Source organism: Lathyrus oleraceus, chromosome 6, assembly GCF_024323335.1.
Source record: "Lathyrus oleraceus cultivar Zhongwan6 chromosome 6, CAAS_Psat_ZW6_1.0, whole genome shotgun sequence".
Classification (NCBI taxonomy): domain Eukaryota; kingdom Viridiplantae; phylum Streptophyta; class Magnoliopsida; order Fabales; family Fabaceae; genus Lathyrus; species Lathyrus oleraceus.
The window spans coordinates 463,490,858-463,562,946 of NC_066584.1; the positions used below are offsets into that span (position 1 = coordinate 463,490,858).

General features: G+C 37.1%; 1 protein-coding gene, 1 long non-coding RNA gene and 4 other non-coding genes across 6 annotated transcripts; 5 read left to right on the forward strand and 1 right to left on the reverse strand.

Annotated features, from left to right (window-relative positions):
• The first annotated feature begins 33,791 nt into the window (after nucleotides 1-33,791).
• Nucleotides 33,792-38,902, forward strand: LOC127096633 (uncharacterized). The gene is made up of 3 exons (XR_007792754.1): nucleotides 33,792-33,946; nucleotides 37,106-37,263; nucleotides 38,472-38,902. It is a non-coding gene; the product is annotated as an uncharacterized LOC127096633 (long non-coding RNA).
• TRNAP-UGG (transfer RNA proline (anticodon UGG)) lies at nucleotides 35,511-35,582 on the forward strand. Its single transcript has one exon. It is a non-coding gene; the product is annotated as a tRNA-Pro (tRNA).
• TRNAP-UGG (transfer RNA proline (anticodon UGG)) lies at nucleotides 36,731-36,802 on the forward strand. The gene has a single exon. It is a non-coding gene; the product is annotated as a tRNA-Pro (tRNA).
• TRNAP-CGG (transfer RNA proline (anticodon CGG)) lies at nucleotides 38,086-38,157 on the forward strand. The gene has a single exon. It is a non-coding gene; the product is annotated as a tRNA-Pro (tRNA).
• On the forward strand, nucleotides 38,579-38,650 carry TRNAP-AGG (transfer RNA proline (anticodon AGG)). The gene has a single exon. It is a non-coding gene; the product is annotated as a tRNA-Pro (tRNA).
• A 9,704-nt stretch (nucleotides 38,903-48,606) lies between the features above and the next one.
• On the reverse strand, nucleotides 48,607-52,006 carry LOC127096634 (nucleobase-ascorbate transporter 4). Its single transcript, XM_051035182.1, has 14 exons — nucleotides 51,603-52,006; nucleotides 51,415-51,512; nucleotides 51,141-51,317; nucleotides 50,920-51,020; nucleotides 50,737-50,812; nucleotides 50,570-50,629; nucleotides 50,306-50,484; nucleotides 50,135-50,231; nucleotides 49,902-49,988; nucleotides 49,764-49,822; nucleotides 49,566-49,657; nucleotides 49,378-49,455; nucleotides 49,041-49,201; nucleotides 48,607-48,949 (listed from the first exon to the last, which is right to left on the reverse strand). Exons 1-14 carry the CDS (start codon nucleotides 51,739-51,741, stop codon nucleotides 48,731-48,733), a joined length of 1,623 nt encoding a protein of 540 aa, XP_050891139.1. The 5' UTR covers nucleotides 51,742-52,006; the 3' UTR covers nucleotides 48,607-48,730.
• Nucleotides 52,007-72,089: the final 20,083 nt, after the last annotated feature.

Genomic DNA, 72,089 nt, shown 5'->3' on the forward strand with positions numbered 1-72,089 from the left:
ATCTGATCTCAAATCAAGTATCAAACTTGTTTATAATATATATAATGATTGTGTAACATGAACAGTTGGATTTCAAATCATGACTAAGATTGATTACTGTGTGTGAAAGTGTATTTTTTGTATTGTAGGAAATCAGGGTTTCTGATTGAGCCTCTCATTGTTATAAGCAGATTTGGTTATTTACATGAAATCTTTAAATACAACTGCAAACCATATGGCATGCATAAACAATTGCAATAGTAAAAAAGTCATATATGTCAACTAACTTTGCTTAATTCCAATATAGGCATTTGGACTAGTGGTATAGCATTAGTCTATTATTCGATGAATCATAAAGTGGACAACATATCACAAGTTTCTTTGTTTTTAATGTAGGGCTGCATTGTCTTGCAGGTGAACGACTATGAGAATCGAGGTTAGGTTATTTTCTTGGACAGTCATGTTACCAACTCTATTAGAGTTTGCTAAAGTGGGAATGTTAGGAAAGAATAGTTTTTTATCAACTGAATTCTTAACCGAATTATATAAGTGAGAGTCTTATTTATAACAGACTCAGAGTTTGATATTGATCTCAGTTCAATAATCTCGATCGCTTTCTAGTTCCACCACAAATGCTTCTTTCTCACATACCTTGAAGCTCTGAAACAAATTTCCCCCTGAAGCTCTGAAACAAAATAAAACATGTAAATAAATCTACCATAACCACGTTACAACTATCAAACTCTACATGGAAAACATTTATCAAACCATATACTTCATCTATAAAACGTTAAATAACTCATATTGCAACATGCTTACAACTCATATTGCATCATTAAACAAACCATATACATCATTGATAAACATCTCATATTACAACATATTACAAAACATTACATACTCGATTTTGTCTGCACCATTTTTCGACGACGCCATTTTCTGGTCTGGGCGATGAATAGTCACCTTCATTGGGAGTATGAAGAGATAAGGCTTGGGACTTTATGAACAGATTATCATAAATGTTGTAATTGATGAAGCAAAATATTTTGTCTACTTGATGACTTATTCACTTCTTTCATATACTGACACACGCATATACATAATGTTCTAACGAGACCCACTATCATCACAACACTCTATGGCCTAGTTTTTCCTTCCAATTTTGTCTCATTTTACTCCTAACTTTACTTCCTTCTCCATCTAATTTCATTCATTTGTCTATTTCCTTTATTTTATTTTTCTTTTAAAATACATTATGTATTTTTAAATGCTTTATTACTTCCATCTATTCTATGCATTATTATTCACTTTTTTCCAGCACATCTTTTATTACTCTCCATTTTTTTCTATAACACACACTTTTACTCTTTTTTAGCATTCTAATCTTTTATTTTATTTTTTATTTTTTAATTTTCTACACTTGCATTTTTTACCCTATTTTTTTGTCTTTTCGTAACAAATACTAGTACCACATCAGTACTCTTACGAACGCACGGGTATCCCACTAGTTTATCATAAAAGAAAGACAAAATTATTTATCCAAAAAAGTTTATTATTTTTAAAAGAGATAATAAGCTCATGGCTATAATTATTTACGTATATTAAAATATTTTAATTAATAATTTTTTTCCATATATAAAATCTTTGAATCAACAATATAATATTTTTTCGCATATAAATGTGATTTTTGTTTTTGCATTTTTTACAAAAACATTGGAGTCAATATTTAACTTGTTCCCGTTATTATTCAATATTTTGATAAATAATTTAATTTTCCCCGTTTCATATAATTTTCATATTAGGAGAAATAAAAATTTATTAAAATTTTAAATAACTATAATTGTTTTAATTTGGTGTTTAAAGAAATGATAGTTATGATTTGGTCAAAGTTTGTTTTTATAGTTGATCAACATCATAAAAAATACTAATTACAATAAAAATCTTAAATTGAGAAATAAAAATCATATATTAAATAAATAATATAAAATAATATAAATATTTTATTATAAGGTTTTGAAATTTGATACCATTAATTATGTTATAATATATAATATTTATAATTGCAATTGATATATTATATTTTAAAATAATAAAACATCAAATAAAAATAGTAATATTTTTATTTTAATTTAAAATCTTAACTATGTTCAATAAAAAAAATGCATTGAATTGTATAAGTTTTTTTTATTTAAAATCTCACATTCATCATAATAGGCCTATTTTAATTTTAAATCTCACATTCATATTGGAAAAAGAATTAAGTCTTTTTATTTTTCTTGTATCTTGTCATTATGTCTTTAAATTAAATTTTTTTATAGATGTAATCAAAATCAACATTAACAAAAATATTAATTACAATGAGTTTACATTATGTGTCGTCTCAGTATTAGTTTGAACAAATAATGTGTTAGTGTAATGGTTGGATTTGTTGGAAATCCCCCAAAATCTATGGAGAATTTCAATCAATCTTGATGAACAAGATTGTTATTATCCACACAATAACAACGAGAAAAAAAGAACAATGGAGAAAGAAAGAGTGTATAGAACGATGAAGGAAAAGAGTAATATAATTCTGCAGAGTTTCTCTCTGCCCACAAACTGTGGAAAACTTTTTATTCACTTTGCAACTGCAAAATACTGTGAAAATAATGTTATGAATGCTCTATTCACTTCTATATGAAAATAAGGGTTACTCCCTCTATTTATATATTTAGGTTAACTTGGACCTCAAGCCAAAGCCTAAAACTATAAAAGCCTAAAATAGCTAACACTACTCAACACACTAGGTGGTTCAACACTTCCTTGCTTATGTCGAGCAACCTGCTTCGACACAAGGAATTACAATTCAACACATCACATAATTCATTGTGTCTAAGCTATCTACATTCATCATAGCTCTTAGCCTTCTAAACACTTCAACTTGCACTCCCTTTGTTATGATGTATGCAATCTGATTCTCAGTTCTACAGTGTTCCACAATCATCTTTCCATCTGCTACATGCTCTCGAAGATAATGGAACTTCATCTCGATGTGCTTGCTTCGACCATATGCTATCGGATTCTTCGCCAGATTGATAGCTAACATGTTGTCGATCTTCATGGTAATTGCTCCATGACTCTTTGCTGTTATTTCTTCGACCAGATTCACCATCCATGTTGCTTGGCATGCACAAAGAGAAACAACTATGTATTCTGCTTCGCATGACGATAATGCCACTACTGGCTCCTTTCTCGAACATCAAGCAATTGGTGCACCACCTAGCATAAACACATAACCAGCTGTGGATTTTGGATCCTCAGCATCACTACACCAACTTGAATCGGTGTATCCCACTAATTTGCATTTTTTTCCTTCATCAGCTGTAGGAAACAAAATGCCATAGTCGAGAGTTCCTTTCAGATACCTTAGTATCCTCTTTGCCGCTGATAGATGTGATACCTTTGGCTTCTGCATGAACCTACTCACCATACCTACACTGTATGCTAAGTCAGGCCTTGTATGACAAAGGTATCGAAGTGACCCAATAAGTCTTATATATTGGGTTGGGTAGACATCATCTTCATTTGAATCCTTCAATAGTTATAATCTGGGCTCAGTTGGAGTCGAAGTTGGGTTGCAATCTTGCATCTCAAATCTCTTGAGAATTTCGCCTGCATACGTTCTTAGGTGCATCATCAAACCTCTACCACTCTTGAAGAATTCGTTACCAAGGAAATATGAAATGTCACCCAGATCTGACATTTCGAATTCCCTGTTGAGATCACCTTTGAAGTCTTCGATCTTCTTCTTGCAACTACCTGTTATCAACATGTCATCAACATAGAGACATAGTATAAGTAATTCACTCTTGCTTCTTCTTGCATATACTCCATGTTCAGATTTGCACTTTACAAATTCCTTCTCCTTTAGAAAACCATCTATCTTCTTGTTCCAAGCTCTTGGAGCTTGTTTAAGTCCATACAGGGCTTTATGCAGCCTGTACACTTTTCTTTCTTCGCCTTGTTTCACAAACCCAGCTGGTTGTGCGACATAAACGTCTTCTTCTAAGGGGCCATTAAGGAATGCACATTTCACATCCATCTGACACATCTGCCAATTATTCATGTTTGCTAGACTAACAACCAACCTGATTGTTTCGATCCTAGCAACAGGTGCAAAAACTTCATCGAAGTCGATTCCTTCTTTCTGAAGAAATCCTTTCGCCACAAGTCTCGCCTTGAGTCGAGTCACTTCTCCTTTGGGATTCAACTTCACCTTGTATACCCACTTCACATCGATTTCCTTCTTATTTGGGGGCAATTCGACAAGTGACCAAGTGTTGTTGACTTCGATTGACTTCAGCTCTTCGTCCATTGCTTTCATCCACTTCGAATCTTTGAATGCCTTAGCTGCATTGATAGGTTCGACATCTGCGTAGAAAGCATAGTGTACCATCTCACCTTCTTCATCGACCACATCATCTGATGTAATCACACATTCTTGTAACCTTGCAGGCATGTGTCTTGTTCTTTGAGGCCTGCTTGTACTTGCTTCACCTCTGTCTTCTTCCTGTCGAACTTCTCTTTCGACTTCACTAGCTGGTTCATCATAAAAGATTCTCACTGAATCTTTCTTGACATTCTCAGTCTAATCCCACTCCTTAAGCTCATCTATGATCACGTCCCTGCTGATCACTGTTTTCTTATTCATTGGGTCGAACAACTTGTATCCTCCAGTCGAATGATATCCTATCAGGATCATCTGTCTCAACTTGTCATCAAGTTTTCTTCTCAACCGATCTGGCACATGTCTATATGCTATAGATGCAAACACCCTCAAATGACTCATGTAACACCCTTCTAAATACCCCAAATTAATATAATTAAAATAACAATATATTCATCAGAGTAATTATGCCCCGAAGGGTGTCACACAATCATTTCACAACAATCATCAGAATACCCTGTCATGCTCATTTATTTAATCAAAATAAGGTTCTTTTGCATAATTCGCAGCGGAGTAAAATTCAACATCAATGTAAAACAAGTAACACAATACATGTAAATCATTCAGCAACCAATATCAAATTAATTAAAAACATTCCCTCCCGATGTTACATCTATCAGAGCATGACCCATAAGAAACTACTCTAAACTCCAAGCATTAGCTTCTATTCAACTCATTTCTCGTCACCTGAAAAATAGGTGTAAGGGTGAGTTCCTCAATCAATATAATAAGCATTATAGAACAATATGTAATGCCAAGTAATTAACACATTAATTCACCCTAATCAGGCTACGCGTTCAGCAACAATTCAACCTCATACTCAACAGGAGATTCTCAACCATAATCAACATCAACAACACGACACACAACAACACAACACATAACACACATATGATACTGGAATACATCCATTCATATCATATGCCATACATTCATTATGCAATGAGACTCTATGCATGCGGTACCGACTATTTGTGAACATATAGTTCAACCTCACCGTCCAAATCCAGGCACGGCTACCAAGCTCACTAGTCCCACTCATTTGAGACATAGTGACTCACTCACTAATTCCTCACCATGGGAATTAGCTACCACCCCAAATGGGCCATGAAATGCACGCTAATCACCTAGCATGCAAACATCAACAACAACAATCAAATGATCTACTCACTAATTCCTCACCATGGGAATTAGCTACCACCCCAAATGGGCCACAACATGCTTGCTAATCACCTAGCAATGCAACATCAACAATAATCAGGAATAGACACATGCTCACACTCTAAGCCATAATACAGTCTATTCACAAATGTATACATTCACATCATCATGTATACCATCACACATTATCAACATAATTAATCACAAAAGCATATCATATCATGCCACATAATCGAACACAGTATTAGCACACTCTACTAATACCTATACCACTCAAAACAACGGGAAATGATCCCTATCACATCATATCTCAGCTAAGTCGCATCACTCGGCCTAAACCACCAAAAACTGCACAACAACAGTGCAGGAAAATCCCAACTCTGCCCATACGCGTATTGCCTCTACCATACGCGTATTGCCCACGCCTGGCCAAACCCATACGCGTAATACCCACTCTCATACGCGTATTGCGCATTTCCTCGCCCAACTCATACGCGTACCACATGTCTCATACGCGTATGCTACGCGTAACAACTTCCCATTACGCGTACCAACAGAGACCAATGCACGTTCGAAAATGTCATCTTTTCCACCCATACGCGTAAGGCTTCCCCCCATACGCGTACCAACATCTCATACGCGTATTGCCTAGTGCCATACGCGTATGACCAGAGACCAGAATTCTCAGATCTGCTATGGTTTTCTCTGTTACGAAACCTATCCGATCCAACCTTCCACAGTCCAATTTACACAAAATAATCGTCCATATCATCTACACGAATCATATCCTATTCGATTTCATAAATTGCTAACCTCTCTACCTCTAATTCCTACGAATTTCGTCAATTATAATCCAAATTTCGTGCATCTCAAAAGTTCACAAATTCAACATATATCATCCAAATCAGAGGTAAAACAAATGGTCTATTACTACCCAGTACATATCATCCCATAATACCCGTTAATCGATGATAAACCCCCCTTACCTGAGTTAATCCGGCAGCTTCCGAGCTCTAAGCTTCTCCTTCCTTCAACCTTCGCTCTCTGGCTTTTTGCCCTTTCTGCCTCTTTTCCCTTTTCACGTGAAAACCTTTTTCCAAAAATTGGGACTTTTTATTATTCCAGCTTATATACTCCAGTAATATTATTCCACTAAATGATTATCCCAATAATTATTATTCCGAAATAATAATAATAATAATAATAATAATCCAAATATTCTAATTAAATTAATAAACATATTATTAATTTAATTTAAATAAATACATATTATTATCGGGGTGTTACAACTCTCCCCCACTAAAAGAGTTTTCGTCCTCGAAAACATACCTCAATCGAACAACTCCGGATAAGACTCCTTCATCTGGCTCTCCAGTTCCCAAGTCACATTGCCACCTGCTGGTCCTCCCCAAGCTACCTTCACCAAGGCAATCTCTTTACCCCGCAACTGCTTCAACCCTCGATCCTCTATCCTCATAGGTGATGTTTCAACAGTCAGGTTATCTCTCACCTGTACATCATCTACTTGGACGACATGCGACGGATCATGAATGTATCTCCTCAACTGGGACACATGGAAAACATCATGCAAGTTCGCAAGCGACGGCGGTAAAGCGATACGATAGGCTACCTCCCCTATCCTCTCCAGAATCTGATAAGGACCAATAAATCGAGGTGTCAACTTCTTCGACTTCAAAGCTCGACCAACACCAGTTATCGGTGTAACACGAAGAAACACATGGTCTCCCTCTTGAAACTCAAGTGACTTCCTCCTCCTATCATGATAACTCTTCTGACGACTCTGAGCAATTCTCATCTTCTCCTGAATCATCTTAATCTTTTCCGTAGTCTGTTGAACAATCTCCGGTCCAACCACAGCACTCTCACCGGACTCATACCAACATAAAGGTGTCCGACATCTCCTACCATACAAAGCTTCAAACGGTGCCATACCAATACTCGAATGAAAACTATTGTTGTAGGTAAACTCAATCAAAGGCATATAACAATCCCAAGCACCTCCTTTTTCCAAAACACAAGCTCTCAAAAGATCCTCCAAAGACTGAATCGTCCTCTCAGTCTGACCATCAGTCTGCGGATGATATGCAGAACTCAATCTCAGCTTAGTTCCCAAAGCCTTCTGCAAGCCTTCCCAGAACTTCGATGTAAATCTAGGATCTCTGTCCGAAACAATACTAGACGGAATACCATGCAAACTCACAATCTTCTCAATATACAACTCGGCTAATCTCTCTAACGGATAATCCATTCTGATCGGAATGAAATGAGCCGACTTCGTCAATCTATCAACAATCACCCAAATAGCCTCAAAATTCTTATTTGTTCTCGGCAAACCAGAAACAAAATCCATACTGATACTGTCCCACTTCCACTCTGGAATAGCCAACGGTTGCATTAGCCCAGACGGCTTCTGATGCTCAATCTTCGACTTCTGACAAGTCAAACAGGAATACACAAAACTTGCAATTTCTCTTTTCATTCCCGGCCACCAAAACAACTTCTTCAAATCATGATACATCTTCGTAGCTCCAGGATGAATACTCAAACCACTACGATGTCCTTCTTCAAGAATACTCTTCTTAAGCTCAGTAACATCCGGAATACACACCCGATTACCAAATCTCAAAACACCATTCTCATCAACTCTGAATTCACCACCTTGACCTTGATTCACTAAAGTCAACTTATCAACCAAAAGCACATCGGATTTCTGACCTTCTCTAATCTCATCCAGAATACCACTTGTTAACTTCAACATTCCCAATTTAACACTATTGTGAGTGCTCTCACACACCAAACTCAAGTCTCTAAACTGCTCAATTAAATCCAATTCTTTAACCATTAACATAGACATATGCAATGATTTCCGACTCAATGCATCAGCCACTACATTTGCTTTACCCGGATGGTAATTCAAACCAAAATCGTAATCCTTCAGAAATTCTAACCATCTCCTCTGTCTCATATTCAGCTCTTTCTGATCAAACAAATACTTCAAACTTTTATGGTCACTGAAAACTTCAAATCTTGATCCATACAAATAATGCCTCCACAACTTAAGAACAAATACCACAGCTGCCAACTCTAAATCATGTGTCGGATAGTTCCTCTCATGAACCCTTAGCTGTCTCGAAGCATAAGCTATAACCTGCTTATTCTGCATCAACACACCACCTAAACCCAACAATGAAGCATCACAATAAACCTCAAATAATTCCGACGAACTCGGTAATATCAGAATAGGAGCAGTAGTTAACCTTCTCTTTAACTCTTGGAAACCTTCTTCACAATTTGAATCCCAAACAAACGCTTGCCCCTTTCTAGTCAACATTGTCAACGGTAATGCCAACTTGGAGAATCCCTCAATAAATTTCCTATAGTAACCTGCAAGTCCAAGAAAACTCCTTATCTCAGAAACTGACTTCGGAGCTTCCCACTTAGATACCGCTTCTATCTTAGAAGGATCAACAGCAACACCACCTCTTGAAATCACATGACCAAGAAAACTAACTTCTTCTAACCAAAATTCACATTTTGAGAGTTTAGCAAACAACTTCTTTTCTCGCAGAACTCCCAAAACCACTCTCAAATGCTCAGCATGCTCTTCTTCAGATTTCGAATACACCAAAATGTCATCGATAAACACTACCACAAACTTGTCTAGGTACGGATGGAAAATCCTATTCATATACTCCATAAATACTCCAGGCGCATTAGTCACACCAAAAGGCATTACAGAATACTCATAATGTCCATACCTTGTTCTGAAAGCAGTCTTCTGAATATCCTCAGTTTTCACACGTATCTGGTGATACCCAGATCTCAAGTCTATTTTGCTGAACACACTTGCACCAACCAACTGATCCATCAAATCATCAATCCTCGGCAACGGATACCGATTCTTGATCGTCACTTTATTCAGTTGCCTGTAGTCCACACACAACCTCATAGTACCTTATTTCTTCTTAACCAATAACACTGGTGCACCCCACGGTGACACACTCGGATGAATAAATTTCTTATCCAACAAATCCTCCAACTGACTCTTCAATTCCGCTAACTCAACAGCAGACATACGGTACGGAGCCATCGATATCGGCTTAGTACCAGGTACCAAATCAATCGAGAACTCAACTTCACGCTCTGGCGGCAATTCGTTCACTTCTTCCGGAAACACATCAGGAAAATCACACACCACAACTAGATTGCCAATTACCAGTTTATCTTTAGCCTCCAAAGTCGCTAACAGCATAAACAACTCTGCCCCATCAGCTACTTCCTCATTCACTTGCCTTGCTGATAGAAACAAACTCTTTCCTCCCTCAATCTCAGGAAAAATCACAGTCTTATCAAAACAATTGATAGAAACCCGGTTAAACACCAACCAGTTCATGCCCAAGATAACATCAATCTGCACTAACGGAAGACACACAAGGTCTATCCTAAAGTCCCTACCAAAAATACTCAACGGACAACTTAAACAAACTGAAGTAGTAGTCACTGAACCCTTCGCAGGAGTATCAATCACCATACTACCAAACATCTCAGATATCTCTAACTTAAGTTTCACAGCACAATCCAAAGATATAAAAGAATGAGTCGCACCTGTGTCAATAATAGCTACAAGAGGAAAGCCATTAATATAACACGTACCTCGGATCAAACGATCATCTGCAAAAGTCTCAGAACCTGATAAAGCAAAAACCTTGCCTCCTGACTGATTTTCCTTCTTTGGCTTAGGACACTGTGGACTGATATGACCCACCTCTCCACAATTAAAGCAAGTCACAGTCTTCATCCTGCAATCCGCAGCCAAATGACCACCTTTTCCACATTTGAAACACTTCTTCTCATTACTGGTACACTCATGGATACGATGTCCAGCCTGACCACATCTGTAACACTTAACAGGAGCACTAGAATCTCCCCCACTAGGCCTCTTCATCCCACTCTGTCTCTGGAAACCCTTGCCAGCTGCATACGGTTTCCCACGATCGATCTGATTCTTACCTTTCCTATCAACCCTTTGCTGATAGCTCTCTGCTCTAGCCTTGGAATCCTGTTCAAATATTCTGCAACAGTCAACCAAATCAGAAAACACCCTGATTCGCTGATATCCAATTGCCTGCTTGATCTCGGGACGCAACCCGTTCTCAAACTTTACACACTTTGAAAATTCCCCAGCAGCCTCAGCATAGGGAGTATAATACTTTGACAGCTCTGTGAACTTCGCAGCATACTCAGTAACCGACCTGTTACCCTGTTTCAATTCCAAGAATTCTATTTCTTTCTTCCCTCTGACATCCTCTGGAAAATACTTCCTCAGGAATCTTTCCCTGAACACAGTCCAAGTAATCTCAGCATTTCCAGCAGTTTCCAACTCAGTGCGGGTAGCAACCCACCAATCATCAGCCTCCTCTGACAGCATATGTGTACCGAACCTGACCTTCTGGTTATCAGCACACTCAGTTACTCTGAAGATTCTCTCTATCTCCTTCAACCACTTCTGAGCGCCATCTGGATCGTATGCTCCTTTGAACATTGGAGGATTGTTCTTCTGGAACTCACTCAACTGACGAGCAGCTCCCATTCCCATAACATTCGGATTCCCTCCAAGTACTCCAGCTAGCATACCCAGAGCCTCAGCAATCGCAGCATCATCTCTACCTCTTCCAGCCATCTCTATTCTGAAAACCCAAACAACTAAAACAATAAGTACTGATAGGGTTAAACAACACCTATCCCGTACAGGGGAAACAGAATAATTACGACTCGACACGACCGACTATGCTCTGATACCACTTATGTAACACCCTTCTAAATACCCCAAATTAATATAATTAAAATAACAATATATTCATCAGAGTAATTATGCCCCGAAGGGTGTCACACAATCATTTCACAACAATCATCAGAATACCCTGTCATGCTCATTTATTTAATCAAAATAAGGTTCTTTTGCATAATTCGCAGCGGAGTAAAATTCAACATCAATGTAAAACAAGTAACACAATACATGTAAATCATTCAGCAACCAATATCAAATTAATTAAAAACATTCCCTCCCGATGTTACATCTATCAGAGCATGACCCATAAGAAACTACTCTAAACTCCAAGCATTAGCTTCTATTCAACTCATTTCTCGTCACCTGAAAAATAGGTGTAAGGGTGAGTTCCTCAATCAATATAATAAGCATTATAGAACAATATGTAATGCCAAGTAATTAACACATTAATTCACCCTAATCAGGCTACGCGTTCAGCAACAATTCAACCTCATACTCAACAGGAGATTCTCAACCATAATCAACATCAACAACACGACACACAACAACACAACACATAACACACATATGATACTGGAATACATCCATTCATATCATATGCCATACATTCATTATGCAATGAGACTCTATGCATGCGGTACCGACTATTTGTGAACATATAGTTCAACCTCACCGTCCAAATCCAGGCACGGCTACCAAGCTCACTAGTCCCACTCATTTGAGACATAGTGACTCACTCACTAATTCCTCACCATGGGAATTAGCTACCACCCCAAATGGGCCATGAAATGCACGCTAATCACCTAGCATGCAAACATCAACAACAACAATCAAATGATCTACTCACTAATTCCTCACCATGGGAATTAGCTACCACCCCAAATGGGCCACAACATGCTTGCTAATCACCTAGCAATGCAACATCAACAATAATCAGGAATAGACACATGCTCACACTCTAAGCCATAATACAGTCTATTCACAAATGTATACATTCACATCATCATGTATACCATCACACATTATCAACATAATTAATCACAAAAGCATATCATATCATGCCACATAATCGAACACAGTATTAGCACACTCTACTAATACCTATACCACTCAAAACAACGGGAAATGATCCCTATCACATCATATCTCAGCTAAGTCGCATCACTCGGCCTAAACCACCAAAAACTGCACAACAACAGTGCAGGAAAATCCCAACTCTGCCCATACGCGTATTGCCTCTACCATACGCGTATTGCCCACGCCTGGCCAAACCCATACGCGTAATACCCACTCTCATACGCGTATTGCGCATTTCCTCGCCCAACTCATACGCGTACCACATGTCTCATACGCGTATGCTACGCGTAACAACTTCCCATTACGCGTACCAACAGAGACCAATGCACGTTCGAAAATGTCATCTTTTCCACCCATACGCGTAAGGCTTCCCCCCATACGCGTACCAACATCTCATACGCGTATTGCCTAGTGCCATACGCGTATGACCAGAGACCAGAATTCTCAGATCTGCTATGGTTTTCTCTGTTACGAAACCTATCCGATCCAACCTTCCACAGTCCAATTTACACAAAATAATCGTCCATATCATCTACACGAATCATATCCTATTCGATTTCATAAATTGCTAACCTCTCTACCTCTAATTCCTACGAATTTCGTCAATTATAATCCAAATTTCGTGCATCTCAAAAGTTCACAAATTCAACATATATCATCCAAATCAGAGGTAAAACAAATGGTCTATTACTACCCAGTACATATCATCCCATAATACCCGTTAATCGATGATAAACCCCCCTTACCTGAGTTAATCCGGCAGCTTCCGAGCTCTAAGCTTCTCCTTCCTTCAACCTTCGCTCTCTGGCTTTTTGCCCTTTCTGCCTCTTTTCCCTTTTCACGTGAAAACCTTTTTCCAAAAATTGGGACTTTTTATTATTCCAGCTTATATACTCCAGTAATATTATTCCACTAAATGATTATCCCAATAATTATTATTCCGAAATAATAATAATAATAATAATAATAATAATCCAAATATTCTAATTAAATTAATAAACATATTATTAATTTAATTTAAATAAATACATATTATTATCGGGGTGTTACAACTCAAGCTAGGCTTGACACCAGACCAACATTCTCCTGCCGTGATTCCTTCTAGCTTCTTCGTCAGACACCTGTTCAGGATATATGTCGCAGTCGACACAGCTTCTCCCCATAATTATGTAGGTATATGCTTACCTTTCAACATACTTCTAACCATATTCATAATGGTTCTATTCTTCATCTCTGCGACTCCATTCTGCTGTGAAGTGTAGGGTGGCATCACCTCATGCACAATCCCTTCTTTCACACATAATGCATCGAAGTCTTTCGACACATATGCTCCACCACCATCAGTTCTCAAAATCTTGATCTTTCAACCGCTCTGTCTTTCGACCATAGATTTAAACTTGGCAAATACCTCGATCACTTCACTTTTCTTCTGAATCAGGTAAGACCATAGTTTTCGACTGAAATCATCTATGAATGTAACAAAGTATTTGTTACCTCCAATCGAATCCACCATGAGAGGACCACATACATCAGAGTATATGACTTTAAGAATTGCCTTCGACCTGCTTCCTGCATCCTTGCTGAAGCAGTTCTTATGCTGCTTTGTCTGCACACATTCTTCACACAATTCATTTGGAATGTCAATTTCTTGTAATCCTGAAACCATATTTCTTCTCTTCAAATCTCTGATGTCTTTGAAATTAAGATGGCCAAGTCTATAATGCCATATACATTCATCTATGTTGGCTGTTGTTGCAAGGCACTTATGCTCCATCACATTAAGCTCAATCTTGAAGGTTCTATTTTGAGACATTGGAGCCTTCAAGATCAACCTTCCATTTGAGTCGAGAACTCTCATTATCTTGTCTTTGATCGACACCTTGTAGTTCTTTTCGACCAACTGCCCTATGCTGAGCAAATTACTCTTCATGCCTGGTATGTACAACACATTTGAAATTACTGACCTCTTGCCATCTTTCCTCATAATCAGAACATCACCAACACCTCTAGCTGCTAGAGTGTTATCATTTGCAAATTTCACCATGTTCTTCATTGAGGGCTTTATGTTGAGAAACCAATCTTTTCTTCCAGACATGTCTGATGAGAATCCTGAGTCCAAGTACCACTGGTCCTTGAATCTCTCTTCTTCTCTTGTTGTAACCATCAACAAGGTCTCTTCTTCTTCATGTTTCGTCAACTTTGCATAAGTTTCTTGATTCTTCTTCTTTTCTGGACAATCACTAGAATAGTGACCATACCTTTGACAATTGTAACACTTAATGTGACTTTTGTCTGGATTTTGACCACCACCTCTTCCTCTACCCGTAACACCACCTCTTTGGTTGTCTTGGTTCCAGAGTTTTCTCTGATTCGACCAGTTTCCTTCTTGCTGATTTCGACCAGTCGAATTGTTGTAACCTCCTCTGCCTTTGTTGACATTCCAGCTACCTTTTCCTTTTCTTTTTTTTTACTAATTGAGCCTGCAAAGCCATATCACTTTTCGACTTTCTTGCAGCTCTTTCAGCCATTCTTTGTCCATGAGATTCAAGCGTCCCTTGAAGCTCTTCCTTTGTCAGTTTTGACAGATCTTTCGACTCTTCTATGGCTACTACCACGTGGTCGAACTTTGGAGCCAACGACCTCAAGATCTTTCCAACAACAGATCTTGATGTCAACACTTCTCCACATAACTTAATTTGATTCACCAGTTTCGTAACCTTGGTGAACAAATCAGTTATGTTTTCATTGTCTTCCATCTGAAGTAATTCATACGTTCTTTTGTGAGTTTGTAACCTCACCTCTTTCACCTTCTCTGCGCCTCCAAACGATTTCTCCAGAATTTCCCATGCTTCTTTCGCTGAATCTGCATCACTAACCTTTTCAAAGTAATCGACATCAACATATTGATGGATTATAAAGAGAGCTTTATAATATTTCTTCTTCAATTCTTTATGTGCAACCTTTTCTTGATCCGTCGCGGCTTCTACAAGCGTTACTACTCCTTCCTTCACAAGATCCCAAAGATCTTGATAACAGAACATAACCTTTATCTGCTTACACCAATTCTCATGATTGTTGTTCTTGAGAATCAGAAGATTTGCTAGAAAATGTTTGTTTGGATGATTCGTTGCCATGGTGATTTTCTTCTCACGAATCGTTTCAACCGGAGCTCTTGATACCAGATGTTGGAAATCCCCCAAAATCTATGGAGAATTTCAATCAATCTTGATGAACAAGATTGTTATTACCCATACAATAACAATGAAAAGAAATAACAATGGAGAAAGAAAGAGTGTATAGAATGATGAAGGAGAAGAGTAATATAATTCTGCAGAGTTTCTCTCTGCCCACAAACTATGGAAAACTTCTTATTCACTTTGCAACTGTAAAATACTGTGAATACAATGTTATGAATGCTCTATTCACTTCTATATGAAAATAAGGGTTACTCTTTCTATTTATAGATTTAGGTTAACTTGGACCTCAAGGCAAAGCCCAAAACTATAAAATCCCAAAATTATAAAAGCCCAAAATAGCTAACACTACTCAACACACTAGGTGGTTCGACACTTCCTTGCTTCTGTCGAGCAACCTGCTTCGACACAAGGAATTACAATTCAACAGGATTTACATTATTGGAGTCTCTATTTTCAAAACATCAAATAAACTTGACATTTACAGAAAAATTATAAAATTAGTCACAGCCGCATGCAAGTACTGATAAGGCAAGTTGCATGGTAAAATTGATAAGGCATGCAAATACCGCGGCTCAGACACAAATTATTGAGTTGTTACCAACCTAAACCATGCCATATATTGTTGAGTTGGTCTCTTTTGCAAAGTCTCTCCAGTCGGAATAATCCCATTGGGCATCAACTCTTTTTTTATGTCAATTCCCTAAACACGTGGGAGGTTCTGGAATCTGTTGTTGCATGCCAAACTACAATTTGACCCGGTCACTCTGGTGCATTTCCACAGTAGTGAACCAGATAATTAGTGTCTTTGTTGTCCAAACTGCAGCATCGTCATGGTTCACATCATGATCAAAACTCAGATATAGCCTTCAGATAAACTGTAAAACAATACGAAACAATTAGATGATAAATAATTTGATAAGTATTTTTAAATTAAAATATAGTTGTGTAGGAGTATTACATCGTCTGGTCCAATGTGGTCCAATAGATTGTGATAGACTACTATAGCGTGTTTCAGACACCTATTGTAGTTCATCCCCCTTACTGACCACCTTAGATAAAAAAAATTGAAAAATATTATTTACAGTTAATTGTAATATAAAATATAATTAATTAAATGGTAAAGTGTTACACTTACGTTGTTGCAAACGGGAACATGAATGGGTTCTCGTTTATCGGGGTGAGTGACGACATTCTTGACCAACCCCATGCTTGTAGAAAATACGCACATGAAAAAAATGTACAAGTATTCTTTTTTGAATTTTTACACATTGCACTATATAGATGGGCCAACCCAGCTGAACCCCAACTATATATGTTTACCTTATTAATGTTGCGTAACAACGGTAAATACATAATATTTAGTGATATACCTGTACTTTCTGGAAATAAAAAATTACCAAATAAAATCATAATATAACACCGAGCTTTAATTATTTTCTCGTACCCGGTTGATTCTTAGGACAATATTATACTCGCATAATATTGTTTAAGGTATTTTAAATGTATACCTTGCCCCCTTGCTTGAGTGGATGACTCTTCCTCAGTTTGGTCGTCACACAAAGGGGCACCCAATAATTCATTGCAGATAGAGTTGTCCTAGTTTACTCTACCATTCACGGCCTTACCATCTATACGGAGACCCAACAACATGTATACGTCCTCAAGTGTGACGATACACTCACCGATAGGAAGGTGAAATGTGTGGGTCTCGGGTCTCCATCTCTCCAACAAAGCAAGAATGAACTTGTAGTCCATCGAGTACAATGTACGAGACTATGTTGAGGAGATTTCTAAATCCACATCCTCTAATATATGGTTCTATCAAAGGATCGTGTGGTATATATTCATGTACACGACATCGAAAATGCTTTGGGTCCTAATAACACATAAGTAAGAAAAAAATAAGAAGAAGTAATATATAATACAAACATAGATGACAAAGGTATACGAATTAAATATGGAATAAGTAAAAAGAGAGTGATAACATACAAATGTCGAGATATTCTCGAGCGTTCCTCTATGTTCATCACCCATAGTCAACAGAGACATAATTTGATGTTGCAGAGCTTGAGTGTGGCAGAGAAAGAGTGTGGTAAAGAAAGAGTATAGATGATTAGTGTTGGAGATGATTTGATGTTGTGTTTTGAAGCTTATTTATAGATGAGGGAGTCTTACTAGGTTTGCAACCTACACAACATGTGATTGGTTGCATGCATGGAAAAGTGGTGTAGCCATAGCCTTAGGTGCATGCATGTGATATTCACATGCAAGGAAGAGGTGCCCTTGCTCTTGGCGCCTGGATATGAATATTCACATGCAAGGAAGAGGCGCCCTTACTCTTGGCGCTGTTGGTACAAGGATAGAGTATCGGGATTTGTTATCGTCTCCGCAGGGATTATGTGATATTGCCGCCGTTCGACAGTTGTTAAGTTCTTAACTTATAGTAACAAGGGGGTTTTAGTTTTCGGTTACGGTAGCTTGCATAAAAAGTAAGAAATTGCGGTAAAAGTTTTGGTTTTACGATTTGAGAAAGATTGTCAAAGTTAGGGTTCGACGATCACTTTGCATGCATATGTTCGATCAAACAAAACTCATAAACTCCATTAGATGATAAACACATTCACAAAATCCTCCCAATGTGTTTATTTCTAACACACATTGTGGGTTTTCCCATTTTGATCCATTGTTGATTTCTCACACAATCTATCAAAATGACAACTTTTAGGTTCAACTTTTTAGTGAACAAAATCATTCAAGACTATCTCTAGCTAAAGAACAAGGATGGATGAAAACCTAGGTCAAGAGTTGGAAAACACCTTTCAATAATAAACCAACACAAAGAGTTATCAATAAAATAAGGTTTTCACCATACATTTATCATCAAAGAGTTTACAAATGAAGATCAACCCATATACATACAAAGCTTATGATCATCTACATATAACCTTGACAAAATGAAAGACTTAGCTACTCATTTTCATGGTAGCTTGATCAACAAGTTTCAGAAGAAGGTTGATCAACATCCGAGTCGAAGAATCAAGATTGGATGGGAATCCACCTTCTTTTTGTAAAATATTGTCAAGAGAAGAAGAAGAATGAGAAATGGGGTTTTTAGGGCACAAAAATCACCTATTAGCAAAGAACAAGTCAAAAGATGAAAAAAGATCTAAGAGTCCTTTTCCAAAAAGTAGCCCATACTACTTATAGAGATGGTTGCTAAGCTGTCATGCTCGCTAGGCGAGCATAATAGTTCACCTAGCGAGCCCCAAAATAAGTCACCAGAAGAGCCTGCGTCCAGAGGAATCATCCCAATGTGTTTGCATCTGTTCGCTAGGCGAACAATCCTTCGCTAAGCGAAGCCCTCGCTTCTCTCATTCGCTCCAGCGAGTCTTGATGTTTTTGCTACTGGAATTGTTCGCTACCTGCTCGATGGATGCTCGCCTAGCGAATACTTAGCTACTTCCCTCGCCACAGCGAATTTTGATCTTTTTGCTATTGGAAGTGTTCGCTGGATGCTCGCCTAGCGAGTACTTCGCTACCTCACTCGCCTAGCAAGCTTGCTTATGTTTGCTTTCTTTCTTGGTTCCTTTGCCATCTTTCTTGTGCCTTAGTTTTCTACTCTTTCATGCGTAATTCCTGCACAATAACACACAAATAAAAGGTACCAAGATCATTTCACATAGTATTGCAAATCAACAAAAGCAAAGGCGGTTTCGAACACTTTTTCGACAAAAAGGAGTGAAAGATGCCCATATTTGATAGCTCAAATAAGCAAACTGGGCATCTAACAACTCTCCCCAACTAGATTCTTGCTTGCCCTCAAGCAAAGTATGCCTCTTGAAGGACAAGAGGATTTGCTTAAAGAAAAAGATTTCTCCGAAATCGGATAAAATGGCTCAAACACAAGAGAATCAACGAGACAGAAGTTCCCAATGGTTAGAACAACACAATACACAAGAATTAAAGCCTTATAGCAATGCAAAACATGTATCAGTCCACAACAATGTTATCCTGAATGAATCACCCTATCTCTCCTCTTCGAATAAGGATTGAAGAAATTACGCGTTTGCAACAGCGGGGATAATTTCACTCTCCAACAACCAATGCAAAAGTCAATTCAATTCATACAATGTCTAACAATTATAAATGAAAATGCGGAAGCAAGAAGATCACTAAGGTCTTTTTCGGTTGTAGCTTGGTCAGGTTTACAAACAAGGGTCATATCTAAGGCCATTGAAAACGAACTTGCCGACGCAAAAGAGACATTCACTGTACAAGCTATTCACACATCTCAACTTCGTTCCACTTGTTTCTCATTTGAAACCTTCACAACTCTTATTTCACAACTCAATTTTTGTTTTTCACTATTTTTCTTCCAAGCAAGCATTCATTTTCATTTTCTCTCTTTTTTTTTTTCACATTGTATTCACAAAACAGATGTTTCTCTTTTCTAATTTTTTTTCAATGCTTGCTCGGTTATTCAAGAGTTGTGGCACCTACCGATTCTCATTTTCGTTCTCCCCAACTTATCTTTTACTCACCCCAAGTGAATGCTCTTGACTTTTTATGGCAAAAGAACAATTATCAAAAATTTCAGGGTTTCAAGAAAAAAGATTTTGACATCTCGCCTTATTTCAAGCTGAGATTCAACTGTTTAAGCTCAAAGGGGTTCACGAATACTCTCTGCTCACGGGTAAGTTGTATTTGGAACTGGTTGTGCTCGAAAGAAAACAAGTGCCTTGATCATTTCTAATTTCTTCCACAAATTCACAATAGTAAAAGACAAAGCATGAATCAAATGAATCAACCATGTACCTTAATGAATTCTTAATGCATTCTAAAATTCTAATCGGAGGTAACCATGTACCTTAGCATTATTCGCTTGTTTATTTTTATCATCGCCATCCAAGCTCGGATGCACCTTCATTGGATACTTCTTTGAGGAGCAACCAATCTAGAAGGTTTGACCCTCAACAACCAAAAATTTATTAAACAAAAGAAATTCAAACCAAACACAATAATTTAAAACATAAACAACAACCATCACTTCAAAATGTTAAAATGTGTGTGGGGGACAAAACACCCCAAAAAGTACATAACCAAAATACCAAATATCTGAAAATACAAGAAAATAAAACATAACATAAAAAAAACTTAGTCCTCATAGGACTCAGAACTCTCTTCACTACCGGCCTCAGAACTGGAGCTATCATCATCATCAGCAGCATCATCATCATCATCATCATCATCATTAGCATCAGAAGCACCAGCACCCGCCCCCTCTCCGAAAACAGGTATGTCCTCAGGCCAGCTAGCATGTTGCAGAAACTGCTCACGCGTCATCATAGAATGCTCTCCAGAAGGGTCACGTACCTGCAACTGTAATAGCTGCATAGAGTCATGTATATCAATCATGGCGCGTTGAGTCGCCGCCATCCAATCCCAATTGTAATTGCAAACAGCTTGCTGGAAAGGATCAAACCCCTGAGAAAAAGCACCAGGACCATCAGCAGCCCCGGTATCATCAACAGATGTACTACCTCGGAAGTTCTTCGGCTTACAGTACTTGGCCACATATCGATCGTCGATTGCGGACGGAATCCTTACCTGACAACGGGAGGGTAGCTTCACCCTCGACTGTTGGCACAAAGCCATGATGAGACAAGGAAAAGAAAGTGGGCAGTTAACTCGCGCCCCCGACTTCAGCCTGCTCTCAACCACAGACTTCATCTCAATCGCAACGATTCGCGCCACATCGATCTGTACATTAGTTAGAATACAATGGACCAAGTGTGCCACTGGGATCGGCATGGTCGACGTGTGTGACTTGGGATTAATGTTAGTCAGAACCAGCATCAAGATTAGTTGAGCCAAGAGAATCATATCCTCTCGATGGTACCTCACAGGAACCCCAGATGGGTTCACCTCAACCGACTTTCCCTCAAACAACAGGGCCGCAGAAATAGTATCAGTGTCCCTGTGGAGCCTCAGATCTCTGTGGTATGCATCCCTCTCATTAACTCCCAGATGAAGCGGTTCACCAAGCACTCGGTTAATAGCATCCCTATCAAAAGCGACCTGACGTCCTGACACTCTTGTAGCCAAGTGAAAGGCTCGTCTTCATTTGGCAGCGCGTTCGCATAGAACTCGCGCACTATCTCAATATCATAGCTTTCGAGTGGAGAGATCAACTTGTCCCACTTCTTGCTATGTATCAACCCTGCAAATGTCCGATATTCGCCTTGTGGGTTGATCAAAAACCTCTTCTCAGGTAAGATTTTCCTTTTCTCCAACGCCACATAACGTGCGGCTTGCTTCGGCCCAACGAATTTATCGATGTCAAATTGAATTGGCATAGTGCGGGAAGTGCTCCCGACCTTTCTCTTTTTTGCAGCACTTGACCTGGATGCCATCTGTAAAATTATAGAAAAGAAACAGCACACAACCACAAAACAGATTAGAGATCAAAACAGAAAAACCAAATACTGTCATGGTCGCTACAGCTTCGCTTAGCAAGGACCCAACGAAGATTCGTTACGGGTTCGCTTAGCGAAGTGACAGCGAATGCTCGCCACAGATTCGCCTAGCGAAGATGCTAGTGAATGTTACGGGATTTTGAGTTCTCCACTGTTAACAATCTAATTTCAGAAAACCCAAAGTCTCATGATACCCAGTCCCCCAATTTCAGAAAACCCAAAGTAATTTAACATGCTAGGAATCGTTCTAAACATACATGCAAACCTAAATTCAACCCAATCTCCCAAATTCAACCCTAATGACTCATTCTTCAGAATTTACAACATTGAAAGCACAAAGGAATGGAGACAGAACAAACCTGATTGAAGAGGTTGATTGATTCTGAAAAATGCAACAGTTAGGGTTTGCACAAGGATGATTCTCTAAGTTTTTGTGTGAGATGGAAGTGAAAAGTGTGAAAGTGACAGTGAGTTTGTGACCTTATATTCAGACTAAAACAAAATAAATGGGTTTTGGGCCCAAATGAGTGGCCCTCTGAAAAATAAATGGGTTTCTGCCACGCAACGTTCGCCTAGCGAATCAGCTCGCTATTGTCTTCGCCTAGCGAGCAGCTAGCGAACATGACAGGAACTTGTTTTTTCAAAACCACTGCATAGCACAATTCAGCAAGGTTCCACCAATTTGAAAACCAATACCACACAACACAAAGCTGTAAATACTTACAATGTTGAGGTGCCTCCCAACAAGCGCTTGTTTAACGTTGGATAAGCTCGACGGTTCGAGATGCTCACAGAGGAGCATCCAAGCAGATTGCACAGCTCTCGCGATCCACAAGACCGCCAAGATAAATCTTCAAACGTTGGTCGTTAACCTTCCAACTATCTTTCTTCTCCAAGTCCTCAATGACAACAGCTCCATACTCTTTGACTTCTTTGACACGATATGGCCCGGACCATTTAGATTTCAATTTTCCGGGGAATAGCCTCAACCTAGAATTGAACAAAAGGACCAACTGTCCGGGCACAAATTCCTTCTTCCTAAGCTTTTTGTCATGATACTCTTTCACCTTTTCTTTGTACAACCAACTCGAGTGATATGCGGCATTGCACATTTCTTCCAACTCAAGCAATTTCACTTTTCTTTTTTCACCGGCCGAATCCTTATCAAAGTTCAATAATTTCAGAGCCCACAAAGCTTTGTGCTCCAATTAGACCGGAAAATGGCAAGTCTTACCAAATACCAATTGAAAAGGAGTTAGCCCAATTGGAGCTTTAAAAGCGGTACGGTATGCCCATAAAGCTTCATCCAACTTTTGCGACCACTCTTTTTTAGAATTCGACACGGTTTTTTCAAGAATTCTCTTAATCTCACGATTAGAGACTTCGACTTGACCGTTTGCTTGTGGGTGATACGGAGTCGCCACTTTATGTGATACACCGTAATGTTTCAAAACGCTTTCTAATGGTGCATTACAAAAGTGTGACCCTCCGTCACTAATCAACACACGGGGGGTTCCAAAACGGGAAAAGATGTTTTTCTTCAAAAAAATTATTACCGTTTTAGCATCCGCCCGAGGTGAGGCAATCGCCTCAACTCACTTAGAAATATAGTCAACCGCCACAAGCATATATTCATTACCATATGAGGGTGGGAATGGTCCAACAAAGTCGATACCCCAACAATCGAATACTTCAACCTCTTGGATGTTTTGGAGAGGCATCTCGTCTCTCTTACCAATCCCACCACTTCTTTGACAACTATCACAACTTTGCGCATGGGCATTTGCGTCTTTGAAAATAGTAGGCCAAATAAAATCCTGACTGAAGGACTTTAGTGGCCGTTCTTGCCCCATTGTAGTGTCCTCCGTAAGGCGAGTTGTGACAATGCCAAAGAATGCTTTGCGCTTCATCGCCAGTAACACACCTACTCAAAAGGTTATCACCACCCAATTTAAACAAGTATGGGTCATCCCATACGTAGTACTTAGCATCCGAGAGAAATTTCCTTTTTTGGTTCGAAGTTAGATCGGGAGGCACCAAACCACTAGCCTTATGGTTCGCAAAGTCCGCAAACCACGACCTAACTTGAACTTTGAAAAGTTTTTCATCAGGAAACTCTTCCCAGATTTCCTTCTCGGAAGCGGTAACCTCCACATTAACTAAGCGAGATAAATGATCTGCCACCAAATTTTCCGATCCTTTCTTGCCTTTGATTTCAACATCAAATTCTTGCAACAAGAGGATCCAACAGACGAGCCTTTGCTTCGAGTTCGATTTGGTGAGCAAATATTTAATCGCCGAGTGGTCAGTATACACTATGACCTTGGAACCAATAAGATAGGACCTAAACTTTTCAAGCGCATACATTATCGCAAGTAATTCTTTTTCAGTGGTGGCATAGTTAACTTGAGCCTCATTAAGAACTTTACTTGCGTAGTGTATTGCATGAAATTTTTTCTCTTTTCTTTGGCCTAATACCGCTCCGATTACATAGTCGCTCGCATCACACATGAGCTCAAAATTTAAATTCCAATTTGGAGCGACTATGATTGGAGCGGTAACCAATTTTTCCTTTAAAATTTTTCAAAAGCTTTTAAACACTCATCAGTTAAAAGAAATACCTGATCCTTAGCTAGCAAGTTACTCAAAGGCCTAGCTACCTTTGAAAAGTCTTTGATAAAGCGCCGATAGAAACCGGCGTGCCCCAGAAAGCTTCAGACTCCCTTCAAATTCACCGGAGGAGGCAACTTTTCAATCACTTCAACTTTAGCACGATCAACTTCAAGCCCTCTTGAAGAGACTTTATGGCCAAGCACTATCCCCTCGGTCACCATGAAGTGGCACTTCTCCCAATTAAAAACAAGATTTGTCTTCACACATCTTTCAAGAACCGTTTCCAAGTTGTCCAAGCATAGACCAAAGGAACCACCAAATACGGAGAAGTCGTCCATAAAGACTTCCATTGTCTTCTCGATAAGGTCGGCAAAAATAGCTTGCACACATCTTTGGAAAGTCGCCGGTGCATTGCACAACCCAAAAGGCATTTTACGGTATGCGAAAATTCCAAAAGGACATGTGAAAGCCGTCTTTTCATGATCGGCCGGGTCAACCGCAATTTGGTTATACCCGGAATAGCCATCTAAGAAACAATAGTATTGTTTCCCATAAAGTCTTTCTAGCATTTGATCCATGAACGGGAGTGAAAAGTGATCTTTTCGAGTTGTGGTATTCAACCGCCTATAATCAATGCACATACGCCACCCCGTTGCCACTTTTGTCGGGATCAACTCATCCTTTTCATTTCGAATCACGGTAATGCCACCTTTCTTCGGAACCACATGTACAGGACTAACCCATGGGCTATCCGAAATTGGGTAAATCATTCCCGCATCCAACAACTTAACAACCTCCTTTCTAACAACTTCCTTCATAGTAGGATATAAGCGGCGTTGCGGTTGAGCTACCGGCTTAAAGTCCTCTTCCATTAAGATCTTGTGCATGCAATAGGAAGGACTAATTCCTTTGAGATCGGAAAGAGTCCAACCCATGGCTTCTTGATTCTTTTTCAAAACATTGATCAAACGGGCTTCTTCATTCTTTGACAAAAGATTGCTTATGATAACCGGCTTTGCTTTGGTCTCGTCGAGGAATGCATACTTCAAATTAGAAGGTGACATTTTCAATTCAATTGGCGATTTTTCTTCATTAACCTCCTTCTTCAATACTTCCTCCTCAACTTCCCACGGATGTAACTCTTTTAGACTATCAAGTTCCCTCAGGCATTCTTCAAGAGCTTGCTCTTCTTCAATTGTGAAAACTTCAAAGGAGTCATCAAGAGCTAACTCCATAGGAGATATCTCATGAATATGTTTAGAAACTTCAAAAGTTGCCTCTTCGATCACATCAATGTGAAAGCTATCACGACTATCCTTTGAATGCTTCATGGCTTCGAATAGATCAAAAGTAACTTCTTCATTTTGGACCTTTACTTTCATCAAACCGTCGTCAACGTCAATCATCATGCGTGCGGTTTTCATGAACGGTCGTCCAAGAATAAGCAGAGCATCGTCATCCTCTTCCATATCAATCACAATGAAATCAACCGGGAAGAAGAATTTGTCAACTTTGACCAATACATCTTGGGTTAACCCATGAGGATGGGTAGTCGACTTATCGGCCAATTGCAAAGTCATCCGGATGGCCTTCATTTCAATGTTGCCAAGCCTCTTCACAATAGACAATGGTATTAGATTAATGCTTGACCCCAAATCAATTATCCCTTTTCCGACATAGAAATCACCAATTGTAACCGGCAAAGTAACTTGTCCCGGGTCAACCTCTTTTCTCGGAAGCGTCCGTTGAATGATTGCACTATAACTAGCATCTAGGACAATTGTCTCCGGTTCCATGTACCTCCGTTTTTTAGTAAGTATGTCTTTCATGAATTTCGCATACTTAGGCATTTGCTCCAATGCTTCGGCAAACGGAATGTTCACTTGAAGTTGTTTGAATATATCCATGAACCGGGCGTAATGCCGTTCATTCTCCCTCTTAGATGGAGCATGTGGATACGGAAGGTTTTGGATTGAAGTAGCGCCCACTACCTCCTTTCCTTTAGAAACTCTAGAATTCCTCTCTCTTTTCTTTTTTACTCCCTCCACCTTCACTTCATCACTCTTATTTTTTTCAACTTCCACACTTTCTTTATTTTCTACTTCACCATTTTTTTCATTCTTTTCAACTTCTTCCTCACTCCACTCCCCAACTTCAACATCAATGCTATCCTCTATTTTTTTCTCCTCATTTTTTTCCCATCCTCTCTTTTTTCACTCTCACTAATCAACTCCCTTCCACTTCTCGTCGTTATCGCTTTACAATGCTCTTTTGGATTTGTTTGCGTGTTCGCCGAAAAAGATGGTCCGGGTTGTTGTTCCGCTAGTTGTTTAGCAAGTTGACCGACTTGAGTTTTGAGATTTTTGATTGCCGCATTGTTGCTCTTTTGATTAGCCATTGACAATTGCATAAATTGTGTCAATGTCTCTTCTAACTTTGAAGTCACGACCGGCGGTTGTTGAGGTTGGTAAGGATTTTGACGGCTAGAAGTACCACCCCCATAACCTTGGTTATGGTGATAGTTAGCCTTTGGTTGGAACCCTTGATTCCCTTGAAAGTGTTGTTGTTGATTTTGAGGACGTTGTTGATACGGTTGTTGTTGTTGTTTCCTCGGTTGGTAGTCTCGTTGGTTCGCCATGTAATTCACCTCTTCGAACCCGGGAGGTGGACAAAACCCGATGTCATGATCACCCTTGCAAAGCTCACAACAAGCTATTTGTTTAGCTTTTGAAGGCTCTCTCAACTCTTTTATTTGTTGGGTTAAGAGTTCAACTTGTTGTGAAATGAGTTTATTTTGGGCAAGAATAGCATCGTTTGTCCCAAGTTCAAGCACTTCCAGTTTCTTCAAAGTGTTGCCTCTACTTTGACTTTGGAGGTCATTTAGAGCCATACGGTTAATGATATCAGTAGCTTCGGCGGCGCTTTTAGACAACAAAGAACCACCCGAGGTAGCATCCAATAAGGTCTTGCAATTAGGTTGAAGGCCATTCTTGAAAATGTGGATTTGCGTCAATTCGTCAAAACCATGCCCTTTGCACTTTCGAAGCATGGATTTAAATCTTTCCCATGCCTTATTCAATGATTCGTTGGCTCCTTGCGAAAACACGGAGATACCCGTTTTGGATTCCATGAACCGGTTGTGGGAGAAAAATCTTTCAATGAACTTCTCTTCCAACACATTCCAATCCGTCATGACTGCAGGTGTTTGATCCAAGTATCAATCTTTGGCTTTGCCGAGCAAAGCATGAGGAAATAGTCTTTTGAACAACGGTAGCTCTTGAGCTTGATCAACTCCGGCTGCCAACGCTATCTCGTAAAATTTGGTGAGAAAAGCAAAGGGGTCTTCATGGTCCATTCCGGTGAATGGACTTCCGTATAGCAAGTTAAGAGTTCCCGTCTTCATCTCGGCTTGCCTTCCCTGGTGGTTGGCAAACTGAGCTGTATTCCTCGGACTGTTGACACATGGTGTGGAAACGGGCGGTGGTGGTGGTGGATCCATGATAGGTGTGAAAGGTGGTGGGTGTGTTGTAGAAGAACCTTCACCTTGTTCTTGTCGTTGTCTAGCTTGTTGCCTCCTTCGTCTCGTTCTGCTATTCAGTCTCCTTGCGGTTCTTTCGATCTCGGGATCAAAAAGAAGTTGGTCCTCAGGAACCTGCCCTTGCATAAAACGAAAGCTGCACACTAAACCAAACAAATTACCAAGCACAAGTCAAAAATTCAGAAGTTAAAAATTCAGCAACTATTGCGATGCTCGCAATATCAATTCACAATCCCCGGCAACGGCGCCATTTTGTTGGTACAAGGATAGAGTATCGGGATTTGTTATCGTCTCCACAGGGATTATGTGATATTGCCGCCGTTCGACAGTTGTTAAGTTCTTAACTTATAGTAACAAAGGGGTTTTAGTTTTCGGTTACGGTAGCTTGCATAAAAAGTAAGAAATTACGGTAAAAGTTTTGGTTTTACGATTTGAGAAAGTTTGTCAAAGTTAGGGTTCGACGATCACTTTGCATGCATATGTTCGATCAAACAAAACTCATAAACTCCATTAGATGATAAACACATTCACAAAATCCTCCCAATGTGTTTATTTCTAACACACATTGTGGGTTTTCCCATTTTGATCCATTGTTGATTTCTCACACAATCTATCAAAATGACAACTTTTAGGTTCAACTTTTTAGTGAACAAAATCATTCAAGACTATCTCTAGCTAAAGAACAAGGATGGATGAAAACCTAGGTCAAGAGTTGGAAAACACCTTTCAATAATAAACCAACAGAAAGAGTTATCAATAAAACAAGGTTTTCACCATACATTTATCATCAAAGAGTTTACAAATGAAGATCAACCCATATACATACAAAGCTTATGATCATCTACATCTAACCTTGACAAAATGAAAGACTTATCTACTCATTTTCATGGTAGCTTGATCAACAAGTTTCGGAAGAAGGTTGATCAACATCCGAGTCGAAGAATCGAGATTGGATGGGAATCCACCTTCTTTTTGTAAAATATTGTCAAGAGAATAAGAAGAATGAGAAATGGGGTTTTTAGGGCACGAAAATCACCTCTTAGCAAAGAACAAGTCAAAAGATGAAAAAAGATCTAAGAGTCCTTTTCCAAAAAGTAGCCCATACTACTTATAGAGATGGTTGCTGAGCTGTCATGCTCGCTAGGCGAGCAGAATGGTTCGCCTAGCGAGCCCCAAAATAAGTCACCAGAAGAGCCTGCGTCCAGAGGAATCATCCTAATGTGTTTGCATCTGTTCGCTAGGCGAACAATCCTTCGCTAGGCGAAGCCCTCGCTTCTCTCATTCGCTCCAGCGAGTCTTGATGTTTTTGGTACTGGAATTGTTCGCTACCTGCTCGTTGGATGCTCGCCTAGCGAATACTTAGCTACTTCCCTCGCCACAGCGAGTTTTGATCTTTTTGCTACTGGAAGTGTTTGCTGGATGCTCGCCTAGCGAGTACTTCGCTACCTCACTCGCCTAGCGAGCTTGCTTATGTTTGCTTTCTTTCTTGGTTCCTTTTCCATCTTTCTTGTGCCTTAGTTTTCTACTCTTTCATGCCTAATTCCTGCACAATAACACACAAATTAAAGGTACCAAGATCATTTCACATAGTATTGCAAATCAACAAAAGCAAGGGCATTTCGAACACTTTTTCGACAAAAAGGAGTGAAAGATGCCCACATTTGATAGCTCAAATAAGCAAACTTGGGCATCTAACAGGCGCCTAGGTTGCTTTATGCGCCTAGGGAATGAGCGTCTGTTTGGACTATTAGGGAAGAGATTCTCTTGTGAGATTCCTTGTATGCAGAGATTCCTTGGGTGCATGCATTACGTGTTCTTGTCACTGCATGTATTCCTTGTGTGTTCTTGTCACTACATGCATGGTCAAGTTTGTGCAGATGAATAGAGTGATCAATGCATTCAACGTTTACTCTATTTAAGTGCATTTGAATAACATATCAATGCATTCAATTCCAGTATAGAAAAGAAAGTTAGAATTAAAAAAAATTCTTTCTCACAACATTACATGATCAGTGTCCATATCGAAGATGAAATATTTGAGCATCAACTATTCAGTTTTTGTTTTTGCAACACAGAGGTAACTCGGTTTACAATAAATTGACGATCAAAATTTTCACATCTGAAACAAAGAATAGAAAAGAAATTGCAGTGCATTCCTGTTGGTCAAATCATCTATAAAAATCCGGTTTGGTTTGCAGAAAACCATATGAAGTTTTATCAGAAGAAGATTTGAGATGACAAAGATGTTCAACATATATTTCTCAGTCACGAACAATCAGGGTACAATGATATAGAGTTGTATATATTACCATAACAACAACAAGTGTATCAGTTCATTGATCAGTCACAAGTGTTTTGTGAAACTGATGACGAATAAGCTGAGGTGAATGTTGAAGATGACAAAGAGGAAGAAGCCGAGACCTTGGTTAGTTCAATGGTGAACGCTGATGAGGAAGAGGAGCCATTACCATCTAGTCATGTATATTGTCCACCTCAACACATGACAAGGTTGAATTTGGGTTCCGATGAACCTTCATCAGATATATGGTACAATCCTTATGTGCAAATGCAAGGATCTTTGAAACAAGGAGACACATTTCGCACAAAAGAGGATTGTGTAAAAGCCATCAAAAAAATTCACATGCAACTATTAAATGATTTCAGAGTTGATAGAACTAATGCATTGAGGTACAAAATTTATTATTCGAATGAGCACTACCTTTTGAGATTGTCAGCTTCGTGCCGGAAGAGGAGTGATTCTTGGGAGATTGGATCCATGGGTCCAGTTCACACATGCATGCTGACAAACCCAATGCAAGATCATCGGAAACTAAGCTCTCAGCTAGTATGCGATGAAATATTGTCTGTCATTGGCGACAGTCCGTCGTTAAAGGTGAGTATAATAATCTCGCATATTCGGGCAGAGTACCAGTACACTCCATCATATAGGAAGGCATGGATAGCTAGGACAAAGGCTGTTGAAAAAGTGTTTGGCAATTGGGAGGAGTCTTACAAACAACTTCCAAAATACCTGTTGGCTCTAAAACAGTATGCTCCAGGTACTATTGTCAACTTGGAAATGTTACCCGCGTATAGACAAGACGGGACATGTGCTATTGGAAATGAAATATTCCACCATCTCTTCTGGGCGTATCAACCATGTATCATAGGTTTTTATTTTTGTAAACCTATTATACAAATTGATGACACATGGTTGTACGGGAAATACAAGGGAACATTACTGATGACAGTGACACAAGATGGCAACAACAACATTTTTCCAATCTCATTTGCCCTTGTTGAAGGGGAGACTGCTGAGGATGAAGTTTTTTCCTAAGAAATCTCTGATTGCACGTTGCACCATAACCTAACTTATGTTTGATCTCCGACAGACACCCTTCAATCATCAGTGCATATAATAACATTGATAATGGCTGGCAAGATCCTCCTTCGACGCATGTCTTCTGTATTAGACATATTACTCAGAATTTCATGCGGGAAATCAAAGATAAGACGTTGCGGAAGAAGGTTGTCAATGCAGTTTACACATTATTAGAACCTTATTTCAAACACTACCACGAAGAAATACGATTGTCAAACGCAGATGCAGTACGGTGGATCGACAGTATTCCATTGGAGAAGTGGACTAGGGCATACGACAACGGTCAACGTTGGGGCCACATGACAACAAATCTTGTGGAATCAATGAACTCTGTCTTCAAAGGCATCCATAACCTACCTATAACCGCTTTGGTGCAGACAACATATTTCAAGCTAGGGGCGCTATTTGAGATCAGACGTTTCAAATGAAGTTCAGTGTTGTAATCTGGGCAGTTGTTCAGTGATGCTTCAATGAAATTCATTAGACATGAAGCTGCCAAAGCAAACACACATGTGGTCACGGTGTTTGACCGCACTAAAGGTTGGTATAGTGTTGCCGAGTCCATGGATCACAATAAGGACATGCCGATGAGATAGTACAAAGTCGAACTAGATAGAGGTTGATGCGATTGCGGAAAGTTCCAAGCCTTTCGTACGCCATGCTCCCATGTCATTGCGGCATGTTCAAAGGTTCGAATGGATTCATCCTACTTGCTATCTGACGTTTACAAAGTCACCAGCCTATCAAATATTTATAAAATTAGTTTTTCCGTAGTAGCAAAAGAGGATTACTGGCCAGAATATCAAGGGGACATCGTCTGGCATAACGAAGTTATGCGAAGGAAGAAAAATAGTCGCCAAGAACCCACATTCGAACCGAAATGGATACGACGAACAAAGTAGTTAGATTATGTAGTTCATGTCGTCAGCCAGATCACAATCGTACTAACTGTCTTAGTGTTGGAACGAGCACAACCAGATAAATTCAAATGTACCTCTGTTGCAATATATGAAAAACTAAATTTATTTCATATTATACGTTTGTGAGGAAAATACCATTACATAAACAATAACACAAACAATTAAAACAACTATAATATAAGAACTATGCGATTACAACCATCAAAACAATTTTGAACATGTAATGTATCATCCTATGAACGTCTCGGTCAGTCTTAATATCCACCCATTCATGCACTTCTCCATTTTGGTTGAACGTGGACACAAGCCATTAGATTCTTCTAATCCTTTCACCATCTCCAATTTCTCCATCTAACCAACTGTTCAACGTCCGATTAAGACGTTCAAACGAATCTATATTCTAGAGTCAAATCTTTATCGGAGACGCAACAACGAAAAATATTAAATCGGCATTTCGCTTGTGATGTATTCAGACATGGTTAAAACACAAAAACTTGAAGGAGAGTGGAGTTGAATGAAAAAAAATATGGTAGTAGAGAAAGATTTTGTGTGAAAAATATTGCATCCAAGGCGAACTATTTATACAGATGAGATATAAAATGCACGCGCCAAGAGGCTAGGCGCCTAACATGTCAAGACATGCAGACACCATAGGCATTAGCGCCTCCTCATGAGATACAATGCAGGCGCCAAAAGCATTGACGTCTCCTCATGAGGCTTCCAATGCAGGCGCTTCCTATTGGTACCAAACGCATGCGCCAGTTCATTTGACACATCTTCTTTTAAATGTGGTTATTTTGAATAAAATTTTGAAAATTTTATTATTTTGAAATTATTTTTGAAAATGTGGGTTATTTTAAAAAAAAATTGTGTATATCATATAAGAAAGCCAAATACTTCCGAGTTATTTCAAAACAAAAAATATTCCTGAAAAACAAAGTAAAATAAACAATTATAAAAGAAAAATCTGAAGAGTTTGATTAGTTCTGTTTTGTAACTATTTAAAGATATCGATACAAGATTATGAGTTTAAATTCAAACATCCTATTTATTTACCTGAATTTTAACTACTAAATTACTTTAAAAAAAATTGCAGTTTGAATTAAAGATAAAAAAAAGATTTTAAATGTATTTTATAAAGGTTAAACCGAAACACAAATTGCATATTGGCATTACCCTCCAGATATTTTCTTTGTTGAGTGAAACAGTGAAACCCTTATCTTGCTTCTTCCGTCTCTTATCATCAGCACGGACGGACACATGCATTATTGCAGCAGAACTTTGAATTTCAACATTACATTCAATCAGGTTATTCATCTTCTCCAATTGCATCAGTCAGCTTCGTCTTTTCTTGTTTATTCAAAGCTTTTAACTCCTTTTTATCCAATATATGCCCTTTAACTGTTTGTTGAAATGTTTCTTCCAACTGTTTCTATATATATTTATTTACATGTTGGAAGTGGGATTGTACAAATGTGATTTTTGGTGTAGGGCACTGTAAATACTCATGAATTCACTTTCTAAATATATTGAAGGTTAGAGTCACAAATGGGATAGAAAAATGGTCTTAATAGTGGTTATAACTTGCAACCGGTTGAGAGCAATGTAGGACTTCCAAAGTAACACTGCTCAAAATAAGTTCTAATTCCTTAGGCAAGTTAATGTTATCTAAAACATGAATGAACACTAATTTTTTCGAACACATGCGAACAACTCTATATTCCTAAGGTAATTATCTCAACAGCCATAAGGAACTTTAATTTATGTTCCTCCTTCACGTAGATTTGGTCGTATTCTGATTTTAAATCAGGCTTAGAAAAACTTGGGCTTCCTCTAGCTCAATCATAGGTATTAAGAATTTGTATGGTTTGAATGACGTAGCCGATTCAGCCATAGTTGGTTCTCTCAATACTGGTATTGTTGATGTTCCTCTAACTTCCATCAACAAATGTAATTCTTTGAAATTAGCTCTGATCTCCCTCAAACTACCTAGTCAACCATTCCACTTCTAACACAACTGCTGTCCGTACCAGTTCAGCCATGAAAAGTTCTGTTGAACTAGAAAATTTTGCTACTGCATATTGCTTTTGTGTCTGTCCCCTACTTCCACACAATACTCGAGGGTTTCTTTAACCGCTGAGCTTAATTATCCGACTAGCTTGCCGTCTCTGAAGTTATGAGATGCTCTCATTGTCAACCAAAATCCTCACCTTCCTTCCATCTGGCATTATATTCAATGAAATCTATACAAACTTGCACTCCAGCCTCCTATGTGCCTCCATGTGCTCTTTGAGTCCTTTTTTTCATCACATCCAAGAGACCAAAACAAAGCCTATGTTCCCTTTTATCTTACAACTCAGCTCCCAATAGTGTTCAAGCTCCCCCAATTCTACCCTTGCACCCCTCTCCCTGCGTATTACTTGATCTGCTTCTTTCTGAGTTACTTCCTGCACCCCTTTTCTGACCTTGAGCCTTGTTTTTTCCTTCATATGTAGCTGTCCTGGAAGAAGGATAGTTCCCTGATATCACTCCCATCTTTCTTGGTTAGCAGCATTCCACTGTCTCAGGAATTGGGAGCAGATACAGAAATCCAAGTGCAGCATCAATCTCAGCATTGTTGGCCTTGCATTGCTTCATCAAAGTGGTTTCTGATGTATAGTTTGATTTCCATATTGCACTTTTTTTTTTGCTTCAGTCTTGATCAGAATGAATGAATGATGAGATCCTATTGGATATAGATATCAAAAATAAATCTTGTCATCCACTTGTTTAGTGATGACATATATAGGGAAATAAGAGGTATGTACTCCAATTTTCCCCCTAAAATAATTGTGCCAACTAAGTTATTTAACTACTGAAACTTTTCATATCAGGGCATTTGGTCTAGTGGTATGATTCTCGCTTTGGGTGCGAGAGGTCCCGAGTTCGATTCTCGGAATGCCCCTTTTGAAGGTTAGGAGTTTAGTTTTTCAATAATTTAGTGAAATACTAATAAGCATCCGTTTTTATTTATTTATTTGTTTTTAAGATCTGGAAGCTGTCAAGTTTGACTTACTGGTGTGTCTGTGTAGTACTAGTTGTTAAAACATCAGAGACTGCATGTGAATGCCATGTTGCTTATAGAAGTCTGTTGCAATATTTTATCAAACTTTTGCTTTAAAGATAAATCCAAAGTTAATACCAGAATCACCAGAATCATCATACCATAAATGTTATGTGTAGACTCTCTTTGATTCTTTTTTTGTGTGGCATAAACCAAAGTATCCTTGTCTGGAACTTCATAAGTATGAGATCATTTAAGAAGTTGGCCTCTTCTATTAATTATTTTTCTAAATACACTGATTAAGAATCTAATCCTCAATCAAATAGTTTAAGAATTCAAGTATTTAGTACTTGTGCCACATTGTGGGGGCTTTTTAATTGGTTTTTGTCCTTGTATTTGCTGTATTTTTTGCAGTGTTTATCTTGCTTCTCCTTGCTTTCCCGGGTGTATTTTTTTGGTACTTCTTGTGCCAATCTTGCGCTTTGGTACTCTGTTGGAGACTTTCTTGATTTCTCCTTTTATTATTTGCCTTTCACAAAAAAAACTTAGAAAACCATGATAGCTTCGTCCAGTGGTCTCATTATCATAAGAAGACACAGAACCAGCATGTACTTAGCAGCTAGTTGCTGTTGGCATCAATGAGATATTGATGAAGTAACAATTGCTTGAATCAATCTAATCAAAATCACATATTTTTGTGTTCTAAGCAACATAGTAACAAAATCACACACACTAAGTGCATAGAAAATGTTTTTGGTATCAAAGAGGTTTCTGATGTATAGTTTGATTTGCATATTGCATTTATTTATCTGACACAAAAGACCTACAGTATTCGATGTTGATAACATTTTGATTTCAATGTTTTTTTTGCTTCAGTATTGATCAGAATACATAATGAGATCCTATTGGATATGGATATTACAAATAATTCTTGTCATCCACGTGTTTACTGATGAGATGTAGTGAAAATAAGAGGTCTGTACTTCAAAATTTTCCCCTAAAATAATTGTCCCAACTAAGTTATTTACAAACTAAAATTTCCAACATCTGGGCATTTGGTCTAGTGGTATGATTCTTGCTTTGGGTGCAAGAGGTCCCGAGTTCGATTCTCGGAATGCCCCATTTTATTGTTTTGAAGTTGTGGATGTTTGCCCTTGTTAATTGTTTAATTCAATATGAATAAGCTACAGATTTATTTTCATATTTGTTTAGGATATAGAAACTGACAAGCTTGACTTGTTTTCTGGTTTATTTGTTAAATAATAATTAGGCTTGTTTTATTGGTGGAAAGTTCAACTTTCATGTGAACTTCAGAATGAATTTTTCATTACCTATTTTAAAAAAACATTGTTTATGAAGCCAAATAGATGATAACATTGGAAATAGTCATTTTTGTATTATGCTAAAAGAAATTAGTAATGCAGGTGCTACATGAAAAGAAGGAAATATTTTGATTAATACATAAGAGAGGTGCTTCCGATTGAGGTTATGTATCATTGGAAATTAATCTGTTCGATTCTATGTGGAGATCGAAAGAAGTTGAAGAAACCAAGTTTGATGTAGAAAATCTGAAGTCTAAATGGTAAAGATGTTTTTTTCGACAACTTAATTCTAGTAATTTGCCATTTAAATTTCTTTTCGCTCATTATTTAACTCCCTACTGCTGTAAACTAGGACTTGACATTTAACTCACTATCATTTCTTTTTCGCAAGGCGTAAATTGTATGGGCATTATTTCATCTTTTATTAGATAAATAAGTGTAATGAACAATTTGATTGCATCATTAAGTTATTCTTTAACTTTTCATAAAGTAAATATTTGAGTAGTCCGCGCAATGCGCGGGTTTATATCTTGTAATGTGTAGTCGCCAAACTTAAGTCCTAATATGACAAACTCTTACTTTTGTAATCTCAATTGACAGATAATTTTGTTTTATAATAATATGAAAAAATTGCATTGTTATATGATATAAAGTGGACATCAAAAAGCCAACAATAAAATACTCTGGGTAGGGTAGAAAACTAGCACCTATTGTAGATAATGTGGTTAAATATCGATTTAGGTGGTTTGAACATGTAGGGAGGAAATCTTTAAATTCTATACAAGAAGAATAGATCCTATGTATAGTGGTGACAAAATTGCTAGATGTAGAGAAATACCATGAAATACTACTCTGACAAAACTATTAAGAAATGCATAGAGAACCATTTTTGCTATATATATATATGATCTGATCTATGTTATTAGTTATAACATTCTGATGACTTTTGAGCAACTTCATGTAGTGGGACGAAACAGATTGTTGTTGTATAATAATGTGAAAATATTAGATGGATTGGCCATTTTCTTTTTAATTTCAACTGTGAACTGGAAATGTATAATTGGCAATGCAGCCCTCACTCAGGGCATTTGGTCTAGTGGTACGATTCTCGCTTCGGGTGCGAGAGGTCCCGAGTTCGATTCTCGGAATGCCCCTTTTTGAAGATGAATAGGAATTAATTACTAATAAGCATCAGGTTTTAAAGTTTTTGTCATAGAGGAGTGTTGTGAGTCATAGTTTATGAAACTTAAACTTTAAAGAAAAATCGAAAATAAAAACTGGATGATCATAAATAATATATGAAGTATTTTTTGAAACACTGATTAAGAAGTTTAAGGACTCAAGTATTTAGTACTTGTGTTGTGTGGGACTATGTTAGAGCAGGCACATAAGCAGCATCTAGTTAGCAGCAGGTTGCTGTTGGCATCACTGAAATGTTGAACAAGTAACTAACAATTGTGTTTTTCAGATAAGCTTGCAATCTTACAATACAACTGCAGCAGACTGTGTGGTATGCATAGACAATTTAACCAGTAAACAACAGATTGATTTTACCTGATTCACTCTCTCAAATATGGGCATTTGGTCTAGTGGTATGATTCTCGCTTAGGGTGCGAGAGGTCCCGAGTTCAATTCTCGGAATGCCCCATTTTTTGAATGTTTCTTGCTTCTGCTGTCTCTTATCAACATGGACACTGTATTGCATCAGAACTTGAATTTGAATATTACTTTACATCAGGTTGTGTCTCACAGCTGACTTCATCTTTTCATACTTATTAAAATCATTTGGCTTTTAATTGAATATGTCATGTTCGATGGATCAATCATTTTCTTTTTAATTTAGTAATGGAAATGTAAAGGGGACATGTGGTAAAAATAAGAGGTCTGAATTCAATTTTTGTCAAAAATAATTGTCTGAACTGACTAATTTAGGCATTCACTAACAAAGCATTTTCATATTAGGGTATTTGCTTTAGTGGTATTATTTTTGCTTAGGGTGATAGAGGTCGTGAGTTCCATTCTTGGAATGCCTTCTTTTTGAAGTTTAAGAGTATAACTTTTCAGTATTTTAGTCAAATACAAATAAATATGGACAACTGAGATCAGAGCAGAATAAGAACTTCAGTTTTTTGGTCAAATAATACAAATTGACGCAAAAAATGAAAATGCTGACAATAAAATCAATAATAATTCTTCTGGTCATCTTTTAGATCTTCTCAAGCTATCCTCAGGTGAGAGGCAGGAATGTAATCCCAAGAACTAAAACAAAAAAGATAATTTGGCAGGAGAAACAATGGAGATTGAATGTTAAGATAAGACTTAGAAATGAACCAAATTTAGTATCATCTTTATTCTATTGCAAATACTGATTCATTTTTTAGAATTTATTATTGAAGGGAAAGATGAACTTAAGAGTTCTATAATGGTGAAAATGAAAAATGAAATGATAATTCAGAGATCAAGAACTCTTGTTTTAGAGCAAAGCTAATATTTTCTAATAATATATATGAGCGCCTCTCTGCTTCCCTTCCTTTTCTTTTATAACAAAAATTCTCTAACATCAAAGAATGTCTTATCTTAACTAACTCTTACTTCACTTATTTTACAACCTTTTGAAATGTTCATATGTCTAGGTGTCCTATTAGTAACATTCGTTTTTTAATGGGGTGTTGGACTAGCTTGCAAGTGAGCAGGTGGGAATAGGTCAGACAGACCTACTATAGTCTGACATTTTTAATAAAAAGTTTAAATTTAGATTTTTTTTTAAAAGCATATTTAATTAAATAGGTTAAACTTAACTAAATATTCTATAAAAGGTCATGTTATCTTTTTAATAAAATTGATAAAATAGATTATTTAAAATCCTTAATGTGAAATAGACTTTTAAAAAGACTTTCAAGTCATACCGAATTTTTAAAAAGGTCAAGACAGAGAAGGAAAAAAAAAAAGAAGAGATTATAATAGGTTATAGGCTAAGCTCAGACCTTAAAAGTTTATCCTAGGGCAAACTCATATCTTCTAAAGTCTGACATATTTCCATCTTTAGTGAGCAGTTCTAAGTGTTGTAAATTATTAACAATTAATAATATTGAGTGTGTTGCAAAATGACAAGAAAAATATTCAAGTGAAGATTAATTTTTTAATTCAAAAATAGTAGATTTGAATTCAGAATAGGCAACATTTGTGAAGTGTTGCAGTAGGTTTGAATTTGGAAATATGCAACACTTCGTGAAGTGTTGCAGAATGCGAAATAGTACAACCTTTGAAAACTATTGTTGTAGGCGAACAATGCAATATTTGGTAAAAATGCGGATGTATACGAAATAGTGCAACGTTTGAAAAGCGTTGTTGTCTGCAAAACAATGGAGCACTTAGCAAAAATGTTGCTGAAAGTGTGTGTTTAATCAATGGTTGCAACCTTATGAAACAACACAAGTTTGACCTATAAATGGATTATTCTGGATTCAGAAAAAGACATTAGAAAAACCTATCTTCTTGAGAGTGCTTGAAATACTTATAAGAAAAATGACATCGTTCACGATTCTAACATCAATCCATTCGATTTATAATTCAATTTTCTAACAATCTTATAAGTTTTGCAAATAATGACAACCAAAGCTTTCGTTTCAAATATCAAAGTGACAAATCAAGAACACTAGAAGAAATAGTACTGGAAATTAGAACAATGTGAAAATCATAAAATCAAGATTCAATGTAAAAATCATAAAATCAAGACCCAAAATCAAATTTTACTTATAGTTGGCATCAAAGTAAATGATTACCGATATTATAATTTTTTGATAATTATTAATTGATTGAGATGCATAATATTAATAATAAATGATCATAAATTTTTTGAATATTCACAATATATCAATTAATTATATTTTATAGTAAGTAATTATTTTACATACTTTATGATATTCATATAATTTTCATTTTAAATAGAAAAATTAGACAATGTGCAATACATATTACATACATCAATATCATCATTCCATTCAATACGAGAATAATTATGTGAAAATATATATACACTAATTTGATTCAACATTATTACAGCATGTTTGAATTATTATCTAACATATTGTAACAACAAAAATATATATATATATATATATATATATATATATATATATATATATATATATATATATATATATATATATATATATATATATATATATATATATATATATATATATATAATAGCATTTCAAACCGTAGCATATATAATTGTTACCTCCAATTAAATATGGGAACGGGGGCGAGGCTGGTCATGCCCCGCCCTATTGTTAGGGCTCAATTCTATTACTCTTACTCTAGTAGCAAATTCAAGGAGCAAATCCTTTCATCATGTGAAGATTTGAGTAATGGAAATGCATATTATACTACAAAATTGATGGGAATGACGTATAGTAATGCTCTTGTGGTGAAGATCAAACAACTCTGCATATTTGAAGTGTTACATTGTTTGGATTGTATTAAGTTTAAGTGTTTATATAACATATATTAACGCCACTAAATGTGAATTTGTGGGTTGGATACATTGTTTGGATTGTACTAAGTTTAAGTGTTTATGTAGCATATATTAACGCCACTAAATGTGAATTTGTGGACTGGATACATTGTTTGGATTGTACTAAATTTAAGTGTTTATATAGCATATATTAACGCCACTAAATGTGAATTTGTGGGTTGGATACATTGTTTGGATTGTACTAAGTTTAAGTGTTTATATAGCATATATTAACGCCACTAAATGTGAATTTGTGGACTGGATACATTGTTTGGATTGTCCTAAGTTTAAGTGTTTATATAACATATATTAACGCCACTAAATGTGAATTTGTGGACTGGATACATTATTTGGATTGTACTAAGTTTAAGTGTTTATATAGCATATATTAACGCCACTAAATGTGAATTTGTGGGTTGGATACATTGTTTGGATTGTACTAAGTTTAAGTGTTTATATAGCATATATTAACGCCACTAAATATGAATTTATGGGTTGGATACATTGTTTGGATTGTAGTAAGTTTAAGTGTTTATATAACATATATTAACGCCACTAAATGTGAATTTGTGGGTTGGATACATTGTTTGGATTGTATTAAGTTTAAGTGTTTATATAGCATATATTAACGCCACTAAATGTGAATTTGTGGGTTGGATAGATGGAAAACAAACATGGACCTTAACCTCAATAATATTCTTTAAAAAAAATTATATTAATTAATTTTCAAATAATTTTTTTTTTAAAAAGATAATTAAAATCATAATTTATTAATTAAAAAATATTAAATAATAAATTAATCTAATCATCACTGCCGCGTCATTAAAAATAATTTTTTATCCTAATCATCAAAATAGAAAATCCAAAAATACATTTAAGGCAAACTTATATCTATAAATAAATTTCAAATAAATAAATTATTCTCTTAAATTGTCTTATAAAACTTATATCAATAGAAAAATTTAAATGTTTTTAAAAAAAATAGACATATTCAAAGATGTTGGTGATTTTAGTATCATCAATGTATTTTAGTAGTAATGTGATTTACTACAGGCCGATGCAATTATGCGTTAAAGCTTGGAAACGAGTTAGGGGTAGTGCGGAGTGTATGCTCGTCAAGCCAACGTATAATTGAATGCGAATAATTGAAACGGGGTTCTAAGGGGCGAAGCCCCTGGTGGGGTGCGGGGCAGCGCCCTGTTCGAAATTTTCTTTTGAACAGTTGAATCCTTTCCCAACCGACGTAACCGTTTCTGAACAGTTGCGTCTTTTCGGTTTCTGTTATTGATCTCCTATATAAGGAGTCATTTGGCCTCAGTTTAAAAGACATAACGAAACCAAACTTTCTCTCTAGATTCCTGAACATTTCTCTTTGCCAGAAACAAATTGTTCTTCAAGAATTATCCCCACAAAGATTTCGTTAACCCAGGCAAGAATAGGGTCGAAATACTTTGTTCGGAAAGTGTACGAACACGATTCTTCGAAGTTATCCAGGATTATCATACCCGATTCTCTAACAAACGAACAAAGTAATTTCTGATAATCATGGCTGGAGGAAGCACCGTCAAGGAGATGACTACAAACTTCGGAAAATTGGACAAGTTTCAAGGACAAGACTTCAGGCGTTGGCAGAAGAAGATGCATTTCATGTTGACAACGTTGAAGGTGGTGCACGTCCTGTCTACACCGATTCCAGAACTTCTGGAGGAAGACACGGTTGAAAATCTGAGACGCAGATCAAAATGGGAGAACGACGACTACATATGCAGAGGGCACATTCTTAACGGCATGTCTAATCCCTTATTTGATATTTATCAAAACATAGAATCTGCAAAGGAATTGTGGGATTGTCTCGAATCCAAGTACATGGCAGAGGACTCATCCAGTAAAAAGTTCCTGGTAACCGATTTCAACAATTACAAAATGGTTGAATCGAGGTCTGTCATGGAACAATTCAATGAACTCCTCCGAATCCTTGGACAGTTCACACAACACGGATTGAAGATGGATGAAACAATATCTGTCTCAAGCATCATAGACAAGTTGCCTCCTTCGTGGAAGGATTTCAAACACAATCTGAAGCATGGAAAAGACGAACTGTCTTTGATCCAACTTGGAAGTCACTTGCGCATAGAAGAATCTCTAAGAGCGCAAGAGGATGACAAAGGAAAAGGCAAAGAAATTGCTGGACCCTCGGTTAATATGGTCGAAGAGAGTGGTAAGAACGGTAACAACAAAAACAAAGGAAAGAAGCGTGCTTTCAAGAACAATAAGGGCAGTTTCGGTGCTAACAAGAAACCGAAACTAGAATGCTGGAAGTGTGGCAAAACAGGCCACTTCAAGAAGGATTGCCGTTCCGGCAAAAAGCATGATAACGCGAATGCAAGTGGTTCAGGAAAGGGGTCTAAGGACCAATCCGAAAACCAAGGTCAGAAATCAATTCGTGATTTGAATAGTTTGATTAAACATCCGGTTTCACTGAATTCTGAAGCATTCTATGTGCAGGATGGTGCTATCGCGTGGTGGATTGATTCTGGCGCTACAACACATGTTTGCAAGGATCGTTTCTGGTTCAAGACTCTTGTTCCAGTGGAAGATGGTTCTGTCCTCTACATGGGAGATGATCACTTCGCTCCCGTTGAAGGCAAAGGAAACGTGGTGCTAGAATTCAGTTCTGGAAAGACTATTACTTTGTTTAATGTTTTGTATGTTCCTAAACTACGTAAGAATTTAATTTCTGGTCCTGTATTAAATAAGCTTGGATACAAGCAAGCGTGTGAATCCGATATATATGTTTTATCGAAGTCTGGTGTGTTTGTAGGATTTGGATATTATAATAATGGTATGTTTATGATGAATTTGAATGGAGTTCCTAATGATTCTGGTTCTGTATTTATGTCCTCTTCGAATGTTATCAATTCATCGTTATGGCATGCTCGTCTAGGACACGTAAATTATAAAAGAATGCATGAAATGTCTAAAGATGATTTAATTCCTGTTTTTGATAAAAATGTAGAAAATTGTAAAACTTGCATGTTAACAAAGATCACTAGGCAACCTTTTAAAAGTATAACAAGGAAATCTGTCATTCTTGAGTTGATACATAGTGATTTATGTGATTTGCATGCTACTCCATCATTAGGACATAAAAAATATTTTGTCACTTTCATAGATGATGCATCTAAATTCTGCTATGTTTATTTGCTGCACGCTAAGGACGAATCCTTAGATAAATTCAAAATTTATAAAACTGAAGTTGAAGTGCAACAGAATGTGTTGATTAAAACATTACGTACAGATAGAGGTGGTGAATATTATGATCCTGTATTTTTCCAATCTGTAGGAATCATTCATGAGACTACGGCACCTTATACACCTCAACAAAATGGTGTGGCTGAAAGGAAAAATAGAGTGCTTAAGGAAATGGTGAATGCCATGTTATCTTACTCTGGTTTGAGTTAAGGGTTTTGGGGAGAAGCTATGTTAACGGCTTGCTATTTGTTAAATAGGGTTCCTAATAAAAGGAACAAGACTATCCCATATGAACTTTGGTATAAGAAACGACCCAACTTAACATTTCTACGTGTTTGGGGTTGTAGGGCCGTGGTTAGACTCCCGGACCCAAAAAGGAAAACTTTGGGTGAAAAGGGTGTAACTTGCATCTTTGTTGGATATGCTGAGCACTCCAAGGCCTATAGGTTTTATGTTATAGAACCTAATGACTCGATTTCTATTAACATAATTATAGAATTGAGAGATGCCATATTTGATGAGAATTGTTTCTCTTCTATACCTAGACCAAAGGACTCTATACCTAATTCAGATGAATCTCTAAGGGATGATCATTCAAATGATGTGCCTAGTGAGACACTTGAACCCCGTAGGAGCAAAAGAGCTAGAAAATCTAGATCTTATGGATCTGATTTTCAACTATATTTAGTTGAGGGATCAAAGGATCAGATTGACACTCAATACTATTATTGCTATAGTATAGAGGAGGATCCAAGAACGTATGATGAAGCTGTGAAATCTCGAGATTCTGCTTTTTGGAAAGAAGCAATTGACGAAGAGATTGGTTCTATCATGGAAAATAATACTTGGGTATTATCTGATTTACCACCAGGTTACAAACCATTGGGTTGCAAATGGATCTTCAAAAAGAAGATGAAAGTCGATGGTACAATTGACCAGTTTAAAGCTAGATTAGTTATCCAAGGCTTCAGACAAAAGGAAGGGATTGATTATTTCGATACCTATGCTCCTGTTGCCCGTATCACTACTATTAGATTAGTGATTGCCTTGGCGGCTATTCATAATCTAGTGATTCATCAAATGGATGTCAAAACAGCATTTCTGAATGGTGATTTGGAGGAAGAAGTGTATATGAAGCAACCTGAAGGATTTGTAATGCCTGGTAATGAGCATAAAGTGTGTAAGCTAGTTAAGTCGTTGTATGGGCTGAAACAAGATCCGAAGCAGTGGCATCAAAAGTTTGATGAGGTTGTTTTGTCTAATGGTTTCATTCTAAACCAAGCTGACAAATGTGTATATAGCAAATTTGATACTTCCGGTAAAGGAGTTTTCATTTGTTTATATGTTGATGACATGTTGATCTTTGGCACCGACCAAAATCAAGTTGATAAAACGAAGAATTTCTTGTCATCAAAATTCTCCATGAAGGATATGGGAGAAGCAAACGTTATTCTTGGTATTGAGATTAAACGGGAGAATAAGGGGATTGTAATTACGCAATCTCATTACATTGAGAAAATACTCAAGAAGTTCAATTATGAAAGTTGTTCTCCAGTAAGTACTCCCATGGATCTGGGAGAAAAGCTTATGCCAAATACAGGTAAACCTGTGGATCAACTCGAATATTCAAAAGCTATAGGCTCTTTGATGTATGTTATGATTAGCACTAGACCGGATATTGCTTATGCGGTTGGAAAGTTGAGCAGATTTACTAGTAATCCTAGTAGACATCATTGGCATGCGATAACTAGGGTATTCAAGTACTTGAAGGGTACAATGAATTATGGATTGTCATATATGGGATTTCCTTCGGTGTTAGAGGGTTATTCGGATGCTAGTTGGATAAATAATGCTGAAGATTCATCCTCTACAAGTGGATGGGTGTTCTTGCTTGGGGGAGGTGTCATCTCATGGGCTTCCAAGAAGCAAACATGTATAACTGGTTCCACAATGGAATCTGAGTTTGTAGCATTAGCTGTTGCTGGTAAAGAAGCGGAATGGCTAAGGAATTTGGTATATGAGATTCCGATATGGCCTAAACCGATATCACCAATTTCTATCCGTTGTGATAGTACTGCCACATTGGCTAAAGCTTATAGTCAAATATACAATGAAAAGTCTAGACATTTGGGTGTTAGACATAGTATGATTAGGGAATTAATCATGAATGGGGTGATATCTATTGAGTTTGTTCGGTCGCAACAAAACTTAGCTGACCACTTGACGAAGGGGTTAGCTAGAGACTTAGTGAAGAAGTCGGTAATTGGGATGGGATTAAAGTCCATTTAAATCTATTAGCTATGCTCAATTCCCTTCTAATACAACATTGGAAGCAAAATTCAATGTGGAAAGATCATAGTTAGAGATTGGAGCAATTGTGTTTATCTTCCCGAGGTATGTGCTCAGACCTGCAAGTGATGGCTAGGTTGAATTATATCTTCTTAATGGTTCTTTTGGAAAATTGCAAATGCAGGTGCAAGATTAAAAGAATCACCTATGTGAGCATGAAGTTTTGTCGCTTCAAAAAGCTTGGACTTGGCTTCCTATATGCTTATTAATGGATAAGGACACATGGCTTGTAAAGTGTCAAGTATGAATAGTAGAGTATTGTAAGAAACATATGTGTACTATATCTTCAGACACTCAAATGGATTGACGGGTTCAATCGCTATAACACCCCGATTTTCGAGTATTTGGAATGTGTATTTGTACTAAGATGAAAATTCAATCGCAAGACATTTTCATTTATGCATTTGTTTGATCGTTATACCTGTGTGTTATACCCTTGTATATATTATTGTATATACTGAGTAAATCAAGGATTACACTAAAATGGGGGGGATTTGTTGGTGATTTTAGTATCATCAATGTATTTTAGTAGTAATGTGATTTACTACAGGCCGATGCAATTATGCGTTAAAGCTTGGAAACGAGTTAGGGGTAGTGCGGAGTGCACGCTCGTCGAGCCAACGTATAATTGAATGCGAATAATTGAAACGGGGTTCCAAGGGGCGAAGCCCCTGGCGGGGTGCGGGGCAGCGCCCTGTTCGAAATTTTCTTTTGAACAGTTGAATCCTTTCCCAACCGACGTAACCGTTTCTAGACAGTTGCGTCTTTTCGGTTTTTGTTATTGATCTCCTATATAAGGAGTCATTTGGCCTCAGTTTAAAAGACATAACGAAACCAAACTTTCTCTCTAGATTCCTGAACATTTCTCTTTGGCAGAAACAAATTGTTCTTCAAGAATTATCCCCACAAAGATTTCGTGAACCCAGGCAAGAATAGGGTCGAAATACTTTGTTCGGAAAGTGTACGAACACGATTCTTCGAAGTTATCCAGGATTATCATACCCGATTCTCTAACAAAAGAGACCTTTAACTCACAAACAATAAACTCAGAAATTACAATTTATAACGGAACCAACAAACAACTTTAAATAAGTTTATAACTTATTTAATAATAACTATTTTATTTAGAAGTTAACTTTTCTTTGTTAAATAAAAAAATTGAAAGCCTAAGATTCCTATCTTTTATTGCTTGGGCCTTAAGTCATAGATGCTCCGTATCAAACGTTTCACAGCTACACTCTAATCAAATAAGTGAACATGCAGACCAACCCATTGTTTGCATTTTTTCTATATGATTTTTCAATCTTCAAAGTAGTTAATTTAAATGTTGTTTAATGACTTTTAAAATTTTGTCTGTGATGAAGAAACATTTGAGTTCTTGTTAAAGAAAATATCATTTGAGTTAGGTCCAACCACACGATGCCGCACTAAGTAAAACCGAAGTTTTTATGAAAATTTTCTCAACCAAATTTTGGAATAATAATGTATAATAAGTAATCTGCATATAGAATATAACTTTAATCACACTTCCTACGAGTGTTGCTATAATTTGTCCCTTTTCTGCACATACTAGTTTGCTAGATATATACTATAGAAGAGTGCTGCAGTTAATATGAAGGGAAAAAACTGCTAAGTTTGAAAGGCAATGCATAGAACTCTTCACTTCTGATATCCTGATTGAAGTTCCTGAATTTCTCCCACCAGTGTCTCCCACTGTCTCGGCGAGTCGAGGCGTGTGCGCGGCTCATTGTGGAATCCAATAAGTAAGCAACTAGAATTGCCACAGTTGCTGGAGATGAGAAAATCACTTGCACTATATTGTTGAACTGTGTTTTATGATAAAATTGTAATCAGAATCAAAGATGGGATTATTTATAGGCTAGCATAAGGAAATTTTTCTGGTAAGATTTTATGTACCGAAGTGGAGCCGGTGTGAACCGGGCCGTGTCCAGATAGGGCCAGATATTCGTTGAAATACTGTGGAACGGATAGACCGATGAAGAGAGAAAAGCCGACGATGAACATTGATCGGTTGCTATTTAGGTTGCAGAACTGGAGAAAGCCAAGTCCAGCTGATGCTGTTCATCACAGAAGAAACATTACATTCAAATCAGAAAGGATTCGACATTTTAAACGAACAAAACAATGCAATGCAATGCATGAAATTGGTATTGTAAATACATTTTACATGTCGAGTTTCATTGAAATTACTCATTTGATATGAAATTATCGATAACGGATTAATCATACATACCGACGTAGGCAAAGAGGACACAATAAACAGCTGCTATTATTGGTAATGGTATTGCCGCAATCACTGCTCCAAATTTACCTGAAATTGTTCAATACAAACACATGACAAGTGTTTCACCATCATCGGTAATAATACATCAGAATACTTAGAAATTTGCAGAAAGGGGCGACGAAATTGAACTGTAATACCAAATATAGAGAAAAAGAACATGAATCCAGCTGATATTTGAATGACTCTCCGACTCCCGACTCGTGTTAGACCCAACAGTCCTGCATTTTGGCTTAAGTCCAAGAAAAGGAAAGACGGTTAGAAAATTTCAACATCACAGTCTAAGAATTATTTGGCAATAGCTAGTGGGAGGATTTTTTAAGGGCAACAAAATGTACACTGATGCAGCGGATCCAGTTGCCGCGCCAAAAATGCCATCCAGAAAAGTGCCTATACCCTGAAATCATCAATCTTCAACACATTAGTATAACTTTCAAGAACTAATAAGTCCATGTATTGTAAAATAATGACAGTACCAGCCAGCCAACGCCACGGCTTAGTACAGAAGGTGGAACAGGTGTTGCACTGCCAAATCTCGACGCTGCGATGAATGTCCCAGTTGACTGTCCACAATGCCATATTGATTATGACACACATTGTCATACAGGAAATATTGTCACGGCTAGCTTTTGTGATCGTTATATCTAAAAATATACAAAAACTATCCGCGCATAAATTAGTCTACATTTAGAAGAAGATTAGGGCAAACCTCTACAATGGCAACAAGAGAAGCAGCAATCATTGCAAAAATATCACCGGCGTTGAAAGAAGGGGTTCCCCATTGCAACGGATACGGGAGACTTATCCTGCGCAGATGTACAAAACCTAATTAAAACGGATACTATTCATTGTAAGAGTTGCAAAGCTATTAAGCACTGACCAACGAGCTGCGGTGATCAACCCAGATCGGTCAGTACGGCAATTGAATTGAGTCAGCTGTGGTCTTTTATTATATGCACCGGCCGCGGTCAGAATTTCAGCAAATAGCCAAGCAATTCCAATTGTGACTATGATTGCAACGCGGTCGACTCCTTTTGATCTCATCTTTTGTGGAATGTACTGCAAGGACATTCGTTTAACGAAAGTTGAACGATCAATTTAAAATGTTGAGCTATTTCAAAATGACAAAAGGAAAGTAACATACTTGGGATAGGATGACCAGAATCACCAATGCAGGGAGACCGATTTCAACGCAATCCGCCAACTACAGAAATCAAAGGAAAACCAAAGAATATGGTTGTTAAACAATGAAGCATTAGATTAAAGAGATTTAGCAACAAAACCCAAATAAAAAAAGTGTAATGTGTATACTCTTGGAAACCATAGGACAAAGAATCCTAGGCCGGTTAGAGTGACAAGAGGAACCGCGCTGAGAGGGCTTAGAAACCTGCAAAACCAATCAGCAACATTGATCAAAGAAGCCAAATGCACAATTAGTATCAAAAGACATAATCAAATTTCATGTTCATGTTCATGTTCATGTTCATATTCTACCTTGCGAAAATCCCCCAGAATCCGAAAAAGCCAATCATGATTTGAACAAAAGAAGCAATAATCAAAGCCCCTTGTATGGCTCTCATCGAACGTCTAAATCTCTGAAAAATTAAACCAAGAATCAATCAACCAACATCAGTGACATGCAAAAACATTATTCTCCAAGCTAATCAAAACCATCCATTTCTAAGTAAACAATCTATGAATATGGTCCCACAAACCTCATGCGGATCAGGGAACAGACTCATTCTGGTTGACAAAGCAACAGAAATAGCAGGAATGAGAAAAGAAAACGACGCTCCTACAACCACAGGAAGCCTTGTTCCAAACCAAGTCTGCAACAATGTCTTAATACCTCCAACAAACAGTAGTGTTTGTATCATCTCAGCTTTTTCCACCTACATTTTTCCCCAAAACAAAAACTCAAGTTCAAATCAAAATAAACAAAATCAATAAATAAAAATTCCAAAAAATAAATAATAATAATTTGATTACATTGCCACCACCCATCAAAGGAACAAGTACAGTTGAAACAATGACAATGGTTCCAAGCATAACAAGGTAGTGTTGAAACGCAAGTAAAATCCCATCAGCTGCAAATGTAATAAAACCACTGAAACTATAACAAAGGTAGAAACTTTATCTTAAACGAAAAATGGGTTTTAACAAAAGGGGTTACTTACGCCATGAAGGTGAGCTTGTAACACAGTAATCAACACCAGGAAGTTGATCCTTGACAGGATGTGGTTGAAACTCATCAACTTTTCCTCCTCCTCCTCCTCCTCCTCCTCCACCACCACCACCACCTTCACCTGCTGCCATTGTATCTCTCTCTTTCTCTTTCTTTGTTGTTCACTTTGTGTATATAGCAATGTTTCTTAATATAGTGCAAAGAATAAAAAGCAGTTTTGTGTACTATTTTTCCAAAACGAAACGTTCATAGAGAGAGAGAGAGTGGAAATGATGAGTAGAGTAGGCAGCAACGTTGTGACTCTATAACGAGGATTGTATTTGTGGATGCAACAACGATATTTGCAAATGAATCATTTTGGTGAAGTGTGTCATTTTCTTTGGTTGGTACTCCTAATATTATTTTTTTGTCTTTTGTGTATTGTTCTTAATAATCCTTAATTTTATGTTGTTTTGTTTGTTGGGTGAGTGGTAATTTTTACAATGGTTGGAATACCAAACGTTGAATATTGTTATTATTTCTATTGTTCATAATCTTTGCATGATGTATGAATTTTCATTATTGCAATTTCTTCTCAACCAAGGCACTTTGTTTCTCATGGATTGAAAAGGAACTTTTAATTACAAAATTACTTTTTATAAAATAAAAATTAGGTTTAATTAGCCCTTCAAAATTTCTAGATTTTAGCCTTTTAAATTTTAATTGTTTGATTTTTAGCCTTTCAAATTTGTCTACTTTTATATTTGATAGTCCATATATATATATATATATATATATATATATATATATATATATATATATATATATATATATATATATATATATATATATATATATATATATATATATATATATATATATATATATATATATATATATATATATATATATATATATATATAATCTCGCCTACATCGCATTAAAAAAATTAAGTCAAAGCATCATAAAAAAAAATACTGATGTGATAAAAAAAACTTTCCCAATGAAACAATAAGTGTTTTCCTAATGTTTTATTATTTTAAAAAAATCTATAAAAATAAATAAATAATGATTTTATAATATTTGATTAAAAAATCTTGTCTACCTGAATGAAATATTACACATAACAAAACAAAAATACACAACTAATAATTAATTAAAATAACATGATTTTTCATAACGTGTAAGTTCGTCGTTGTTAGTAGGCATGACAACATAACCCGTATCCGCGGGTATCCATCCGAACCCGTCCCGAAGTTGACGGGAAAAACCCGCTTTGATTGGGTTTGGGTTTGGGTTTTCCCCGATTATAAAATATGGGGACGAGTCGGATAATGGGGATACTAGTACCCACCCCGAACCCGTCCCGTTTACTTTATTATGTACGTTATTATTTATTTTTGATAATTTAGGATATTAAATAAGTGGTCAATGTTTTGATATTTTGATTTGTATTAATTATTTAAAATATTCGAAATATATGTGTGAGATTTTTTTAGATTGTTTTATTTTATTATTTGTAATATAATTCGATTTTTTTTAAAAGTAAATATTTTTATTTATAAAATTGATTTGATTAAATGGATGGTGGCGAGGCGGGGATACCGAACCCGTTTGGGACGAGTTTGGGTTTTAATTCTCCATCCTCGTTTGGGTTTGGGGCGGGGAACGGGGATTGTTTGTGAATTCGGGTTTGGGTTTGGGGAAGGTAGAAACCGTCCTCGATCCGCCCTGTTGCCATGCCTAGTTGTTAGCCATTATCATTTGATTGTTGTCTCTTATTCTTTATTATTTGATGTTTCTTTTTTCTCCTAAAATAAAATTATGTTCCTATTTCAATGAGAAAATAATATTTCTATTGCATTGGCAAAAGTTTTTTTTTTTTTGCAAAATCAACTTTTTTATGCCACATGAAAGTTGACTTAATTTTTTTAATGTCACATAAATAAATTTAGTCTAAATGTCACTAGAAATCTATCATACACAAGAGAGAGCAAACTTAAGAGAATAAAACTAAGCAATTGATATTTGAGAGACTAAAATCAAACAATTGAAAATTTTAAGATCAAAATTATATTTAAACTTAAAAATTATTGCATTGAAACTGAATACTAATTTGTATCTAATTTTGGTAAATAAGATGATTAACAATGGACAATATCGAAGTAATGTCATTAAATACGATAGTTGAATTTAATGAACTTTTATTTATAAGTTAGATCAAAATATTTTTTGATTTAACAATGGACAATATCGAAGTATAACTTATAGGAAGCTTATATGATGAAGTCATACTATTGATTTTTTTGGTGAAGTTACTTTAATTGACAAATAAAATCTCAGATGATGCCACATCAGCTTTATAGTGTAGAAAGTCTATGGTGAGTCATTTTTATATGAAACTTTTATTTATTGTATATCAGTCTTCCATTAAGTTAATAATATTTTATAAATTATTTATAATTTTTATTTAAATTAAAATAATATAATGATTTTTATTTGAGAAAAGTAATTTTGTAATTGAAATCCCTAAATCCCTAAATCACACCCACGTATTCTTCGTACTATTTTCTTCTTCTTCATGTTCCTTCTCCCAAATCATCATGAATCTTCCTTGAAAGGGGCAGACCGGATTCTTATTTGTTTCACTTCAACGTTATCCTAAGTCATATCCTTCTTATTCGACCTCTTCACTCTCACCTAATATTATGTGGTTTGGCAACAATGCAAGTTGCGGCTGCTGCATGTTCACATCCTTTCCATAGTGATTTTTTAAAGCTACTATTGGTAGTTGTTACAAACCATGCAGTATTGCCGTGATTTTCCCATATTTCCAAACGTAGGCGAACTTGTTCAAGTTTGATTTTTAGCTTTCAGAGCAAACGTTCATGTACTTCGTATTGGTTGTGGTGTTCATCAAATCGTTTGTAAATTTTTCCATGTTCGTTGTTCTATGATTTAAAGCAATAGTTCAATGATGTTGTCTCCTTTCACAGGTAGTTGTTTGTATCCATATCAATCTTTATATTTTCCCCCAAATAAAGTTGATTTTAGTTATTACACATAAACTAATGAATTAAGTTAGGGTTTCTATTTTATTAAAATTCATAAATTCTGAAATTGATTTGAATTCTTACCCAGAAATTATGTAATTGGAGATTAGGGTTCAACATAATATTACAATAAATGTGTGACATGTTGTGCAACCTTGTGCTCTTTATTTGCAGCTTACATCATGTTAGATGACTTTTTCCATTCAAAATAATGCATGATTCTCTTGCTATCCGGGAAGTGCATTCCATCTTAAATATGATTAACAAATGCTTACTACTACAAAATGCTATGTTGAGGTATCAACTTGGAAGAACTTTCCTCATGAAATTTCTTTCAATTATATTTCAAGAACAACATCAACAACAACAATAACAACAACAACAACAACAAAATCAATAGAATCGTTAAACATTAAATCTCAACAACAAAAACAACAAACAAACAAAACCAATAGAATCGTTAAACATTAAATCTCAACAACAAAAACAACAAACAAACAAAACCAATAGAATCGTTAAACATTAAATCTCAACAACAAAAACAACAAACAAACAAAACCAATAGAATCGTTAAACATTAAATCTCAACAACAACAAGAACAAAAACTAAATCAATAATATCATTAAACATTAAATCTCAACATACTACTACAAAAAATACATTTAACCTTGGATGTGAAATGCATTTAACCTCGACTACAGAGGCGAGGTGATGAAGGTCTGGCCACTTTATCCTCGATTTTTAAATAACCGATGGGTAAAGTTATATGCACATGGGTTTGATCCCTAACATCTGCCCTTTTATTATTTTCAGAACTGGATGGTACGCCCAATATTAAATCTCGGTTTTATGTAAACCCGAGGTATTAACGCAATACTTTTACCTCGGTTATAAGTAAAAAATGAGGGGATAACATTATATTTTATATTTTTTTTATACTTTCGTTTGTACATGTATTACATAACCATATCACATAATATATAACCATATTTTGCAGATTTTAAAATAAAAACTTGTACATCTTGCCAATATCTCAAACAGAAACATTGTACCATAAATATTAATTACTTACACCAAATGCAAAACCAAAATGGCACACACCTTATAATTTTACAATAAAACTAAAATAAATGATTAACCAAATGAAAACTCTTGTAGGTTGTCCAAAAGTTTTATGCTAAGATTTGTCACTGGTAGTTAAGCACCTATAATTTGAACAACATTTGAAACTAATTAGGATAGTCATCAACAACATTAAATCTTTAGTAAAAGAAATGAAAATGATTAACTATAAATTACTAAGTGATATAAAATATTTATTTACTAGGTTTCCCATAACCTCTCTTTATGATCAAGACGAATAACATGCACATCATCTGAATTATTTTCTTCAGATGAATGACGTACATGTATTGTGAAACAAGGGGGCTCATAGTTAAAATCTTGATTTTCATCAGTATTATTAGGAAGATATTTTTTGTGAAGAACAATTAATCATCTAATGTTAGAAGGATCAGTGACATAAAAAACTTGTTTTGCTTGAGTTGCCATAATGAATTGTTCGTTCTTATAATTTTCCTTTCGAAGATCATTCTTATAAAGGCACTTTAAAAACAACATAATAAGTCTCCAAAATCTCCTCAATGACCCCAAAGTACGCATTACATGCTAGTACATGATTGTTATCTTTGGAACTAGAGAAGTACATGGATTCAACTTCAACCATAACCCCACTATTTTGCATGATACTATGATCATCCTTTGACTTTGTATAGAATGAAAATTTAGTAATGTCGTATGCATTCTAACTAATTACATTAAACTAACGCATGTGTGATAACCATTTAATTATCTCTGATGCACTACTTTCTTTTGAAACACTTTTATTAAACTAAGCTATGAAAATTTTGTTATGCTCTGTCAATAACAATCTTTTATTCATCTGGAGGAATTTTTCCTTTATAATACTTTTGCGAGTGATCAAGTAAGATTGAACTTCATCTATGTTATTTATTGTATAAATATGTACTTGAAGAACTACATTTTGGCCAAAAATCTTAACATTTAAACCTTAAGTACCTCTACCATCATATCCTCCATCATGACGAGACTCAAGATTCCTATAAAATTCACTTATGACAAATAGTTTGTACAAAACTCAGCAACTTCTTGTGTAATTTACCGTTCAACAATCGAAGCCTTCTGATGGTGATGATTCTTTGTATATCATTCAAAGATCTTTATGTATCGCTCTACCAGTGTAGATGTTTGATTGGCTGCATTTTATGTTAAAACACTAGCTGGACTCTAATGTCTTGACTGATGTCATGACATGCCTTGGAGATGTTTGATTGGCTGCATTTTGTGTTAGAACATCTAACTGTACTCTGATGTCATGACATACTTGAGTAGTATGCTGCAGGTTTAGCTAATACAAGATTTACTGAATGTCAAACTAGATGTTATGATATTCATCCCTGACAGCAGATACTGAGGTGTAAAACAGTTGGTTATCTGCTATAACTCAGTATTTAATTTCAGTCTGTTTATCAAGGGAATAACAGACTCGACATAAGGCCTACTGTCTGAATGTCAAACGGGATGCTATGACATTCATCATTGACAGCATATACTGAATAATAGGCAGGTTAGTTTTCTGCTACATTTCAATATGTATCTCAGTCTGTTCTTCAGGAGGATAACAGACCTGACATAAGGCCCATTCTGTAAATGTCAAATTGGATGTTTTGACATTTATTACTGTAAGCTGATACTGAAGTATAGACTGGTTGGTCTTTTACAGTACAGCATTTTGTATAGTCTGTTTTCAGAAAAATAACAGACTTAGCATATGGTCTATGTTCTGGACGTCAAACTGAATGTTGTGACATTCATTCCTGACAGCATATGCTAAATTGTAGGATGGTTAGTTTTTCTGTTTCAGTATTTTTCTCAGGCTATTTTTCAGGAATCCAACAGCTGAGCTAAAATCCAGGAAACTAACAACTGAGCTACAATTAATGAACCTAACAAATAGCCTATTTGTTAGTACCCTGATATGTGGAAATTAGGTTAACTTGCTTGACCTTAATTTTAGGAAATACAAGTACAAGACCCAAGTGCTGCAATATAAAAGGATGGCAATCCTTCATTCAGAACTTGGGGATTTTTAGGCGTGAAGATTTTATTGTTCCACCATACTTCACTGCTGTATTTTTGTGTGTCTTGTATTAGGTGTATCTTGTGAGCCAAGCAATTATCACCTAGATGATTGCATTGGACTAGGGTGTTCGTTGAGTTGTAAGTGTTGTGTCACTCTAAGCTTTTAAGCGTGAGTGTTGTGTATCTTGATTAAAGCTGTTAAGCACAATCAAGAGTTGTTTGAAGTGTGACTTCACCATTAACTTTAATCTAATTAAAGGTTGTAATCACTGAGGTGATTGAGGGGGGGTGAGTAGGAACTCTGATCTTAGTGTAAGATTGAAATTGCATTGGGTAGGTATTAAGTGATAGGATTAAACAGTTGGTTTAAGGTCTGAATTAATACTACTAATAGTGGATTTCCTCCCTGGCTTGGTAGCCCCCATACGTAGGTGTGTGTGACACCGAACTGGGTAAACAATTCCTTGTGTTATTTACTGCACTTACCTTTTAAAGTTCTGCATAATTCTTGTCTGCGCAGAATTGGATGTCATAACTTCCCGTGTGACATGAAAGTCTGTTAACTAGAATTTCAATTGGCATCAGAGCAGGAACCCTGCCTGTTAATTTCTGGGTGAGATCTAGGGAAGTTACTTTCTAGTACCATGGACAAGGATGTAGGATACTCAAATAGACCACCCATGCTGGATGGTTCTAACTATGATAATTGGAAGCCTCGTATGATAGCCTTCTTGAGGTCTCTAGATAGCAAAGTCTGAAGAGCTGTCAACAAAGGATGGGAACATCCAACGAAGACAGGTAAAGATAGAGTCAGTATGCAAATTCCTGAAGAAGAGTGGGGAAAGGAGCAAGAGGCATTAGCCCTTGGAAATTCTAAGGCCTTGAATGCATTGTTCAATGGAATAAGTAAGAACATCTTCAGACTGGTGCATCACTATGAGCTGGCTAAGGAAGTTTGGGATACCATCAAGATAACTCATGAAGGTACCTTCAAGGTGAGGATGTCTAAACTTCAGATGCTGACCACCAAGTTTGAAAATCTGAGGATGAAAGAGGATGAGACTATTCATGACTTCCACATGAATATTCTTGAAATTGCCAACACTTCTGGTGGCTTAGGTGAGAAAATGGCTGAAGAGAAACTTGTAAGAAAGATTCTCAGATCATTGCCAAAGAGATTTGCCATGAAGGTCACAGCCATAGAAGAGGCTCAAGATATCAGCAATATAAAGGTTGATGAGCTTATTGGTTCACTCCAAACCTTTGAAATGGGCTTATGTGAGGATGCTGAAAAGAAGAACAAAAGCATAGCTTTTGTATCAAATACTGAAGAGGATTCAGAAGAAGGAAACATTGGAGGGAATGAAAGCATTTCAGAAGCTATAGCCATGCTTGGAAGACAGTTCAACAAGTTCATAAAGAAGGTTGATCAACAGGGTAGACCTAATGTCAAGAACTCTTCATCTGACATCAGTAGAAGGTCAAAATATGAAGAAAAGGTCACTCAAGGCAAGGGAATCCAGTGCCATGGATGTGAAGGTTATGGTCATATTAAAGTTGAATGCCCTACCTTCCTCAAGATGCAAAAGAAAGGGCTATCTGTCACCTGGTCCGAAGGAGATTCTGAGAGTGAATCTGAAGGAGAATCTGCTAAACATGTCACTGCTCTGACCAGTGTCTGTGCCTCTGATGATGACTCAAGTGGAGATGAACTTACCTTTGATGAACTTGCTGCTTCATATAAAGAACTATGTGTTAAAAGTGCAGAAGTGTGTACCCAAAGAGAAAAGTAGAAGAAACTCATCAAAGAGCTGGAAGCTGAGAAACAGAAGCAACTGACAGTCATAGATGGTCTGAATGGTGAGATATCTTTGCTGACATCTAAGCTAGAACAAATAACTAAATCCATCAGAATGCTGAATAAAGGAACTGACACCTTGGAATAGATTCTAAAGGTGGGACAGAAGTCAGGAACCATGTCTGGTTTAGGCTTTGCTAAGAAATCCTCAACTGAACTCAAAAGATCAAAGGTTGAAGTTCAGAAAATCAAGCAGAAGTCACAACCGATGTCTCAACATCAGGGAACCAGGATGAGTAATCATCAGAAGAAGAAATTTCAGAGATGGAGATGTCACTACTGTGGTAGATTTGGTCACATAAAACCTTTCTGCTACAGGCTGCATGGTTATCCTAACCAGACTACTCAAGTCAGACCTAAGCAGAAGGCATCTAAGCAGAATGCCCCCATTAAGAAACAAAAATGGGTTGCTAATCAGACACCTCAAGTCAGACCTAAGCAGCAGGCATCTAAGCATAATATCCCCATTGAGAAAAAACAATGGGTTGCTAAACTAGCTCACACATCTCCAAGGGCATCTACCAGACAAGACTGGTATTTTGATAGTGGCTGCTCAAGACATATGACTGGGATGAGCAACTTATTGGTGGATCTACAACCTCATGCTACCAGGTATGTGACATTTGGTGATGGAGCTAAAGGAGAAATCAAGGGTGTTGGTAAGCTGGATTGTCCTGGAGTTCCAAAACTGAGTAATGTGTTGTTAGTAAAAGGACTAACTGCTAATCTCATCAGCATAAGCCTGCTATGTGATCAAGGCTTCAATGTACAGTTCACTAAGGAAGGATGTGTGGTGATGAATGGCTGCAATCAGGAAGCTATGAGAGGATCTAGATCCAAAGATAACTGTTATCTATGGGAATCTAAAGTCTCACACTACTCCTCAAAGTGCCCCTTAGCCAAGGAAGAGCGGGAAGTGAAGCTGTGGCATGGAAGACTTGGACAACTTCATTTAAGAGGAATGAAGAAGATCATATCCAAGGAAGCAATTAGAGGAATCCCAAATCTGCTTATGGATGAACGAAAAGGCTGTGGAAAATGTCAGATTGAAAGCCATGAGTCACCCTCACCTATTGGACCTCATCAAAATGGTGTAGTAGCAAGGGAGAAACAGAAGTGTGTATCATTGTCCACTGCAGAAGCTAAGTACCTAGCTTCTGGTAGCAGGTGTTCACCACTGGTATGGATGAACCAGATGCAGACTGAGGACAATGTCACTCAGAATGTCATGACATTGGATGCTACTCAGTTGGACAAAGTTAGGGGCAAAGAGGGAATGTGCACTTCTGAGAAATTATAGCAACTAATGATGTTAGTTATTTACTATTTAGTAAGTCAACTTATTAAACAATTGATAGTGCACTTTGATTGGTCAACAAATAATAGACATTGCTCGTGCAACAAGCATTTCCTATTCCATCGTTTCAACTTTCAGTCTTGCAAACTTTCTCTCAAAGAAACTGTTCATCTCTCCTCCGAGATATTCATCATGTCGCACCAATCCGCCTCAACTTCCTACACGACCATGTCTGATTCCTCCAGCTCTGAGTCTTGCAACCCTAACTGGGAAGATCCTGTGGTTGACGCTGCAAATACGTCTCATGCAAGAAGACCTAAAAAAACGGTCTCCGGATTCTCCTCAGCAATCGCACTTGATGAACAAACCAAGGAAGGCTCCAGGTATGTGCACAATGCCATTGCAACTATGGTGACTGGGATACTATCTGGTAATCATAAGGTTCCTGGGGTCTCCGTTCCCTTAAACACTATCATACCTGATAATGTTGCATGTCAAGAAAACGCAGTCGTCTTAAGAAAGAATGTCTCTGACGATGCTGAGCAAACTGATGCTCATGAGGGGTCAAAAATTGACAAACCCTTAGACAATGTGGGGGGTGAGGAAGTCCGTGTCACTCATGATGTCAGTGACAACCCTAAGTGTGCAGCTGAAACCGTAGACCTAGAGGAGTTTTCAGATAATGAACTGTTGACCTCAGTTGTCCCTAGCATAGCCAAAAGGGTTAGGACTAGGAGAGAAAAGAAGACTGTGGTGCAGAGGTCCCCAAAAAGGAAGATTGATGTGGCAACTTCTTCCAATCCAAAGGTGACAGAGAGTTCCCTCAAAAGGAAAGGGCATGGGCCTACGAAATCTTGGAGCAAAGAGGTGCCCAAGAAAATGAAGACCAAGTCTGTTGTTGTGGAGTCTGATTCAGATGTTCCATGTGATGTCACAACATCTCTGTCAAAGAAGAAGCCAACCACTAGCAAGCTGGCAGCTAGTGTCCTTGAGGTACCTATTGACAACGTCTCATTCCATTTTGCTTCTAGTGTGAATAGGTGTAAGTATGTCTATCACAAGAGGCTAGCCTTGGAGAGGGAACTGGCTCAGAATGTCCTGGAGTGTAAGGAGATTGTAGACCTTATTCAAGAGGTAGGGCTAATGAAAACTGTGACTCAGCTCTCAAAGTGCTATGAGACTTTAGTAAAGGAGTTTATTGTCAATGTGTCTGAAGAATGTGCAGATGGAAAGTCTAGGGAATTCATAAAAGTATATGTGCGAGGCAAGTGTGTGAACTTCTCTCCCTCAGTAATCAACATGTATTTGGGAAGACCTGATGTAGCTCAACCTGAGCTTGAGGTGACTGATAACACAATCTGTCAAGTCATCACTGCTAATCAAGTCAGAAAGTGGCCTCTGAAAGGTAAGTTGGTGGCCAGCAAACTCAGTGTTAAGTATGCTATGCTACAGAAATTGGAGCTGCCAACTGGGTACCCACCAATCACAAATCCACTGTGGTTGTGATGCTTGGAAAGTTCATCTATGCTGTTGGAACCAAAGCAAAGTTTGACTATGTAACCTACATTTTTGATCAAACCATGAAACATGCTGGGGGCTTCAGTGTGAAGGGGCCTATAGCATTTCCTTCCCTCATATGTGGCATTGTGTTGAATCAATTTCCAAACATATTGACAGAGAATGACTTTGTGAAAAGAAGAGAGAGTCTGTTGGCCTTCAATTATAAACTGTTCCTGGGTAAGCATGTCCCTGACATTGCCATGACAACAGGAGAGACATCAAGTGTTGGCAATCAACCAGATAAAGTTGTTGTCATTGCCATACTCAGAGAGACTTGCAAAGAGCTAGAGGCAAGGAAGCTCACTTTGGAAAAGTTGATTATCAAATTGGAGATGTCTGATGATGGTGTGCTTGGTGAAGCTGCTGAGGCTACAGAAGGAGCTGCAAGGCAAAGTGCAGAAGGTGAAGAGGATGCCAGTCCTGATGATGACACTGATGCTGAGGCTGACTCTGAGTCAGATGATTAAATCATTTCCTGTGTTTCTTACATTTGTGTGTAATTCTGTTTATTTTGGCCTGTAATTTAAAGTGTTGCTTTGGCAACATTTTTGACAAAAAGGGGGAGTAACTCCTGTGATGCCCCAGGACAACAGATTATTTGCCATGTGATTAAACAGATATTGAAGACCCTCTAATCCAGAGGTTGTGCTGCAGCTTGATGTTCAATGAGTGTGAGTGTGTTGATGTGTGCTGCTGTTAGAAGTTTTTATTTAACTTCTGTTTGTGTGCTACTGTTAGAAGTTTTTATTTAACTTCTGTATGTGTGCTGATATGTGAAGTTTTTATTTAACTTCTATGTGTGGTGAGTGTGTTGCTGCTCTGAGTGTATTAGCTAGGTTAATTTCCCTGCTAGATGTGTGTTTTCCGCTGCTGTGAACTCTGTTGTGATGCCAAGTTGTTTTAGCCAAAAATTTGCCAAAGGGGGAGTTTGTAGATGTTTGATTGGCTGCATTTTATGTTAAAACACTAGTTGGACTCTAATGTCTTGACCGATGTCATGACATGCCTTTGAGATGTTTGATTGGCTGCATTTTGTGTTAGAACATCTAACTGTACTCTGATGTCTTGATTGATGTCATGACATACTTGAGTAGTATGCTGCAGGTTTAGCTAATACATGATTTACTGAATGTCAAACTATATGTTATGATATTCATCCCTGACAGCAGATACTGAGGTGTAGAACAGTTGGTTATCTGCTATAACTCAGTATTTAATTTCAGTCTGTTTATCAAGGGAATAACAAACCTGGCATAAGGCCTACTGTCTGAATGTCAAACGGGATGTTATGACATTCATCATTGACAACATATACTGAATAATAGGCAGGTTGGTTTTCTGCTACAGTTCAGTATGTATCTCAGTCTGTTCTTCAGGAGGATAACAGACCTGGCATAAGGCCCATTCTGTAAATGTCAAATTGGATGTTTTGACATTTATTACTGTAAGCTGATACTGAAGTATAGACTGGTTGGTCTTTTACAGTACATCATTTTGTACAGTCTGTTTTCAGAAAAATAATAGACTTAGCATATGGTCTATGTTCTGGACGTCAAACTGAATGTTGTGACATTCATTCCTGACAGCATATGCTAAATTGTAGGATGGTTAGTTTTTCTGTTTCAGTATTTTTCTCAGGCTATTTTTCAGGAATCTAACAGCTGAGCTAAAATCCAGGAAACTAACAACTGAGCTACAATTAATGAACCTAACAAATAGCCTATTTGTTAGTACCCTGATGTGTGGAAATTAGGTTAACTTGCTTGACCTTAATTTTAGGAAATACAAGTACAAGGCCCAAGTGCTGCAATATAAAAGGATGGCAATCCTTCATTCAGAACTCGGGGATTTTTAGGCGTGAAGATTTTATTGTTCCATCATACTTCACTGTTGTATTTTTGTGTGTCTTGTATTAGGTATATCTTGTGAGCCAAGCAATTATCACCTAGATGATTGCATTGGATTAGGGTGTTCATTGATTTGTTAGTGTTATGTCACTCTAAGCTTTTAAGCGTGAGTGCTGTGTATCTTGATTAAAGCTGTTAAGCACAATCAAGAGTTGTTTGAAGTGTGACTTCACCATTAACTTTAATCTAATTAAAGGTTTTAATCACTGAGGTGATTGAGGGGGGGGGGGGGGTGAGTAGGAACTCTGATCTTAGTGTAAGATTGAAATTGCATTGGGTAGGTATTAAGTGATAGGATTAAACAGTTGGTTTAAGGTCTGAATTAATACTACTAATAGTGGATTTCCTCCCTGGCTTGGTAGCCCCCAGAGGTAGGTGTGTGTGACACCGAACTGGGTAAACAATTCCTTGTGTTATTTACTGCACTTACCTTTTAAAGTTCTGCATAATTCTTGTCTGCGCAGAATTGGATGTCATAACTTCCCGTGTGACATCAAAAGTCTGTTAACTAGAATTTCAACCAGATATATCCACCGTAAATAGATTGGACCCTAAATTCTAATATCCCTTACTAGATAAACAACTAAGTGAACCATAATGTCAAAATAATAGAGGGAAAACATCTCTAATTGACACAAGATAATTGCAGCCTCATGTTTCAACTCGTCTAAATTTCCAGGATCAATGACTTTACTACATATAACATTGAAGAATAAGCATAATCTGGTTATAGTCACCCTTACATTTTTTGGTAGAATGTCATAGATAGCCACTGGTAGAAGTTGTTGCATCAAGACATGACAATCATGAGATTTTAAGATAACTAATTTGAGATCTTTCATTGATACGAGTTTCTTCACATTTTATGAGTACCCTTGGGGAACTTTGATACCCCGCAAACATTCACAAAAACTTTTTTTCTTTTTTAGACAGAGTGTGACAAGTTGGGGACAAATATGTTATATTTCCAATTTCTTTTGGGGATAACTCTTGTAGTATACCCATCACCACCATATTTTCATGGGATTTCTTAGTATCTTTTGTCTTGCCTTTGATGTTGAGAAGTGTTCCGGTCAAATTATCGCATACATTTTTCTCCACACGCATCACATCAAGACAATGTATTACATCTAGACTGGACCAATATGGAAGATCAAAGAACATGGACCTCTTTTCCAAATATTTTTCTCAATAGGCCTTTTTTGTTTCTTTCTAAAGACAACATTAATGTTTTGTTGTATTTTATAAACTTCCCTCCAGGTTAAGGGCTTTAGAGCAATATCAAACTCCTACTCCCCATTAAAGCCTTTTGCAATCTACGGTATGAATGATTCGGACTTAAAAAATTTCAATGCCCAAGATAAACAGTCTTTTTTCCATTTTGTAATTGGTGGTGGCATATACCAAATTCACATATAAGACATGCTTTATGTCCCTTGACGTTGTACTCAGACAAATTATAGTATGCAGGAAAATCATTGATTGCGCAAAATAACATGGCACACAGCTTAAAGTTATCACATGTATACACATCATCAACATCAATGCATTCCTCCCATAAAAGTCTTAAATCTTCAATCAATGGTGTTAAATAAACATTTATGTCATTTCCTGGTTGTTTTAGATCTGAAATTATCATGAATAATATCATATATTTGTGCTTTATGCACAACCATGGATATAAGTTGTAAATTATTAAAAGAATAGGACATGACATATGGTTAGTACTCAAATTACCAAAAGGGTTCATTCTATTGGTGGCAAGCCTAAGCCTAAGGTTCCTCGGTTTAAGGGGAAAATCTGAAAACAAGGGATCAATTTTCTTCCATTGTAATAAATCAGCTACATAGAGAATTTTTCCATCACACATTGTTTTATCTGCATGCCATTTATTATTTTTTGTGTTACTTAAATTAACAAACAATCTATTGAATCTTTGAATTATCGGTAGATACCACATTACATTGAAAGGAACACCCTTTCTAGTTATATCGTCATCGTCTTTAACACCATTTTCCTTCTACTTGTAGTGTGGCTCCCCACATATCGGACACTCCTTTAAGTTTTCATACTCTTTCCTATATAATATGCAATCATTACAATATACATGTATTTTGACATAGTCCAAACCCATTTGACATAATATCTTATTTGCCTTATAACTACGGTTCGACAATATGTTACTTTTTGTAAGCATTTCTTTCAACAATTCAAGCAATTCAGTGAAACTTCTATCCGTACACCCACATCTTGCCTTGAGATTAAATAGTCTTGTCATACCCCAAAATTCACCCTACCCCGATATAATTTTCATCTGATCCATGACCCTACTGCACATGCATACATTCATTATTTCAAAATAAAATAAAATTGGGTAACCGGTTACCCTAATCAGGGTAACCGATTACCCAGACCAAAAATTGATTTTTTGGCCATTTTTGGGACTGTGTAACCGATTACACCTGCGCAGATAGAAGAAATAGCTCTGTTTTTTACACAGAGGACCCTTTGGTTCACCCACTTCAACCCTTTTGCTTCCCCTATAAATAGAGCACTATCCCCACTCATTTTTCAAGCTTGAAAGCCACAAAACCTCTACCCAAATCACATTCAAGCTCCCTCTTTTCAACCTAAACCCTAACTCACCAAACCCTCTTTTCTTCTTTAAACCACCCAACCACCATGTAAAAATCCACAATCTCCACACAACAAAAATAGTAGCAAACTTGTGACCTTCACTTACATAATCATTCACCACCACCACATAAACATACAACTCCCTTCCCTTCCATTTTTCTACCATAACAACCATATTCACCCTCTTCCAAGCTTTTTTGCTTCATTCTCAAACCCAAACACAACAACAATCTAGTTATTTTTTTGGTTTTGTGTTGTGTTTGGAAATGGGTTTTTACTCTTGGGTTGTGTTTTGAGAGAGATTTGAGTCAACTTTGAGACAAGTGTTTTTGTTGGGTTTACACCCTTTTGGGGATTTTTTGCTCTTACTACTTTTTATCCACCATTTTCAATCAAACTTTGTTTATTGTTATCATTTATATTTATTGGTTGATGAGATCTATTAAATCATGGCTATGGTTGTTTAGAGTTATAAAACCTTCAATGTTTCAAGCCTATTAATGATTAATCAATAGATCCTTCATGATACTTTGAGGCATTGATAGACTGCCTCTATTTCAACCATGTTTGGGTCATTTGATACATAGATGAAACCATTCTCTTTACATTAACTTGTTATTCTATTTGCTTATTGTTATTCTACTAACCACTAACCATTAAATACTAACTTCTGACATTTATATTATTGCACTTTACTTACTTGCAATTTATTTTATTGTTCACTAACCACACACTTAGGGTTGCATAACTTTCTTTGTTACAAATCTATTGTTAGTTGATTTTTCAATCATCTTCAATACTTTGCATCAATGATAAGTTATCCCTTAATGTGTCATTTACATTCACTAACCATTATTATTGTGATATTGTCACTCTTTATCTTGTGATTTACTTTTATGTCATTACCTTGTAATTTACATTCAAGTACTCATTATCATCATCATTGTACAAACTCATCATGCATGTTTATTTACTTGTTATTTATTTTATTGTCATCATACATTAAAAACAACAAAAACATGATAAAATGGAAAGACCAAAAATATTCACTCCACTCTTAATCAACTTGGACTTAGAGGATTTCATCTTAGGACCTTTGCTTGGAGGCCTTCCTTTACTCTTTGTGATACTTTGTAAACACTTGGATTTTCATCCGTAACTTACATGCATGTTGTAAGAATGGCATCCTGGCACCACCTTAGGGGGACATGTTTGTAAGACCATTATCCTTTGTTTAGCTTAGGTAACTTTTGCACACAAAAGGCTTTCTCTTGGGCTACCTTACAATGAGACTCTTTAATTTCTTGTTGGTTACTTTGCATTCATGTTGCATAAGCCAAATTTCATAATCAAAATAAAACAAACCCTTGATTCAACGTCAAGCGGCATTTTTATAATCAAATTCAAAACACTTAATAATTACGATCGTTATTGTGCGCCACGAGCCTTAAGTGGTGGTGAATGAGTGAGAATGGAGCATTCCTACCCTTACTCTGATTATTTTGGACGCAAGACGCTTGACTTGTTGTCTAGAATAATCACCTCCGCCCATAGACTTTAGTGCAATATAATCACAAACATTCTTTCATAAAACCCTTATTCAAGGTAAAAACAATACAACTCATCGAACTCATTTTTGTGCCTTAGGGCATCATCCCGAAAACCCTTTTTTCAAAGGTAAAATCAACCAACACACAAACATTTTCTACTCCGAACTATGGAGATTTGATTCCTCATCCCCGAATGAGTGATACGTAGGCACAAGGGCCACAATCCTTGGCGAGCACTATAATAACAAAAACACCCCCTTCTTTTCACACATTCTTTTGAAAATAAAATAATAATAATAGATAAATCCCATGTATGTAAAACAACCCAAATGGTTCCCATGGACGTAAGGGGTGCTAATACCTTCCCCTTACGTAACCGACTTCCGAACCCAAATCTCGGTTGCGAGACCGATTCCTTATTCTCTTTTAGCGCTTCCGGTACGCGTCTCTTTTTTGAGGGTTTTATCGACGATTTCCCCTCTCCTCTCCGATAGAGGTAAACTAAATAAAATTCGGTGGCGACTCTTCTGATTCCGCCTCTCTTTGGCATCTCATTAGTCCCGGTTTCGTTATCGTGAAATCCCGGTAGCGACAGCTGGCGACTCTGCTGGGGACACCAAAATTCCCTAAGCAAGTCTAGCCTAGTTTGGGTTGTTCCTCTTTTACATACGTGGAGATTTATCTGTTATCTTTTTTTTATATATTGATTTTGTTGCTAACCTATACATATTTTCTTTGTTTGCTTGTTGGTCCGAAACTCTGGTTCTGTGACGAAGAATTTTTGGAAGCAATAATGATTGCAAAGGAAAAAACCTTGTGTGAAGGAATCCCCACCCGAGTCTGAGAGTTTGCTTGAGATAGGAGAGGTTGAGTAGTATTGATCCGTGAGGTGCCTTCCTCGTTAGGGTCGTACGAGAACCTCACTTAGTGGTAGATTCTCTAAAGGGGATTGATGACCGTCGTGCTTTCGGCGTAAGCATCTTTTCTTTTACTAGAGTCAATGACCCTAAGACCCCTTTTAGAACCTTTAAAACTATGGCTAGCCTAGACCGATGGTCGCGTAGTATAGGCCACCGAGGCGCCTTCCTCGTAAGGGTCGATACGAAGATCTCACTTAGAGTAGATGACTTTTGAAATTCTGGTATAGTCAGAGTTCAGATGTTCTACACGAAGTCATGACATCTGATCCAACATTGTTACTAATACAGCAAGACAGTTATAACAATTAAAATCCAGTACTGATATGCACTCAGTCACAGATGTTTAGACATCTGATAATATACCAACATGGAAATAAGAACATCAAGTTTTGTCCATCTAGTGCATACACACAGTAGAAATCAACCATAGCCCTTATGATTATTGATCCTGTCCAATTCTAAGCAGGATGTCTCAACATTGTTTTGAACATCATCTGTCACAACATTACAGATGGATAAACTGTAACAGACTAACCAATCTATCAGTAACAGCAGTCAATAATGAATGTCATAACATTCTGTTTTGCAATCAGACTGCAGGCTATGTGTCAAGTCTGTTCTTCCTTTCATAAACAGACTAGAAACAAACTGAATTATAACAGATAAATTACAGAGTGCAAAAGGTAAAAACACCAGTAATTGTTAACCCAGTTCGGTACAACTTTACCTACTCTGGGGGCATACCAAGCCAGGAAGAAGATCCACTATTAGTAGTATTAATTCAGAGTTAAACTCCCCCGTTTACAACTCCTCACTTAATCCCTACCCAATGCAATCTATACTTAGGCACTCCTAGATAGAAACCTCCAGTTTCCATTCCTATCATTACAAGTCCCATGTAATGTTTAAACAACTTGAACTTGCTTCACAGCTTCGTTCAAGAACATAACCACTCTTGCCTACAGGCTTTGAGTTACAAATAATCTCATGCTTTCAAGCACTGAGAAACACTTGGTAACCTTCCCACAGGTTGGGAGGTTTACCTCATACACACACACCTCTAATTTTTACATTGTTTGAGGCTTACAAAACCTAGGTTACAATCTCCTATTTATAACCTAACCACCCAACTGGATTTGGGCCTTCAAAAATCGCAGCAAATCTTCTTCTTTGCTGTTACAGAGCCGGCAGAAATCTTCTGCTCCAATCAAGGTCTTCAATCAATCTTTTATTTCCTAAAAGATCTCCCTATTTGGAAACTGTATATTTACCAAATATCTTCACCAAATCTTCTGATTGAATCTTCAAGATCTTCACATAGGAGATAGGATATTCACCAGATCTTCTAATTAATCACAAACTAAATCAGAATTAACTGATTCAGTTTGATACACATGTGAGATGTCACAGTCCCGATGTCGTGACATCTTACATGACATGTTGGTCCAGATGTTGAACTTCTTCAACCCAACATATTAAAACAACAAAGGTGAGTACATTATTTGTTTTACAAAATTAATGCCAATCTTAAGATACTAACAATTTCCCCCTTTGGCAAATTTTAGCTAAAACAAATAACCTAATATGGGTCTGCACTTCCTCTTTGTCCTTGACAGCCCCATTGCCACCACCACTGTTGGTGTACATGAGGAAGAAGATGTACAAGGATCAGCTCCACTACAACCCTTCCCCTCAACAGTAGGGCTTCCTAAAGAATATGTAATACTGAGTACATAGCTAATGTAACTCAGATCACAAGACACAACTGTCTTCTTAACTCAGATCACAAGACACAACTGATGAACCCAGTTTGTGATTTTTGTATCTGAATCCATCTTCTCCTTGCTACCAGATGTTGCTTGCTTCTGGTGCATCTTCAGGACAATGTTTCTCTCCCCCTTTTTAGCTAAACATTTATATAAAACACCTTCACAAAACCAGATCTAGGAGCAGTAAGCCCAGATCTTAACAAACCCCATGGTTTAGAGGGAATGAAATGTTGCTCTTGTGAGAAGAGGAGTGCTGAAGCATCCTTTAAATAGGCCAGACCATGCTTAGGAATTAACGGTAGGAGTAAATGCTTGGTCAAGATTCATTAATATTTGCTGAGAATCAGTCAGAGAATCACCACCAATATCCCAGACAATCTTTGAATACCTTTTACAGCTCTTGACTGTTTCCTGAAACAGCAGTTCCAAGACCATTCCATAAATGCAGTCAGACATGTTACAAGCTATGTCTTAACATTTGATATTGCTTTTGTCTGCATTTTTCATGTATTCTCCTTATCACCATTTCCTAAAACCACTTTTTCACCTCCAGTGGTAGCTTGACATCTGGCACCACACATCCACATGTCCTTATACAACTTCCAGCAGGTACAAAGGATATCTTCTGTTAAGACATCACATCTGACATCTTGTGAACACTCTGTCCTTTTTGTTCACAAGGTAAACTATCAACAGTTAAACCACTTAACAATAGTTTAAACAGCAGAAGCAAAACAACAATTACCAGCTATGGCTACTAGTAATACACATGTGCACAAGGGTACT

Bases quoted from the DNA above. Each gene is read 5' to 3' on its own strand.
- LOC127096634 (XM_051035182.1), bottom strand. From the start codon at position 51,741: ATGGCAGCAGGTGAAGGTGGTGGTGGTGGTGGAGGAGGAGGAGGAGGA. The intron at 49,989-50,134 runs GTTTGCCCTAAT...CATTGTGGACAG, and splicing joins CTCTTGTTGCCATTGTAGAG to TCAACTGGGACATTCATCGC. The intron at 49,823-49,901 runs GTACTGTCATTA...TGATGATTTCAG, and splicing joins GCCGTGGCGTTGGCTGGCTG to GGTATAGGCACTTTTCTGGA.